The 53559-nt window shown below is 41.8% G+C and overlaps 5 protein-coding genes across 6 annotated transcripts; 2 read left to right on the top strand and 3 right to left on the bottom strand.

Annotated features, from left to right (window-relative positions):
* Positions 1-1984: 1984 nt before the first annotated feature.
* On the bottom strand, positions 1985-2911 carry LOC101824767 (olfactory receptor 12D2-like). Its single transcript, XM_005087205.2, has one exon. It carries the CDS (start codon positions 2909-2911, stop codon positions 1985-1987), a length of 927 nt encoding a protein of 308 aa, XP_005087262.1.
* Positions 2912-11472: 8561 nt separating this feature from the next.
* LOC101824504 (olfactory receptor 11A1) lies at positions 11473-12523 on the bottom strand. The gene has a single exon (XM_005087204.2). The coding sequence runs from the start codon at positions 12521-12523 to the stop codon at positions 11582-11584; it is 942 nt and encodes a 313-aa protein (XP_005087261.1). The 3' UTR covers positions 11473-11581.
* A 10254-nt stretch (positions 12524-22777) lies between these two features.
* Positions 22778-23716, top strand: LOC101824235 (olfactory receptor 10C1). The gene has a single exon (XM_005087203.1). It carries the CDS (start codon positions 22778-22780, stop codon positions 23714-23716), a length of 939 nt encoding a protein of 312 aa, XP_005087260.1.
* Positions 23717-34737: 11021 nt separating this feature from the next.
* LOC101831105 (putative olfactory receptor 2I1) lies at positions 34738-35932 on the top strand. Its single transcript, XM_021223690.1, is given in 4 exon segments — positions 34738-34801; positions 34939-34955; positions 34957-34982; positions 34984-35932. Coding segments are annotated over 4 exon segments (1056 nt in total).
* A 1236-nt stretch (positions 35933-37168) lies between these two features.
* Ubd (ubiquitin D) lies at positions 37169-39227 on the bottom strand. 2 transcript variants are annotated; one of them, XM_005087202.4, is made up of 2 exons: positions 39084-39227; positions 37169-37767 (listed from the first exon to the last, which is right to left on the bottom strand). In XM_005087202.4, the coding sequence occupies exons 1-2, from the start codon at positions 39099-39101 to the stop codon at positions 37300-37302; spliced, it is 486 nt and encodes a 161-aa protein (XP_005087259.1). In that variant the 5' UTR covers positions 39102-39227; the 3' UTR covers positions 37169-37299. The 2 variants fall into 2 exon arrangements, with proteins under 2 accessions (XP_005087259.1, XP_021079337.1); XM_021223678.2 differs by lacking the exon at positions 39084-39227 and adding an exon at positions 38455-38484.
* Positions 39228-53559: the final 14332 nt, after the last annotated feature.

The following is a 53559-nucleotide window of genomic DNA, read 5'->3' on the forward strand; positions in this document are numbered from 1 at the left end:
GTTATAAACAGTTGTGAGCCACCATGTTGGTGCTTGGCATTGAATGATATTCATCTCTAAGAGTACCCAGTGCTTTTAAACAATGCACTATCTATCCAATTAAAAAAAAGATTGTAAATTAAAAACTGGATAGCACTTACTGGAAAAGGAAAGTCTAATAAGGGTGCCACCTTAGTCAGAAGTGATCGTGGCCTCTTGGATGGGATCCAAACTGAAATGACTAGAAAGCAAAAAAAAAAAAAAAAAAAAACCCAGACATCTCTTAATGACTCTGAGAAAATTTCAAATCTTTAAATTACAACCATGAAGAGCTCTGGCTCGGCAGAAAATGTTTTGCTGGTTACAAGACCCCAGCAGTGGTGACATCCCCATCAGACATGCCCTTGCTTGTCTGCAAAGCACCTCCTTGACTCTAGCTTCTGCAGCCTGGAACTGAGGGAGAAAGCTTTTCACCTTTGCACAAAAACAAAGATCTCTTCCATTATAAAATTCATCATTTCCTTTTTAATATCTTTAATTGGTTTGTTTTTTGTTTGGAAGGCTAATGTCATGGACTCTGGAAAGTACAAGGTTCCAGAAAAATAATCTCATTGAATGCACGATGGATCCATTTCATATCACCTTTATGTGCATAGATGTGGCCTCATACACTAGAGTATGGTTGTCTTCTCAGAGCCTACATCACTGAAGAAACATGACTCTCCCTCTCCCAGTAGCTATCAACTGCCCACCTCCTCAGATACGAGTGGGGATTCATGGAATTTTGTCTGGCTTGATCTTGTTCAAGTCAGATCTTGTGCAAGCAGTACTAGCCATCGTGAGTTCATGTGTGCAACTGCATCATGTCTAATATCCAGCAAACACTGCTTTTCTACAGATATCTACCTGGTCACCAGAGAAAGCATATGAAGTTGGGTGGGAAAAAGGAAGGGTAGGTATATAGCAGAGGAGTTGGGAAAGAAGAAATGGGGGTGGGGTGGGGGTGGATTAGATCCAAACACATTATATGCATGTGTGGATATTAAATAAAAAATATTTAGTAAATAAAAATAGGTTTGAAATAATTCTAACCACAAGAAATCCTCTCACGTTGGACTTCATCCCATCACTCAATGTACAATGTACAGTGGTGGCTAAGGCTACTCCACATTCAGAATATTGCTGGGACAAGTGAAAGAGTTACTATCCAGATTTTGAAAAATTTAAACACTCAGATGTAAAATATCTCAACATCCTTATGTTGATGTGTGTGTGTGTGTATTTGATATGTTCACTTGGTAAAAATATATTATCTAAGCTGTCTATAAAGCTGGTTGTGGAAGCACACACCTATAAGCCCAGAAATTGGGAGTTGGAAGCAAAAGCATAAGGAATTCAAGGCCAGTTCAGGCAATAGGAGATCTTGTCTCAAAAAAATAATAAATAATAAAAATTAAAAAATAAAGCCTTCCCTGCCAACCCTAAAAATTAACAGAAACAGGATCGTGTTTAAAAGAAATGTTTTGCCTCTGAAATTTGTGATTTGCAACTAACTTCCAACTGAGTAGCCATAGTTTCAATAATTCCTCAAAATAAGAAAGCATAATGATAATCATCCAACTAATATGTGTTGACAAATAAACAATCATAAGTATTTATCCTAACTATTTATCCTAAACACAGATAGTATATACATATTTCTATATCCGATTACATACAAGTCACATTAGAGTTTGTCACAAGTCAAGGCTATTGACTAATAAGCCAAAAGCACATTCAGGAACAAGATTCTATAATTAGAGTCTCACAAGTTTCAGTTTCCCTTGCTTTAGTAGTTTAATACTACTAGATTATATTTTCCCATATATTTTCTGTTACTCAATTTGTTCAGTTATATATGTGTACATCTATTATAATAAGAATATATCTTAATTTCAGAAATACATCTTAATCTCTCATTGCCTGGTTATTTATGCCTCAGAAGAGTTCTTTAGATTTCTTCAAGTCAGAGCCATCTTCTCATCTTCCTAGTCAGTGCACTCCTCACTTCCTTGTTCCTCAAGGTGTAGATGAGTGGATTGAGAGCAGGAGTGACCACACTGTACATGATGGCAATGACCCGGTCCTGATCCAGAGAGCTGCTTGAGGTGGGACGAATGTAGGTGAATATAACAGGAGCATAGAACAGAATAACAACCATGAAGTGAGAGGCACAAGTAGACAGTGCCTTGTGAAGCATGCTGCAAGAACGGGTTTTGAGGAAAAGATAGGCAATAATGTAGAAATAGGAGAGAAATGTCAGAAGAAAGGGGACTGAGGCAATGGTGCCTGTTACAGTATTGAGCAGCCAAAGGTTGAGCTCAGTGTCTCCACAGGCCAGATCTAGCAATGGCTTAACGTCACAGAAGAAATGATGAATATGGTTTGAACCACAGAACCTTAAACGAGATGTCATTATGGAGTGAAGCAAGGCATGTAGAAAAGCAATGGTCCAGATGGTGACAGCCATTAGGACACAGACCTGGCGATTCATGATGACAGAATAGTGGAGTGGTTTGCAGATAGCCACGAAGCGATCAAATGCCATCACTGCCAGCAGCAGGGACTCTGTAGTACCCAGAAAGTGGAAGAAATGAAGCTGAGTAATGCATCCCAAGAAAGAAATTGCTTTGCTTATAGAGAGGAAGTTCTCCAGCATCTTTGGCAGTGTCACAGTAGAGTAGCAGATATCTAGACATGCTAGGTTTCCCAGGAAAAAATACATAGGAGAGTGGAGCTTTGGATCTGAAATGATGATCATCAGGATGGATCCATTCCCAGTTATATTGACAAAGTAGATGGTGATAAAAACAGCAAAGAGAAAAGGCTGTGGTTCCTGTATGTCTGTCACTCCCAGGAGGAAAAATTCAGTTACAGAAGTTTGATTTGACATCACCTAAAAGAAAAGATGACACACTTTGTGTAACACTGCCTAGAATGAGACCAATTCATCTTTCCCAATTTCAATTTCCTTGGTAAAATGAAGAAGAGGAGGAGGATAAGATAGATGAAAAGAGCCGGGCAGTGGTGGTGCATGCCTTTAAACCCCAGCACTCAGAAGGCAGAGGCAGAGACGGGTGGATCTCTGTGAGTTTGAGACCAGCCTGGTCTACAGGATAGATGAAAAAGAATGGCTGTTTTGCATAAGCCAGCCTCAGATCCTGTGTAACATTTGGTTGTTTGGATCTTGAATAGATGCCGTTTGTGACTTAACTATTTTCAAAATTTAGATTCATCATTAACACTTTTATTTTCTGGGAGATTTGCAGCGTATTGTCCACACACAGTCTTCTCTGGCTATAAACACCTGCATTCTAATAAAACTTCTATCACTAAGTGATCTCTGTGATGTGCTGCTTTTTTTAAGTTCTGCTCTAGCATTCTTCTTTATCTAATGAGATACTTCCTTATTTTTTTTTAAGAAGTAAGAGCCAGGAATAAAACAATTTCATCATAAAGTCTCTAAAGAAGTAGAAAAGCCCTAAAGTAGCAGTAGATTATTAATGTGAAGATGCTATTTTATTCATCTTTTCCTGGTCCACATACCCAATAAAGTCAAGGAAGCCCTATTTGATGGAAAGTGGAAGGGGAGATCAAAACCACATAGTCTATGTTAATTTGTGGTATTACTGTAGTAGATGGTGGACCTATTGTTTTAGTATACTTTGACCCTGAACATTTCCTCAAACAGGAAATTAAATGATATCTTCAATGAGAAATGTTACTGTGCATCTGCTGTCTGCTTGTGGCCTCACTTTCTTCTCTGAGATCCTTAAATAAATAACTCAATTTCTTTCTTAATTCCCCCAAAACTGTCATCTTAAGTACTGCTTTTAGTCTCTAGAAATCCTATTTTTGTCTTATGGCATATTTTTTATATTTATTTAACTTTATTTTATATGCATTGGTGTGGTGTCAGAGCCCCTGGAACTGGAGTCACAGACAGTTGTGAGCTGCCATGTGGGTGCTGGGAATAGAACCCCGGGTCCCCTGGAAGAGCAACAAGTGCTCTTAACCATTGGGACACCTCTCCAGCCTCCTTATGTCATATTTTTAAATAATTTTATTTAACCAGAAAGAGACCCACCTCACAGCTGTGGAGGTACATTCCAAGTTGAACCCACCTGCTTTACAGTTCCTCTAGTAGGTCCCTGGCAGCTATGTTGTATCATGTCATAGCAGTCTGTCTGCTTCATACCAAATCTCTTCAAACTTGCCACAGGTTACCAACGCCTCTGGATTATAAAATGTGTTTTCCTTATCTCACCTTACTTTCCAAATAAGGAACTCTGCTTTTAGTAAGGAAGTACACTCATCTTCAGTTTTGTTGAATTGACCTAAAAATATTTTATTCAGTGAACGATTTAACTCTTTAGGAATCATAAATAAGTAAATCATAAATGAGACATGACTTAGAACTAAATCTGTTCTGCCACAAAAATATTCTTTTGGATATTCTATCAAGGTTCCAGAATTGCCTTTGGCTGTTCTGACAGTGGCAGACAGTATTGGTGAACCAGCTTCCTTTCTGCTCCTTTTATTTAAATAGATGCCATGGGTAGCATTTGCATCTTAGGAAAGACAAGCTAGATATGTGAGAAACTTGAAGAGGTGGAACACATGGGTGGAGAGTAAGAACTGGAAGGAAATCTGAAGAGACTGACCTACACAGAGTCACAAAAAGATGGAATGACTTCAGTCCTGAGAGGAAGCAGATTCGATGTAACCAGATTGAAAATGAAATGAACTTTGGCTCTAACTTGGAGATGATTTTCAGAACTAACCTTTACTCCACCTCCACAATAGGCCTCCTTCCAACAATCAGATTAACTTTCTTTGATAGCTAGGCATGGTATATTTAAAAATCCTTACTACTACTTTTTTTATGCAAATAATCTTCTAACCGTCATTTTGGTTTTTCTGACCCATAAAATATAATTGCATCAAAAATAGGTTGGAAAAAAATCAAGAAACAATAAAACAAATAAGAGAACAACTTCTTCCTGGTCTTTAGAGAACATTTATTGTCGCATTTCTCTCTGTGACATGATTTCTTTCACTAAAGTTTCAATATTTAGAGATTAAAGATTTGCTTGGATGATGCCTAAATAATCAGGCATATTGAATTGAGAATGGAACACGATGGTAGAAATATGGGAAATAATGTGCTTTCATAATCCACAACAGGGAGTCTGCCCATCATAAAATGGGAAATAAGCTCTAACTATTGAACAACCTTTTCTAATTACAGCAAGAGACAGATCACAACACAGAAGGTATGGGCAACTTCCCAGCCTGCCTCTGGTTACCTTTTCTTACCTGACTGGACAAGTAAAAGGCATTTTCAGGGCTTTGCTTTCTGTGACTGTAAATAATAGAAAATATATGAGGCAATAGCTCACACTAGACAAATGGGCTCAGCCTGCAAGAATGAGTATTTGCACTGGGTCCAAAAGGATAAATTGACTTCTGAAAATTCTTCCTCACCATCTGAAAAATCTGTTGGCTACAAAAATCATGCGACTCTAAAAATAAAAGTCCTTAGAGAGCTTGTCCCCTGGTGCTGAGAATTGTTCAGAGAGTAATTGAAGAGCTGCCTTATGAAATCACTATTTTCCTGTTGTGCTTCCTATTGTCTAATTATGATTAATCTTTAATTGAGAACAATGGGCAGCCTAAGTCTCATTTGCCTAATAAATTTTCTTAGCCAAACTTCCCTTTGTTTCCTCAGATAGAGGTTGAAATTCATTGTCTGTTCCAGAGGGCCCCCTGTAAAAACACTCTGGAACTTAGAGTGGAAAGAAAGTTGGAGATGAAAATAAATCAGTTGTTCCTGTCACACTGACAGTACAGGAAGGATATCCTCTTATTTACTTCTATGATATCAATGAGAAAGAAAGAAAGAAAGCAATTTGCTTTTGTTTCTTTTAAACTGACTCTTTACTGTTGATAACAACACTAAATTATTTACTCTAAATTTGAGATGCCAGAGCTTACATGTTGAGGGACACAGCATTTGATTTTACAATGTGTCCCTCACTTCTTGCTATAGCCTTTATTTTAAAAAAATTAGTATGTTAATACACGGGATAGATATGCATGGTCAGCAATTAATGGAAGGATTCTAAGAACAGATAAAAATTATGAATTTTGTCCATTTTTATTGTGATTTCATTCTTGTTCTTGTGTACTTCATTGTACTGTCATACATTAACCAGTTCTTATGATTTTATAAGAAGAAAATACAATGCAAATAACATTCACCTCAAGTTTCTTATGTGTTAGTTATTGTGGTGAGTTCCTAACTTGCATGCTTCCATTTAATTCTCAGGAAAACTTAATGAAAGAAATACTAAATATGGTAGGTAGTCCCTCGTGCTACCTACCATAAGGAAATAAGGGTTGAAGGATTTATGAAAACAATACTCTTGCAAGGATTGTAAAACAGGACTGACACTGAGGCCGCTCAATTCTAGGAAACACTGGGGTATGATCCCTGTTCTTTCCATATCACCCACTTCAAGAATCCCTTCTTATCTTTATTCAGTGAATACTCATCAATATTTGTCACTTATAAAGGCATACCCATCAGAATTACACCTGGCTACTCAACAGTAACCTTTAAATCCAAAAGAAAGATACATTCCAAGTTCTGAAAGACCACATCTGTCAACCTAGATTATTGTCTACCAAGAAAAACTATTAAGATTGAAGAAAAAATGAAAACTTTCCATGGGGGCTGGGGGAACAGATTGAAGAAACTTGTGACCATGACACCAACTCTACAGAGAATTCTGGAAGGAATACTTCAGTCTAGGATCAACCCAGTCAAGAGGTAACAGGAAATTAACAATGCCAGAATAGTTCATAAAAAGAAGTCTGAGAAAACACCACAAAATCAACAAAATAACAAGAATTCATATCTCTTAGAACAACATCGTTACATTAATCTCGAAGTGACTTCTGTTTGCCTCCAGTGCATATTTTTGTTCTTGTGGTTATTTGAGTAAGAATGCCTACCCCCACAGGCTCATTCCACTGCAAAAGCAGAGAGTCTTTTATTGTTGTTTAATGAGCTAACTGCATTAACTCAGCATCCATTCATCACAGCAGATGGCATGAGAAGGACCCTGAGAAACCACGAGGCAGTGAACTTATTGGGCAGCACAAGGGGAATGTGTAGGGTGTACACAACAGTCTCAGGATTGGTGTGCTTCTGGGCTTGGGCAACCTGTCCTGTGTTGATTGGTCAACTGGTTGTTATGGTCTATTGGCCCTCCCTGGGCAGTTGCTATGCTCTGCATGTCACTGTTACCACTTTTATCGTAGAGCGTCCATAAAGCACATCAGCTAGCTTCTGATTGGTTACTTGCCTCAAGGAGGCCATCTGACCTAGGGCAGCTCCTATAATGTCAGAAGGCCAGAAACTAAGCACATGTACTGGGTCAAGGCCCTTTATCTTTCTAGGTCTTTTCTGTAGCCTGTTGAAAGGGGTAAACTAAACTCAAAGGCTTCACTTCTAATAATTTAGAAATAAAGGGACCAGACCCTCACTAAGTCCCCTGCTTTGGCTGCCATGACAAACTACAAAAAGGACATGTAGGCCTCTCACTCAGCACATGACACAAAGAAACTCCAGATCTCCTGGCCTCCCCACTGTGATGGACTGTACCCTAAAATGGTGAACCAAGGTGAACCTTTCCTTTCTTAAATTGCTTTTCTAGGATATTTTGTCACAATATGAGAAAAACAATAACTAATACAGACTGTTCTTACTTTTCAAAGAACTTGGGTTGTATCATTAGGTGGTTTATTTAAAATCTCTTTGATTTCTTGTTTGATTGTTTTTTAATATAGGCACTTAAAACTGTAAACTTCTCACTCAGTACTATCTTGCTGCATTTCACATGCACTATTTTCATTTTTGTTTACTCAAAAATGTGCCATTTGTCTTACTGAGTTGAGCTTTCTTTTCTTAATATAATAGTTTCCAGATCCATCCATTTCCTGAAAAATGCTATGATTTGTTTTCCTTTCGCATTAAGTAAAATCCCACTCTGTGTGTGTGTGTGTGTGTGTGTGTGTGTGTGTGTGTGTGTGTGTTTTGCATGGGTACGTATCACTTTGTCTTCAGTTTTAGAAAGATTTACTTTTATTCTCTGTGTGCAGTGCCTTCAGAGTCTAGAAGATGATGCTGGGTCCCTGGGACCTTTCAGACTCTGCCCAGAAGTAAATTACCTGCCTACAGAGATTAAGCAGTACACTAGATACTTGATTTTACTCGGCCAGTGGATCTGATTTCAGTTCTCGCAACAATATTCGGAGAACAAGACTTGCTTCTTTCAGATGGAAGGGACTCTAAGTCTGAGGTCCTTCGTATTAAGAAATAAAACTGCTCCATGGATACATCTAACCCTCCTCTCTCCAAAAATGTCTCTCATGTCTGTCTCCCTCCCAGACAACTGTGTTGGGGGTGTCTTGGGATTCTTGACCTGTTTCTTGTCTCCAAGACATAGCCAAAATCCTAGGCTCACAATAGCCCCTGTTTTTTGCACTCTGTGCTATTTCTAGAATCTGGTTTCTTTAACAAAATTACAACAAGACAAAAGAGAATCCAAGGAACATCCATGAAGGAAGGCAAGAAGAGACAGACAAGTCTTAAAATCCCATCTTTTAACATGGATGCCTCCTCCCTGCAGTGACTGCCCTGAGCTTGTGAGGACAATGACTGATAGGACGCTCAGATTAGGACAGGATCAAAACTCACAGGAAATTACTAGAACAGCTGTGGTCTTCTGGAAACAAAGACGGAGCCTGAGTAGAGGCTGGGAGCTGTCCCTGGTCCTGATCCAGGTCCAGTTAAGTTTTGAGTCCTTGTGATCACAGGTCCTGGTGGAACAACATTCTAACAAGGAACAAAGACAGAGTAGGTGAAAATGACCTAGTTAAGGATGGCTACATCAAAGCTCATGAAAGGCAGAGTGCTGAGCAGGCATAGACACAGTTGGCTTCTCCAGCGTTCTGCCCTACCCTTTCAAGAGGCAACATCAAATAAACACATGAATCCTGGAAGTAGTCAGGCTTAATTATCTCTGTCAGACCTCGTGTATCTTCTCCCTAAAAGAACCTACAAACCACATCTTATATCTAGAAATTGAAATGCAGGCTACCATCTATACCAATGTTCTCAACAGAAAATTAGAAGCTGAATCTCAGTAGTACTTGAAGTTCAGTAAGGGATAAAGACGCCCCAGTCCTGTCCCTGTTGGAACAGAAGAGGTGACTGGAGACAAGATATGGGTCAGTGTCAGAAGGAGACTCAATGCATCCTGCATGGTTCAGACCCACATAAGGCAATAGTCAGCTCCTGTAGAAGAAAATAATTAGAAATTCACATCTGGAGCTGGAGAGATGGCTCAGTGGTTATGAGTACTGAATGCTCTTCTAGAAGACCAGGGTTTGATTTCCCATAAGCTGTGTCTCACAACAGTCTGTAAGTCCAGCCCCAAGGGATCCAATGCCCTCTTCTGACCTCACCTCTGTGGGCACTACATGCACATGGTACATTCATACAGGCAAAATCTCATACATATAAAATAAAAATAAATAAATATTTTAAAAAGAAAAAGAAATTCACATTAGTATTGAAAATTGTGATACTCACAGCATAACCATCACACGTTCAAAATGTAACAATCCCGAAAGTCTCCAAATGCAAAGGACTATTAACCTCTGTCACATACCAGTCACTCAGAGACCTCGTTTAAAAGATGTAATAGACGTATCAGAGCTCTGGGCACTGTACCTGCCTGGAACAGAACAAAGAAGAATCTGACCACAGCCTACAGAATATGAGGGTATAGGGAGGATTATAGTACCCAGTGAGATCCTAAGTATGGAAAGGGTCTCAGGGACCAGCTTCCACCATGCTTACTGGAAGCCTACACATACTCCGCCTCTTCTACCCTGTGAGGTAGAGGCACGAGGAAAGATGTACAAGAAGACTGGATGTCCCACTGCAGGTCTATCCTCAGCAAGGACCTTCCTCTCTGTCTGCTCACTGCTGCCAACCAGGAGTCCATGTCCACAAATGTCAGGATGACACATTTACTCAGCATTCTATCATGTACTCTGCAGTTAAGTGTTGGCAAGTGAGGTCTCAGGCTGGATGAGCACCTGTGTAAGATGTTAGTTGATAGTCTGTGCTGACAACCATTCTGAAAATTACATTCCTGACACTAAAGATGAAAATCTCTGAGGTCTAAAGCCCCCCCAAAAGATTAAAATTCCAAATATTGAAATTCTGACCAGTGAAATTCCAGCAACTGTAGTTACTTAGAGTGGAGGTTGGGGAGGAGGTCCAAAAGAAGGGCAGAAACCATGGGGAAACCTTTGGCCAGGCAGAACAATAAAAATGAAAACTAATCTAAAAATACACTATTTGCCTGCACTGGCACCTCTTCCAGCTGAGTAAACTCCAGTTTTCAGTTATAGTTTCATTGTCTTCCCCCAAGTCTTCAAGCAAATTTGGGATATTCCTGTTGTAGCCTCTCTAAATAGTCGTTAGCTGCCACCCAAACTCCAGAAGCACCTGGGCTCCAAATGCCACAGGACTTACCCTACCTAGATTGGCTGGTTTTGCCTTCAGGCTGCACCCACCACACGTTTTTTCCCCCACACAATTCCATGTACAGCTTTCCAGAAAGCAGTCTCTCTCTCTCTCTCTCTCTCTCTCTCTCTCTCTCTCTCTCTCTCTCTCTCTCTCTCTCTCTCTCTCTCCCTCTCCCTCTCTCCCTACCCCCACTTTGGATTGTGGGCTTTCCCTACAGCCCCTTTCCTTGGGCTGCCACTCTCAGCTCAGGGCCATATGCTAGGCTCGTCCCCCTGACAGACGTGCTATACCTCACAGTCCACTGCCACCCTGAGCTCCACAAAACTGAACCAGTCTAGAAGAGAAACAGAGATCACACAAAGGTGTTCTCAGCACATGGGATCCCATGTCTTTAATCCCAGCATTAGAAAGGAATATAAGGCAGAGGAGACAGGAGCTGATTGCATTCTGAGGGAGTCTGAGGTTTGGTGGAGAGTGGTGCAGTCTGAGGTTCAGTGAATTGCCCCTTCAGTCTGAGCATTGGTAGAGGTGAGAACTCTCTAGTAATTGGCTGCCTTGCTTCTCTGATCTTCATCTTTAACCCCAATATCTGTCTCAGGGTTTTTATTGTTCATGCTACATATGATACTTTCTTTAAATTTTAAGTCATATTACAAATTAAATTTGTTCTTCGATAATTTCATGTATGTGTATAATGTATTCTAATTACTCTCATTTTTATTTAATTTTTTTCATTTTACATAACAACCCTCATTCCCTCTCCTTCCCCTTCTCCCATCCCCCATCTCCCATGTGTGACCTAAGGAGGGCAGTGAATAATTTCTATTGGACTTCCAGGGTCTTGATTGAAAATCTCCTACAATGAGTACTTTGCTCTTTCCCAGGATTTCCTTTTAGGTCTTCTGAATTATGCCCAGGGGAAAGATGACAGTTCAACTAGTTGAACAATTTTCACATTTCAGTTGCTTTGCAGTAGAGAAGCCTTCTTAGTGCCTGATGCACCTCCTGGTTCCTCAAGGTATAGATGACAGGGTTGAAGATGGGCGTGACCACTGTGTAGAGCAGGGCAACAACCTTGCAGAGGAGCTGAGAATGGACAGCAGAAGGTGCAATGTACAAGACCATGAGTGTTCCGTAGAATGTGGACACCACAGCCAGGTGAGAGGAGCATGTGGAGAAAGCCTTTGTTCTTCTGGACCCAGAGGGAACTCTCAACACAGTCACCACAATCTGCATATAGGAGACCAGAACCAGACCAAAGGGGATAATCAGGAAGACAACAGAGAGAACAAATGTAGTCACCTGGGCCACTCCAGTATCTGAGCAGGCCAGGATCATCAAAGGTGAGAAATCACAATAAAAGTGGTCAATTTGGTTGGGGCCGCAGAATCTCAGCTGGGCCATCAGAGCAACAACTAGTCCATCTATCACGAAGCCAGACAGCCAGGCTGTGAGCACCAACCCCAGACACCATCGAGGCCCCATCAGGAGTGGGTATCGTAGGGGGTGACAGATTGCTAGGTATCGATCATATGCCATCACAGCCAGAAGAAAACACTCATCTGTAGCCAGAGAGCCAAAGACAAAGAACTGGAACAAGCAGCCAGCCATAGAGATGGCAGACTCCTGCAGGAAGCCCTCCAACATTTTGGGCACCACTGTGGAGGTATAGAGGATCTCAATGAAGGACAGGTTCACCAGAAAAAAATACATAGGTGTGTGAAGCCTCTGGGAGCTGACCACCACCACAACAATGAGCGTGTTCCCTGTGACGATGGAGGCGTAGATGATGGTGAGGATAGAAAAGAACAGGAGGTGAAGTCCAGGGACTTCATGGAAGCCAAGAAGTACAAACTCGCGGACAGTTTGGTTTCTTATGGAGATACTTTCCATGAATCATTCAGTTTTCAGTTTTCTTCTTGGCTTGACAGTAACTAGAGAAAATTTAGTGTGTCTCTGTTGTCTGTTGCAATTCTAAGATTGGTAGGGCTAAAACAAGATGCCAGAGTATGCAAAATGAGGATGGATTTTAGTCTTCACCTTTCCCTTCTTTAAATTATTACCACTATGGCTCATCCTTTCCCGAGTTCTTGATTTTTTTTTGGTTTTTTTCGAGACAGGGTTTCTCTGTGGCTTTGGAAGCTGTCCTGGAACTCGCTCGGTAGTCCAGGCTGGTCTCGAACTCACAGAGATCCGCCTGCATCTGCCTCCCGAGTGCTGGGATTAAAGGCGTGCGCCACCAACGCCCGGCTCCGAGTTCTTTAATGTAACATATTCCTAATGGCTCAGGAGAGCTTACCCATATTCAAATTTTCAATAAAAACCAAAACTTTGTGTAGTGACCACCATGCGTGTCCCTCAACAACAAATTTTTACCTTTCATAACCACAGCCAACACTGCTACTGAAAAAATTGAATATTGTGCTGGAATTCCATGGTAAAGGTTAGTCATTTTTACCTTAATAGCCTCTCTGGTCTCCATCATGTAGTCACTTACATCTCATCAATTCATTTACTTTCTTATCATTTCTTCATTCACATTCCACTCCCATGTGTGTACAATGGCCCACTAGGCAGCCTTCTTGTCTCTAGTTTTTAGAATCTTTTATCAGAATAACCTTCTGGAAGCACAGTTTCTTTAGTTGACTGGAGGTTTAGTTAAGGTGTAATAAGTGATGGTAAGAGGGAAGTGTAGGAGCTGTAGACACAGAAGGAAAAGAAATCCAGATTCAGGTTGTGGGGTAGAGGGTGTGGGAATAAAATTCAGGGAAGCTTCCTGAAGACAGTAGCTTTTAACTCACTGTCTTATCGGATACTGTCCTATATTAAGCTAAGTTTTGAAGGCCAAATAACAGCCAGAAGACAGTAGACTGAGCAGTATGAAGTGTGTAGATGCAAGGATGTGGAAATACAGAGGTTTGATGGAGCACAGTGATTCTGAACAGCTGTGGTGACCTTTGTATAGCAGGTAGGACTCCTTCGAATGCTAGCCAAGTGAAGTCTGGGTTTTATTACAGAGAGAATATGTAGGATGGTCTGGAGTAAAGGAGAATGGTTAAAGAGGAATCAAGAATAAGTCAGATGCATTTTCTCATACATTTTAAACTGTTTCTACTCTATCATAGTAATAAAAGTACATGTCATGTCATTTATTGTCCCAACCCGCAGGACATTCAACGTGGGTCTGGTGGACACCTAGGAGAAAGATGGAGGACAGGGGATACAAAGAACAGATGCCAAGACAGGATTCTGATCAAGGTGACAGCTTTATTTCATCACAAAGGAATTTATATAGGAGAAGTGAGGAAGAAAAGGGGGGAGGCGTACTTGCAGCTGCAGGGGCAAGAAGTCAGTGGGAGAGGTGGTCTGCTGCGTTGCCTGGCAACCTAATCTACAGGGCAAGAGGTCAGGGGTAGGACCTTCTATGATGTTTGCTAACCTGACAGCAGGGTCCCATCCTATCTATTACAATTTACTATTGTTCAGGCCTACCTCCTGAGGATGTTGTAGTTTTTCCAATTAAGCTAATCTTTAACTGACAGATAAACTGCAGGCCTGTTTCTTGGAATTTGCTTTATGTCAGAAGGGGTGGCAGGGTGGTCTTAGTGTCACGTCTTCTCTATGAGTATGTGATACAGCCTAGCTGACTGATGGCTGGAGGTCCCTGACAATTTATGACATGAAATTCAAGTAGTCTAATACAAGTGCTCTACAACAGCTGCCTAAGAAGGTGAAACAGAGTGACTCAGGGCCCAGAAGCTCAGGAGACTGCATGCTATTTAAGGCTTTGCCACAAGCCAAATCTGTATATTTCATGGAAGTATATTTTCTATTCCTGTGTAGCACTAGTGCTACATCCTCAGAGACAGAGAGGTACAGAAAGTTGCATGTCTCCCCCAGGGTCTCCTTAACTAACCACTTTTCATTCTTTAACAATTGTATACTGAGTATATAGAGGATATCATTTTAAACCTTGAGGATTCCCAGTCAAATAAAAACAGGCCATTTACTTCAAGGAGACTTATGTAATAGGCGCACACATCAGCAGATAATTGCAGCACACTGAGAGGAAGTCAGTGAATTAAACCCGAATGAAATAATTCTCAGAGAAGTGGCACTGAGTATCCTGCTATAGATATGAGGAATGTAAAGGAAGAAGAGAGTATTCTAGATAGGAAGCTATGGATAGATTCTGAGACAAGAATTGTCACAGCACATGAGGGTGCAAAGGAGGCTGCAGAGCTCAGTAGCCAAACGTGATCAAGAAGGAGCATCAAGAGCAGTGGTTCTCAACCTGTGGGTCATGTCCCCTTTGGTAGTCAAACAACTCTTTCACAGGGGTCGCATATCAGATATCCCGCATATCAGATATTTACATTAAGATTCATAACAGTAGCAAAATTACAGTTATGAAGAAGCAACAAAAATCATTTTACAGTTGGGGGTCACTACAAGTTGAGGAACTATAATAAAGGTCACAGCATTAGGAAGGTTGAGAGTAACTGATCTAAGAAGCAAATGAGTAACACAGATAGAAGGCTTCCAATGGAACATGACCCCCTCTGCTGGTCACAAACTGTATCTACAACTTTGTCCTCTTAACCTCAAAGCCTGATTGAGGGCTTCTGGACAGCAGAGTGGCATGGTGGCATGGTCAGATGAAATTGGACAGCATTTGGAAGGCCCAGATCCAAGATAAAGAGGAGAGACAGAGACAGAGACAGACCCCAGATCCAAGATAAAGAGGAAAGACAGAGACAGAGACAGACCCCAAATCTAAGATAAAGTGGAGAGAGAGAGAGAGAGAGAGAGAGAGAGAGAGAGAGAGAGAGAGAGAGAGAGAGAGAGAGAGAGAGCACTCACCCAGATGATAGTGAAACATAAAGACTGTTTTATCTTTATGATTTCCACTCTCCCAAAAGCGAGTTCATTCAGCACAGGCTTCTCTGGAATTTTCTGTATAAACCAGGCTGACCTCTGCCTCCCAAGTGCTGGAATTAAAAGCATGTATCACCACACCCTATAGGAGATAAAAATTTCAGTCTGCTATAGTGAACAATAAAATCTTACAACAAATGCCTAATATGTAAAGACTACAAAGAGGCTTTTGGTCTCTCTAGGTTAATGAAAATCTATTACTAATTAGAAGGGAAAGAATGTCAAAATCAACCTTGTAGCTTTTTTAAAGGGTCTATGAACTAAGTTGTCAAACTTTATACAGAAACAGGAGTTCACCTGGGAACTGAAGAAAGGGGTTTTCTGAAGACTTCAGAATGGCTGGATTTCCCAACTTCAGCTCCTTCATTTTTTAGCTCAACTTGAAATAATACAGGATCTTGATAAGAAATATCTCCCTTGCCACACTCCGTCTCTGAGCTGTCCTTTGTAATCGCCATGCCCTCTTCTAGCTCCCAAGCCATCCTTCCCTTTCACCGTGAGCCCTTTTATCACAACGGAAGGCTGGCAGAAAAGGCCCTTGAGAACAAATTATAGATTTACTGCAGAGCAACTTTAAATGAACAAGATGAAACATTCCACTGAGGCATTATTATTTATCATCATCATCATAATATCATCATCATTGTTATTATTTATTAATTAGAGAATTCCTGAATGATGGCTTGACATAAACTGGACCAGAAGCCAAAAGAGCTGCAGGAAACCTCCCTTTCCATCCCCTTAAGGAAAAATGCTCTGCACTCCCCAAGGCATCTCACCACCAACTCCCAATCCCTTTCCAGTAGCTCACCAACAAATTTACCTGACTCTGTAGGACCCTAACTGGCTGTAAATGGCAAAGGTGTATTACAATGGGAGGCATGAATGGAAATGTCATAATCTAGGAAAACCTAACAAAGAATCAAATGTTATATAGCTTATATAGGAACTCCCCAAAGTCAGTGTTGACGAAGGGTTTTGTTTTTGTCTTTCCAGAAGAATAACAGCATCCAACTAAGCAATCCAGAGACCACTGGACAAGTGAAACATCTGAATAAAAGGGACAATCATTAAAAGAAAATTTCCCAAGAAAAAGAGTAAATCAACCAAGTGGTATCACCCACCTCCAGCGGACTGGCCTGAAATCCCAGCTCAGAGCCCCAGACTAGGGCCAGAACCTAGGCCACCATCTTTGCCCGTATGGCTGCCCCTTCCCACCACATAACCATCACTGCTCTCCACAAACACACCTTGGAGTTGACTTCTGTTTTCTACCTAGCTAGTAATGTCACTAAGCTGACAAACACCACCCAAAGATCAGCTTCAGACTACAAACTTCTCAGGACATTCAAGTTGCTGAGTTCGTATGAGACTGACATGTGCATTCTACAGAACTATGAGCCCTCCAAAATTAATCACTAATTAAGAAAATGCTCTACAGGTTTGTCTACAGCCACATTTTAAGGGTATATTGCCTCAATTGAGGATCCCTCCTCTCAGATTACTCTAGCTTGTGTCAAGTTGACATAAAACTTGACAAACATAAAGAGAGGGCACAGTCTCTCTTTACAGAAATAGGAAAGTAACTAAGACTATTCTTGCCTGCTTTTCTTCCTTCATTCTTAGCCCTAGTGAATAATACCTTCATATATACACACCATTCTTGTTATTTTATTTCTCAAAAGTTATTAGAGCTGAAGAGGTGATGTGTTGATGACTGTTTTAATTTACTGTTGCTTAATTTTCATAATGGGCTTATCCATCTCTGTATATGTCTACAGATAGTATTCTGCTCTTAAGAGTGGTGCTGGAACCTGAGTTCAGGTTAGTGTCCGAGGGCCAGGATGAATCCTTAGCTGAGTACCCTGTGCTGCTATTCAATGACATGGCAATGTCTGAATCCAAGCTGCAACTGAGGGACTTGTCGGGGTAAGTGGCCCCACTGCAGCCAGGGTCTGTGCTGATGTCCAATTTGGGCACTCAAGATCAAGGACCAAGTTAGTGTCTCAGGGCCATACTGTCACTTGTGGCAGTGGTAACATCCAGACCCAGATGTTGCTAAGGAATGTTGGGGTCCATGGTCCTGCCATGGTTAGAGTCTGAGCAGAAGTCTGGGCCCTGCATTGCCACTAATGGTCACATAGAGGCCCAGGGCTGCGGTTTCAACCTGAGGCTTTGGTAGAGTCCTGGGATGACATGTCTGCCAGAACCATTCCCACCTGAGTGACCATTCCTCTCCCCCAGAGCTAGTGTCCTCTGAGACTAAGTTACTGCCAATGGCCATGTCTGGGTCCATGGTCCACCTGCTGCTGATGTCTGTGGTCAGTGGCACCTCAGGAGGCCTTAGGAATCAAGTGAGATGAAATCAGAGGGCTGTACAGAGCCAGACCAGCCCTTTGCTGCCCTGGGAAACATGGCCTTACCTCTCACTGCCTACTACAGCAAGAGAGCTGGCCCCTGCACTCAGGAGAGAGGGATCCCACCCCTCACAGGTGAGGATGAACCTACACTGAGGTCATGTATGTAGGTGAGTTGACTCTAACACCACATCCAAGGCAGGTGGCCCCAGTGGTTCAATCTGACCTGCCTGGCTAACACCCAGGCCCACAACTAGGCCTTGGATTGACCCACACTAGCATCTGCTAGTCCTGCTGGAGTTCTGGAAGGGACTGGTACTGTGGTACCATAACTGCAAGATCTCCAAGCCACAGGATACCCCAGAGGAGCACCAGTGAAGATCCAATGAGAATGAAGTACCGAAAAACAGAGAGAGGCCTTGAACCAGTCCAGTGACTCATTGCAATGGACAGTTGCCAGTCAAGTTGATGAGACAAAGAGCCATACTATATGACACACCAAAGCCTCCAATGCCACCAGGACAGATGAAGAGGTGATGGAGAGTCAGGAGAGAAGGAGAAGCAAAGATTTTTCTGTTTTGGTGTGATTTTGGTTTGTTTTGGTTTTGTTGCTGTGGTTGTTTTTGTTTACTTGCTTGCTTATTTTGTTTTATTTTCTTTCATGGGAGGGATGCAACAGGAATGAGGGGACCAGAATTAGGGTATATGATGTAAAACCCCCAAAGAGTCAAAAAATAAGTTAAAAAAAGAGTGGTGCTGAAGGCTAAGACTAGCAACCAGAGAACATAGGCTGAAAATTTAACCAGGGAAACACACACTCAGTTCATTGGGGAGAATGGTACCTTATTCCTACTATAAACTTGTCCCTATGGAATAATGCAAACACTTCAACTGAAAAATACAAGTGGTTTATTTTTAAACCCAACCAGGAACCTAATCCAGGGTGTACAAAACCAACACAGAAACAAGAGAACTCAAGAAGTCAATGGACAATTGCTTTTAAAATTTTCAGCCCATAGTAATGGATTCAAAAAAAGGGAAGAATTAGATGAAGTCCCAGACAAAGAATTCATAATAATGGTTATAAGAACGCTTAATGAACTCAAAGAAGGCATGAGTAAAGTCCTAAATGAGTTAAACGAGAACAAAAATAAACAGATGAATGGAATAAGAAAGACAATAGATGAAATGAAATACATTCAACAAAGAGGTACAAATACTGGGGAAAAGCAAATGAGAATTTTGGAAATAAAATCTCAATAAGTAAAATATAAATCTCAGTGGAAAGCCATATCAATAAGATGGGTCAAGTGACAGGAGGCACAGCGCAGCTTGAAGACAAGGAGGAATAATTAGAACAGTCAGACAATGGTAAACATGAAACAGTAATGAAATGCAAACAGAACGTGGAAGATCCTAGGATGCCATTAAAAGACCACATGTGTGAATTATGACCACAGAGGTGTGAGAATAATAATAATTACCAAGTTCAGAAACAGAAGACTACACTGCAACAGGTGGCATTTAGAAAGTGAAATGGATAAGCTTAGAAAAGAATTTCCTCAAATAGTTCTACAAGGATGTAAAACACAGAAATGTTAAACCCCAGCAGGGCAGATAACAGTTTGTTTTAACCTCCAGGATGTGTGTCCTCAACAGAACCTCCCCATGTCCTTTGGCCTCTGGGAATTGGGTCCTCATCTCCAGGACTGTTACAATGATGATTCTGGGCTGTATTTTCCATGTTGGTACAATGATAACTCCGCACTGTATTTCCCATGTGATTTATGATAAAATATGAGCAAGGAGGCTCCAGGCTTTAAGAGCACCTGTGAGTGTTTCTACTTCACAGTTGGGGCTGATCATAACTCAGAAACTCATGATTGCCACAAACTCTTTTTTTTCCAAGTCAGGATTTCTCTGTGTAACATCCATAACTGTCTTGGAACTAGCTTTCTGTAGACCAGACTGGCTTGGAACTCATAGAGATCCACCTGCCTCTGCTTCCCAAGTGCTGGGATTAAAGGCATGTGCCACCGCCACCACCTGGCTTTGTCACAAAATCTAATCCCAAAATCCTGAAATATCAAAATCTCTTCAGTCTAACATCCCTAAAAGTCATAAACATCATCGTATTTCAGGTAACTGTGAATATAAAGCTCCGTGCACACAATTGGCAGCCATACTGATGTGTGTTTACATGTTTTGCTTATTGACTAATGTCTTTATAAATATAGCATTCATAGTTGGTATATCTCTGTAAGCTTCATGAGCATGGCTGAGTTGAGTGCTGTGCATGTAAAACACTTTTGCCTATCTTGTGAGATAAAGCAGCCTATTTTCCCATGTATTATGTTCCTTCAATAAATACTTCTTTGAAAATATAAATAAATGACTTTAAAGTAAATTTTTTAATTCTTCCAGAATTACACTTTAGAGATTTAAATTTTTGTGATTATAACATTCAAAACTGTGTCTTTTGAGAGAGTGATACAAACTCCTTACTGGACATCACCTGTATAGTGTTTCCTGCTTGGGAAAATAGCCATTGATAAAGGCAGATGTTTCCTGGTGACTGGCTTATTTTCTGCAACATGGGTCCCTCATAAAGGGGATTTTCTTCAGGTCTCCAAGGGCCTGAGTCTCCCAGCATATTCTGCTTTCCAGTCAGGAGAGCCTCGAACACTCTTATGGGCTAAGGCACACTAAGAGTGGGATCTCAAGTAGATTTTATCTGTCAATATTTATCGCATTAGAAAGTACAATTATTGAAGCCCAGTCTAAGGGTGCATACCTAAATTCACAATGTTTGGAAGGTGGAGGCTTTGATCGGGGAAGAGTTCAAGATCACTCTCAGCTACATGAAGAATCTGTAGGCAGCCTGGGCTATATGAAACAAAAAGAGAAAAGAGGGAATTGGGGATAAATGATGGGGATGGACTACAAGAGAAAAGAAAGGAAGAGAGAGAAGGCTAAAGGGAGTCTAGCATTTTGCAAAAGTATAACTTAGGATGGACATCTGCAATTTTGGCAGCAAACACTGGCAAAGAAGCTCCCGGTCCCTCCTAGTTTGTTCAGTGGTGTGGTCGTGGTGAATTGTCTCAAAAGAATTAAGGGCAGTCTGGTTTATATAGGTCAACCAAGCCACATAGTGAGATAAATAAATGGGAATAAAATAAGGTAGAAACAAAACAAAACAAAAACTAATACCAAATCCTGGCCTTCACATGTAGACACATGAACACATATATACATGTATACTCACACACACAGTAAATTCACTATTCAACTATATCAATAAAGAATATATCAATAATAAGTAGAATTACTAGTTTTGTAGATGTAGTGACATCTACAGTAATAGAAAGGAGAAAATAAAAATGGGTGACCAGGGATAGTACAAGAGAGCAAAGAGAGAGACCCATAAGCCTTGAGGCTTTCTGTGAAACATTCTCATAGGTTGGCCTCTGCTTCTTGCCATCTAAGGAACAGACTCCAAAATAACATTAATTAGTTGTATGAGGCTCTCCCAGTTGGAAAGCAGAGCGTACTGGGAGACTCAGATCCTCGGAGACCTGAAGAAAATCCTCCCAATGAGGGCCCCATGCTGCAGAAGGAGGAACAAAGTAAGCCAGTCACCGGGCACTACCTGCCTTTATCAATGGCTATTTTCCCAAGTAGGAAAACACTATACGGATGTTGTCCAGAAAAATGCTGCAAGATCCAGGATGAAATAAAGCAAGAGCTGACCTGCAACAGGACCAATGGTGGGCTCCAATGAGCATTTATATTTTTGCATAGCGTTTGAATTTATGTATCTGGTTAAGTTTATCTTTTTAGGTGTCTATATTTTTATTACATGCAGTCACTTCCAGTGTTATTTGTAATGATGTTTGTATATGTCCATATATGTGATACATCTGTGACCTTGAATGAATCTGGCTTCTGTGGTTATTAACTTACATTTCTGTGCTCAGATTCAAAGGTGTAACATGTTAGTATAGCATCCATGAGGTTTGTGCACAGAATATGGGGAGTTTTGCGTGTATTGTGATTAAAAGGATGAGTCTGAACGCACCAAGATGCAAATATGAGCAACTGAAGAAGGCCTCGTATTCCTCTGCATTTTTATTACAGAGATTGTCACTCCTCTTGACTAGCTAATAGCTTTATTTCCTGCAGCTGCTTGAAAGAGATGATTATTTTGAGACTTTCTTACCAACTGGAGACTGTGAACTCTATCTGAGGTCAGATGATAGCAAATAAAGAGGGGCTGATGGAAGGGGTAAAAATGGACCAGAGAAGAGACAGGCTGAGAGGAAAAAAAGAGAAACGTGTTGGAGAAGAAAAGATAAAGGATTCAGAGGTTGAACAGGACAGGGAATCCCCTTGACTTGGAATAAGATCTCCCCTCCCCAAATACGGATCAAATTCAGGTTCATCTGGGAAGTAAATGTCCACCCCAGCAAAGATAGGAGATGGAGAAGCTGGATATGGTGGCTACTTACTGCAATCCCAGTGCTCCCGCCGAAACTGAGGCAGGTGCATGGAGATGAATTGGAGACCAATTTGGAACACAGTGAATTCTAGGCCATCCTCGCATATAATTAAAAACCTGAAATAATAGGGAGAATGAGAGAGAGGGCAGAACAATCAGGAGCCAGAGCAGAAGAATCTAAATTCAGTGTGTACCTCTGAGGGTGGGCACGGCACAGAGATCAAAGACAAATACACACCCATCGCGTTCTTAGGGTGACCAGGGTGTAACATGGGCTTGTGCATGGATACCTCACTTCAAAAGCCCTGATGGCTTAAGAAAAAAAGGAGTCCCCTCCCCTACAGGCTGTGGTAGATGGGTACCAACGCCTCCCTGGTGACTGAGTTCGTGCTGGTGGGTTTCTCGCGTCTGGTCCACCTGCAGGGCCTCCTCTTCTCCCTCTTCCTGGCTGTCTACCTGCTCACGGTAGCCGGCAATCTCCTCATCGTGGCGCTAGTCTCCACAGACGCAGCGCTGCAGTCCCCCATGTATTTCTTCCTCTGCATCCTCTCAGCCCTGGAGATCTGCTACACGTCGGTTACCGTCCCCTTGCTGCTGCACCATCTGCTCACTGGCCGGCGCCACATCCCACGCTCCGGCTGCGCTCTGCAGATGTTCTTCTTCCTGTTCTTTGGTGCCACCGAGTGCTGCCTGCTGGCTGCCATGGCCTACGACCGCTATGCCGCTATCTGTGAGCCTCTGCGCTACCAAATACTGCTCAGCAGGCGGGTGTGTGTGCAGCTCGCCGGTGCTGCGTGGGCTTGCGGGGCTCTAGTGGGGCTGGGCCACACCTCCTTCATCTTCTCCTTGCCCTTCTGTGGCCCCAACGCTGTCCCCCACTTCTTCTGTGAGATCCAGCCGGTGCTGCAGTTGGTATGTGGAGACACCTCGCTCAACGAGCTGCAGATTATCCTGGCTGCTGCCCTTATCATCTTGTGCCCCTTTGGCCTCATCCTTAGTTCCTATGGGCGGATCCTGGCCACTATCTTCCGCATTCCATCAGCTGCTGGTCGCCGCAAGGCCTTCTCTACCTGTTCCTCCCACCTGGTAGTGGTTTCTGTCTTCTATGGCACTGCGATTTTTATCTACATCCGCCCTAAGGCCAGCTACGACCCAGCCACGGACCCTCTGCTGTCCCTCTTCTATGCTGTAATCACCCCCATCCTCAATCCTGTCATCTACAGCCTGAGGAATGCGGATGTCAAGGCCGCACTAAAAAGAACTATCCAGAAAATGGGGCCCTCGGAGATTTGACAACGGGTGGGAGATGACTCCTGAACAGAACTTTAGATTCCAAATTACCAAGGATGAAAGGAGAGGAGACCTGGACACAGACTTACCTTTGAAGAGCTACTGATTCCCTTAACACCCACAGCTCTATTCTGCCTCCTATTGCAAAGGGTTGATTTTTACAAGTAGAACAATTTAACTAGAAACAAAGTTGCAGTTAACTAGAAGCAAAGTTGCAATGTAACTAGAAACAGAGTTCTCTTACAGAGCAATGGTTATCTGTCATTCAGACATGTTAGGAAAGGCCTTTATTTTCTGAGTTAGTAGGCTAGAACACACACACACACACACACACACACACACACACACACACACACATCTGTCCCTAGTAAAAGCAAAGCTCTTAAAAAGTGAAAGGGGGTCTGAAAAGCTTCATGGAGGTTAGACCTTATGGGCATTAATACACCATTGTGGCTGGAAGAATTGGTGTTAATACACTTGAATTTAAATATTTTGTTTGTGGGTTTGTTTTGTTTTGTTTGAGACAGTCTGATAGAGGTCTGACAGGTCTCACATTCATTATGTGGCCTAGTCTGGCCTTAAACTCCTGATTCTCTTTCCTCCACCCCCCAAGTGTTGCTATATTCAATAGTGCAGGTCATCATAGGTACCACCACACTTGGCTTGAATTCAAATCCTAATTCTTTCAACTAATTAGTTGTGCCATCATAAACAATGACATAATCTCTCTGCACTTTAAACTCCTTATCCATAAAGCTGAGACAACAAGAAAGTCAATTTCTCTGGGAGTGTGGAAGAACCCATGCTATGTGGGTATCTCTACAAATATTTTTAATGCTAAGTCAGACAGATTGGCACAGAAAGCAATGTCCATCTGGCAGCATGTGCAGGGGGAAGAAGGGTATTTTTGCATCAGTGGGGATGGTACCTGGGGAACCCAAAGGAAGGTAGAGAAAGATACCACACAACAAAGCTGCAGAAAAGGGTCCCTTGTGGTGACATATTAACATATGATTCATTAAAGCTTGCCTCAGGGTTCCGAAAGCAAAGCCAGCCACAAGCCATAGAAACCAAGCACACACCTTTACTCCCAGCAGCCAGTAGCTAGGAGGTGGTGGTATACACCTTTAATCCTAGGATTCAGGGTTAAGAGATGGATGGATCTCTCCTGGTTCAAGGCCACCCAGGGATACAAGAGATTGATTCAGCCTAACAGATCCCATGCCTTTAATCCCAGCACTAGAAGGTTAGAAAAGATAGAATCAGGGACTTCAGTAGTCAGTATCAGGCATTCATTCTCCAGCCATGGTGAGGAGAGGTTACACTCTGAGGCTTGGTGAGAACTCATGGAGACAGGATCAGCCCCCTTCAGCTTAAGGTAGCTGTAAGAAGCTGGTGGTCACTGCTTTGATTTTCCGATATTCAGCTTGAAGATTGAACCTCAATATCAGTCTCTGGGTCATTTATTAATTCATGTTACAGCCCCCTCCCAGTAAGACAAGCCAAAGCCATCCAGGACACTGAAGATGAATAGAGTATCCATGAAATACAATAGTTTGTGGAAAGCAGAGTTCTGGTGACACAAGTCCACAACCCCAGTGTTTGGGAGACTGAGGCAGAAGGAATATTGCAAGTTCCAGGCCAGTCTAGGCTATAGAGTAAAACCCTGTCCCAAAAAATAAGAGTCTCCCAGAGGACACATTAATTAAGAATTCACTAATAATTAAAATGCATAAAGTATGGAGAGAGAGAGAGGAGAGAGAGAGAGAGAGAGTAATCAGAATGCATTATATACAGGAATAAAATTGTCAAAGATTAAAGTTAATTAAAATGTAAAATAAAAATAAAATCCACATGATTTTTATTATTACCAACACTTAAAACTTTGCCAGCACCTCCTCATTATCTTCTATGTGCTTGTTGTTCTCCTTACTCTGTGGTGAAAACTGAGTAAACACAGGTGATGATTTTGTTTAGACAGTCCTTGTTTGGAGAGGGAAATGCTAATTCCCATGAAAATGTCACCAAATAATATGGCACTGAGGTGCTGCCTCAGTTAGAAAGTATTTGCATAGCAAGCCCAAAGCTCTGTATCAATCCTGAGAACTAAAGAAAAAAATTACATGTATGTGGTTATTCCGCTAGCTCTGGGGAAGTGCTAGCAGTAAGTGAAATCTTTATCTTGTAGCCATCAGAGTGTTAACAAAGAGGAAAGACAGCACAGAAGAGCTACCTGAAGGATTTGCAGCATGGCTTTTCCTCTGATCCCTGGAATTCTTATCCCCAGGGTAAAGCCCGACCAGCAGGACTGCACATTTAAAACCACCTCCTGGCTACCTCCACCTTCACTTCCTCCAGAGGTCTCCCTAGCTAACGTATACTTCAGCAATTTTCCATTGATTTCCACTGTGGAAGATCACAAGAGGCAGCTTTATGAAACTCATAGGAAAACTTACCCCACATATCCATGATAGGAACAGCAGTGATCATCTTGTCATATCAGCAATACCTTCTTTTTTGAGACCGAGTCTCGCTGTATAACTAAGGTTGGTCTTGCACTCACAGCTCTTGAGTGCTGGGATTGAAGACAAAGCCAATACACCCTACTAACAATAACTTTTTCTCATCTTTTATGGAGTTACCATCGACATGTAGTAAATTGTATATATTTAAATGTATATAAGTACTGACATATGAAGGCATCCTGAATCCATTGGCACAGCCATTAAACAACATATATGTCCCTCAAATGTTTCCTCATGACCCTCTGCAGTATCTCCCTTTCAGCCTTCTCTGCAATCTTTATTCCCAAACCACCTTTTATCTGCATTCCATCATTACTGATCAGTTTTGTCTTTCCTAGAGTTTTAAGTAAATGGACTTTTTGGCCTGACTACTTTAATCCAATATAATTGGGTTCACCCATGCTATAGTGTATAACAACTGACTCGTATTCATTTCTGAGTAGTGTCAAATTATGTAAGACCTCGATTTATTCCCCTACCTGCTGGTGAAAATGTTGCATATGCCCACTTTTTTACTCTTACATATGAAATATTTTTGAACATTTATAATTATGTATGTGATCATCATTCTCGATGTATCCAGTTGCATACACATAGATGTACAATGCATATATCACGTGAAAACGGGAGTTGGTTTTGAGTGGGGAAAGCCCTAGGTTGAGGGTTGAGACCTGGGGACTGGAAAGGTGGCTCAGCAGGTGAGGGCACTTGTCACCAAGCATGAAGACCTGATTTTAATCCCCAGAAACCACAAGGTAGAACCAACTCCCACAAGCTGTCTTCTGACTTTGAGCACATGTATGCTCACAAAAATGCACACATGTGCACACAGAACAAGTTCTTGAAGTTAAGAGTGAAGACTTGGAGGCAGGTACAGGGACTCACACTTGCAATCTCAGCATTCAGAGTAATGAAGCAGGAGAATTGTCTTTAACACCAGGCTAGCTCAGGCTGTATGAAACCCTGTTTCTGGGGGGAAAGAAAGCAATGAGAAAGGGCTGAAACCCTAGCTATAAGGTTCACTGTTACAAAGTTTCAAATGACCTAGAGTAAATACCACCTGCCACCTTTCTGGTTGTCAATTTCCTGATAAACAAACAGAAGTCTGAATTAAATGTGCTGTGCTAGGTAGGCTAGGAATCTACGGCTCTGTGTTTGGCACCCTGAGTATCCTCTGCTTCCTGTAGCTGAATCTTTCTCAAAGAACAAAATCAGAGTGTGGTGAAATGATCCTTCTCCACCATCACTACCAAAGGATCTTGGGCTCCATCAGTCCTGAGCCGAATTTAAGTTATGTCCACTTGACTCCATGGTAAACACCAGTCATAATAGGTAACATAGTTCTAAATTCATTAATTCTAATCCCAGGCGGGAATGGAGGCAAGGAGAAGGGTTTCTGTTTCTTATGTTCCCATAGTCTTCCAGCATGATGAACTTGTCAATGATGAACATTGACAAGTTAAGATACAGGGAGATGCTGTCTTACAGCAACCAAGATGTACCAGAGTCGAGAGAACAAGAAATCAGATGACACCTTTTTTTTCAGAGTGCAGTGCGTTTCCTACCTATATCTCTCTCATGTCTGTGAGCAGCATCTAAGCATCCAACCTGGAATCTGGAAACCCCTCTGAGACAGCAGTCTCAGCTCAATGTCTGGGTGCTTCCCCCTCCCCACCTCAAGTGTAGCTCCTCAGCACAGGTGCTGTTAGAATGCAGCCTCCTGACATAGTAGGTCTACAAGGCAGGTGTGAGCACTAAATCATCAGCTCAGCTGTCTGATCAAGTGAGCAATACCCCTCCCAAAGACCCAGGAAAATCCTTCCCTTTGTATCACAGATCATGTTTTACTTTATTTAAGCTGTTCAAAAGATTAATTGCTTAAACCATTAGCTTGGGGGGGGGGAAGATCTGGAAAACAAGCATTACAATACTTTGGTCACAGACTGCTCCCCACCCCACCCCCAAGAAAATGAAAGCAGAAATGGTTTTTGCAAAGTTAGAGCTGAACCAAGTCCAGTTCTGCCCATGACCCCATTGCACCCAGTGAACAGGATAACGGTGATGGAGAGGCCTCGTGTCTCATCATTGTTTCCCAAGGTTCTTTTGAGCTTTTCTAATGACCTACAAGGGAAAGAGACAGTTTGAAAAATTGCCCTGCAGTGAGGCAGGCCATCTATCTCTTCAACAGTTTACACATGCTCCAACAGTATAATCACCTTTCACGAGGAGCAAAGTGGGAGCCTGTAATGGTTGAATCAATACTGTTGATGTGAAAGAAGAGCAGCAACATCAGCACCAGAGAACTTATACCTGCAAATCAGATAAAACTCTGACAGTTACTGCCCTGATCTTCAAGGAGCTCAAGAGAGTATTGAGGACCTGAGAACCGCAAAAGGTGTCGTTGCACGATGTAGCCACACGGTGGCAGCACGCGTCTACTGTACTGACGTCCAGCGGCAATGCATGCTGTGGTGGTATTTAAAAAGGAAGGGACTCTGTTCAGATATTGTTGGGCTCTTGAAATTTCAGGTGAGAGTTTTTGTAAACAGTCACTGTAAATGCATCCCAAAGACAGCACAGCATAGTGGGTTTGGTCCAAATAAGTCATCTAAGAGAAAAGGCCCTCTCCACGTTTAACAACGACACTTCTTCCTTCCAGTGGCTAGGCAAGTCGGGAAACAAACACTATAGAAGGAGTCCACGGGACCACGGGAAGAATTGCATTCTCAGGAAGACTGACCCCCAGATGAAAGGCTGAAGGACTGACTGACAGTTCACTCGGGCCTTATCACCACCTGAGACTCCCTCCACTGAAACTTGTTAAGTTCTGATGAAGAAGGCTTGGTGGCTCTTACAGCCCTCTCCAACTTACTCTTTCCTGTTTCTTGTCTGCCAAGTCTCACAGAAGGCAAGAAATGCTTCTGGTTTTGTTTTAATTCTCTGATCGCCTAGATGTTTTAAAAGAGCAAAATATTCTGTTCCAGGTTGGTATACATAGGAGTTGAGATTTATTTCAGGTAAAAAGACAGTGTAATAACGCTGGCCACCACAATAGGGGTTTGTTTGTTCTGAATCCCAACCAGAGTTCTTTGCTATAGGTTAGCCATAGGTTTCTAGAGAGGGTGGGTGATCTAAGGTAATATATGACTTTGCCACAGCTCATATATTATTTGGATTGCTTTATGCCAGAAGTCCAGAAGGCAGAGAATATAAGGACCAGAGCTATAACTCAAGGCTACCTGGAACTCATAAAGCAAGGATTGCCCTTGCTGAAGCAGAACAGTAGAGAGAAGGGGGACTGAGGCTACAGGGAAGTGTGACTAGATCACTCCAATATTGCCAAATCTTGTCTGTTTTTTCTTTCGGTCTCTTATATATACATACAATGTACTTTGAATTCATTCCCTTCCATTATTCCCTTTTATCCCCCCTCTTACCAAATCATTTTATTCTTTTTTCCAGTCTTTTTTTTTGTTTATTTACTTATTTAATGTATATGAGCGTTTTGTCTGCATGAATTGTGTATCACATGCTTGCCTCATGCTGGCAGAGGCCAAAAGAGGGTGTCAGATCAGATCCCCTAGGAATGGAGTTACAGACAGTTATGAGTCATCCTTTGGGTACTGGGAATACAACCCAGGTCCTCTGGAAGAGTTATTTCTCTAGCCTTCATGTCTTTTTCATGTGTGCATAGTTCATCACATTTAATTAAGGTCACTTGAATGAGCATAGGTAGGGGTTTACCACTTGAACAAGGACAACTTACCAGTGGCTACAGCATTATGGAATATGACTCCCCTCCTCTATCAACCATTAGGGGCCTATAACTTCTCAGGGTGGGGTGGTATCTATTGGAATGTTAATAGGCCCAGTCTTCTGCAGGCCCTGTTCAAGGAACCACCACTGCTGCAATTTTATGAGTGCAGCAACCATGTGATACCTAGAAAAGAGAATTTTACAGCATTTCCTTCCCTCCCAGTTGCTGGCTCTTAGATTCTTTTTATCCCTGAAATCTTCCTGAGCCTTAGAGAAAGGAAATATCGAAAAAAAAAAAACAACTACACTACATAGATTATCAGGCGGCTTTTGCCCCCCTGGCCTTTAAAGTCAGTTGTCAGGGTAAAGTGAAACCTCCCAGCCTGTCTGTAAGTTTTTCTCCAGCCACAATCAAACAAACGAGCATAGATAATGGATCAAATTAGGGTTTAATTGAAATACAGTAGTAATCTAACCAAGAGAATGGTAATTTAACCAAGAGAATACTAGAAAGTGAAAATATTGCTTAGAGTCTACAAAAGGTAATTATTACTTTTAAACTTTTTATTACATTTGCTTACTTGTGTGTGCAATGGTGGTGAGCACAAGGCACAGGAGTCAGTTCTCTCCTTCCACCATGTCAGTCAGATGTATGAAATTCAGATTGTTAGGGTGGTGGCAAGCATCTCTACCAATGAGTCTTTTCGACAGCCCCAAATAAGTAATTACAATGGCAGAAGGCAACCTGGGCTGGATGGAGAGAGACAGGAAGACATAGGTAGATGAGGAACTGTGGTAAATGTCCGGACCACTGAAGAAGGAAGTAGAAGAGGGTGGAGACGAGTTTTGATTTTTGTGGAAATTATTCACTAAGATGTATATAGCAAGAGTATAGAGTGGACCAAACACAATATATTCAAGAATAAACAGGTGCTGAAGGGATGGGGGGGTAACAGCAAACACAAGTGGTAGCAGGGGCCAATGTCCAGCTGAGGTGAGATCCATGTGAGGAACAATACCAGTAATCCCAGCGCTCAGCAGCTTGGGCTGTGTATTAAAATGCCGTTCCTTTTTCAAAAACAAAACAAAACAAAAACAAAAACTTAAATCTGCCTTAAATCTGCAGAGGCCCCAATAGATTAAGGCTGCTTTATGGAAATGATAGAGATTTACTAAGGGTCAGCAGGCAAATCAATGACTGAGCAGAAATAACAGGAAGAGGAAATTATGCTGCCTTGAGCCTCCACAGCGTGCCAGAGACACAGTACCCTGAAGGGATGGTCTCTCCAGGATTCCCCCTCCATCACCTTAGGGAATGTCTCTCTGGACACACCTCCATGGAAAGTGCTAATTATGGGAGTGGGACACAGATTCCCCAGTGCCGCATCCCCTCTTCTAAGGAGCAAGGAACGTTGGTTCTTGTTTCTTCTCTAGTGAGGGACAGTGTCATTATCCTTCACTTCTCTCTCCTCTTAGATTTTAAAAGAGTATTTTTGGTGCAATCACCAGCTAAGGTTAATTGGCAACCACCACAAGACAAGCATTTGACCTGTTTGTGCCCCTTACAGGACTCTCCAGTAACAGCCCCCACTTCTGTCCCTATACCCCAATTCCACAAACTTAGGCATCTTTTTTTTTTCCAAACCACTGATTCATTCCTCTGATGAACAGGATGACACCCACTCCTTGTCTTCATTCTGGGGCACCCAGCTCTTATCTCAGGTCCTCAGTCCAGCAACGGATACAGTCAAGTACTTGGATCTTTTGTTAATCTTTCCCTCTGTCATTTCAAACCCACGGAATCCAGAGCACAAGCAGGACATCAACATAAATTCAAGGTCTGTAAACAGGGCCAGATGTTAGACATGAAGGTAAGTTTGTTACATTGCTCTAAGAATAAATGGTTTCGAGGAAAGTTTAAAGACACATTATTCTATTCACAATAGATCTGCCTTCTGAAAAATCATCAGTGGTGTGTATACCTGTGAATGTGTGTGTGTGTGTGTGTGTGTGTGTGTGTGTGTGTGCTAGAACTGTGTTCTTGGGGATTTGTGCTCAACATAAATATTGTCTGTGAAATTCTGCTAGTGTGTACCTGTTTTCATGTGGTGGCATGTCTGAAAGCAAATACTTTAGAACTTGTCTAACTGTGCTGGTATTTGGTTATGAAATCACAATACTGAAGAATTTGACCTTTTGTAACTCAATACCTCCTGTCACCACTACCTCACAAATGCTATGTCTTATATTTTATCCATGTTCAGTTCAACCCCAATGCTGTTAATTGTCTAGAAATAAAGACCAAGGTTTTAATATCCTTTTCTCTTCCACCGTCTGGCATAATATAGCCCTTAGAGTTAGTCAGGTTTGGATCGAAATCGTACAAATCTTTTACAATGTGATTGTGGACACATTTAATTTTGATCTCATCCCTACTCTGCTCTGTAAAATAAGACCGTTGCCTAATTTCTAATCAAGGGAATATAAAAGTTAACATATGAAAGGAAATGGAGTTTTACATCAGTTCATTTCCTGGAGCAGGAGAGATCCAGAAACACACACCTGTAATCTCAGCCCTCAGGAGGCAAAAGCAGGACAATTGTGAGTTAGAGGCTAGCTTAGGCCAGGGATAATATTCAACATGCATCTATTTCCAACACCAAGAAAATATGGAACAATGAAAACAAAAATTTGTATACTGGTAAAAGATGCGGGTGACAGCAGTTACCACTCACCTCCTGTGTGTCAGATACTGTTCAAAGCACTGTGTATTTAACTCCTGTTACACACTTATGTTTCCAGGGGCACGCAGTTATCATCTAGGAAGCAGCAGAATCAAAACTCAAACCTGAGGAGTTTGGGTCCTGAACCTTGTTCTTATTCACATTAAAACTTATCCTGCCTGACAAGGATAAGCAAACTGTTTTATCAGGAGAGGGATTACTTCCTAGAAAAAAATATAAAAGACTGATTGGTAGATGCACCAGCGTCAATGGTGAAGGTCAGAGGACAACTTGAAGATCCCAGCTAGCTCTCTTCCATTCTGTGGGTCTCAGGGATGAAACTCAGGTCATCAGACAGCAAGTGCCTCTACCTGGTGCACCATCTTGCCAACCAAGAGGACTGTGGCTTTTTTTAATCATATTAAAAGCAGTGAGTGTGTTTGTAAGTTATGTATATTATATTATCTATCAGGAAACATGCATAAAATTTTTTCTGTAAATTTTATCCATTCCATCAACCATGATGGTTTCCATGTCACCAGATATTGGATTCAGCACCAATACCTAGGCCATAAAAATGAGGTTCTCTGTTTCTTTCATCTCTTTTAAATTTGTTTGAGAAATGATTGACAGAAAAGCCCAAGATAGACCCAAGAAATCATCCACTTCAACCCCTCCCACTTACACATGACAAAATTGAGGCAGAATGACATGAAGTGTGAATTCTATAACCCAAATAGCCAACGAGAGTTGGCTGTGCTTGCTAGGACTAAGCTCTTCTCATTTCAGATCTGACAGGAAGCACTTGCTAAGACTAAGGTCTTTTCATTTCCTCTCTGACAGGAAATTATCTTGGCCAGGCTAGTCTATGGTGACACTGAGTACCACATTTACAGCAGGAGGTCCTGTGCTCTGTAAATTGCCTCCACAGATTAGACAATAATATAACAGATTAAAAAACAAATTTCTGGAGTCAGGGTATAGCTCAGTACTGAGCATATGCTTAGCATTCACAAGGCCCCGATTCAATTCTCAGTTCAAAGGGGGGCAGGGACAGAAGCACAATAAACTTTTAAAGAGTTTATTTGAGCAAACAGTTGAATCGGGTAGAAGAAGTTTAGTGAGCCACAGTGGAAAAACAAATGGAACATTTTTGTAGGATGAACATAGAGGTAAAACAAAGAAATATTTGCTTGGAGGCTGGAAATGGTGACACATGCTTATAACCCCAGCACTCTGGAGGTGGACACAAGAGGGCCAGGAGTTAGAGATCACTCTCTGCTACAAAGGGAACTGAAGGCTGACCTTCATGAGACCCTGTTGAAAGGAAGGCAGGGATGGAGAGAGGGGGCAGGCAGGGCAGGAAGAAAAGAGGCAGACAGGCAGACAGGGACAAAAGGAGGCAGGGAGGAAGAAAGAAAGGGAGGGAAGGAGGATAAGAAAAAAATATTTGATGGTTACAATTATCGTATTTGGTCTATTCAAGTGAAAAGTCTATAGCTACATATATCTGTTGGCTGCTCCTAAGTGGTTGAGATTACATTCTTTATATATATATATATATATATATATATATATATATATATATTAGACATTTACAAGACGTGCTTCCACTTTGGTTTGCACATGGAGCTGAGTTAAGGCCACCTGTGAAGTTCGACTGGTTTACCTGCTCAGGGCTCTCCTAGCTTCAATTTTAACTGTTCATAACCCCCCAAAAAATGGCAATGCTACTCCACCTAGTCTCAATCAGGCTTGGCTTTTACACAGTGTATACTTTTAAAGAAAAGGGGAAAGAGGGCTCAGAGTGGATTATGTCCTTCGGTATCTTCATAGCTGCCCTTGGTAGATGCCCTGAATTTCCTCTTTAACTCTTGGAAGTGCATTCAGAGCCAGGGAGGCAGACCCGATTAGTGATGGACTTTTCTAAATCCTCAACCGGCTCCTCTGTTAAACATAGGCATTGCCTCCCTTGAAGGAATACTGGCATGTGGTTATGTAATGAAACTAAAATGTGGGCATGGGCTTTTCCTCTCCTGCCCAGTTAATCCCACAGTGGGGATTCTTGCTTGTCATAGATAGAGGTAAGACGGGGTCTCACCGTGTGTAGCTATGATTGACATGAAACTCTACTTAGACCAGTCTGACCTGGAATTCACTATGTAGACCAAGGTGGCCTCTGCCTCCCTACCGAGCACAAGGCCCGCACCAAACCCACTAGCATTAAACTTCTTTGTCTTATCCTTCTGAACCTTCTTGGAGTTTCCCCTCAGGCTAACCACAGCTCAGCGGAGCTCTTCCTGCTGCTGGGTTTCACCGACTGGCCCTCGCTGCAACCCGTCCTCTTCGCACTAGTCCTTTTCTGCTACCTACTAACGCTGACCGGCAACGCGGCGTTGGTGCTGCTGGCCATTCGCGACCCTCGCCTACACATACCCATGTACTACTTCCTCTGCCACTTGGCCTTGGTGGATGTCGGCTTCACCACCAGTGTGGTGCCGCCGCTGCTGGCCAGCCTGTGCGGCCCGGTGCTGCAGCTACCGCGCGGCGGGTGCATGGCACAGCTGTGCGCATCGCTGGCCCTAGGCTCAGCCGAGTGCGTGCTGCTGGCGGTTATGGCGCTGGACCGCGCTGCTGCCGTATGCCGCCCGCTGCGCTACGCCGCACTCGCCTCGCCGCGCTTGTGCCGCGCACTGGCCAGCGTCTCCTGGCTTGGTGGCCTGGTCAACTCTGCTGCACAGACCGCCTTATTGGCCGCACGTCCGTTGTGCGCGGCCCGCCGTCTGGACCACTTCATCTGCGAACTGCCGGCGCTGCTGCAGCTAGCCTGTCGCGGCGGCCGCAGCGCCACCGAGCGCCAGATGTTCGCCGCGCGGGTGGTCATCCTGTTGGTGCCTTCTGCGGTCATCCTGGCCTCCTACACCGCTGTGGGCCGCGCGGTCTGGGGTATGCGCTCCCGCGCAGGCCAGCGAAAAGCGGCGAGCACCTGTGGCTCTCACTTGACAGCTGTCTGCCTATTTTATGGCTCTGCCACCTACACCTATCTGCAACCCACGCATAGTTACAACCAGGGTCGCGGCAAGTTCGTCTCGCTCTTCTACACGGTGGTCACACCTGCGCTCAATCCCCTCATCTACACACTGCGGAACAAGGAAGTGAAGGGGGCGGCGTTGAGGTTCTTGCGGAGTCTGGGGAGGCAGCCGGTCAGACAGTGAGAGGACTAAGAAGGATACAGGGTCCGGGGATCTAGGTTGACCATATTGTTTGTCTTTGCATAAGAATCTGCAAGTTTTGTCCTCAAGGAGTCCATGGTTATTAAGAGGGAGATCCCTTATCTCTCACTGGCTAGGGTTTGGATTGTTGAGGGGAAATCCCTGAAATATATAATATAGTAATGGGATAAATGACTCTTAAGACTTTCTACAGAAGGGAAACATGATAAAGGAGGGGAACATCATCACCCTCAGGAGACTTGGTAACCAGCCCTGAAGAATGCACATGGAAATCCGATGATGACCACCCTGGTGTTGACCTTTAGTTTTCCCCAGGTTTACAAAAGACCGTGAAAAATTTCATGGTTTCTTTGAAAGGTTATATCTGATTTTTTTTTACCAAAATAAATCTGGAGAATAAAAAAAAGAAAGAAATACACCAAAAAAAAATTTCATGGTTTCAGCCATCAAGTGAAGTCCCTGTGCCCTACCTTACATGGATAGCTTCCAGAAACAGGATGTGGTTTCTCTTCTTGGGGAGACAGCCCAGCTAATACAGAACTAGCCAGGTGATCAGTGTTAACCACAGAGCATTTTGATACATAAGAGTATGAGGAAAATCTGTAAGCATAGGCAGTTGTGCCAGGCCTGGTTAAGGTGGGAATCCCATCTGCAGAATACAGCTTTTGAACTAGTTTTAAAGAAGAGAAAAGACTAGAATTGGTGAAGCTGATGGCAGCCATGGTCAGGCTCTGAGAAAAGCCTACATGTGACCAGGAATGATACAGAGGAGCAAATAGAAGGAAGATGGAGAAAGGTATCTGATGGTGAAGGAAAGTCTACCAGTCAGAAGAACCCACAAGTTAACCCCTTCCCTTCCTTACCCAGAGATGAACATTTTGTTAGGTTTTAGATACAGCAGATGGAGAAGGTACTATACTGTATTTCATACCAAATATCTTTAAATAAGAAGAGGGGATGATAAATAAATTAATTTATAAATTATTTATTAGACTGTGGTCTTGTTGGGGTAAAAAAAAACCATAACACATTACTTATCTATAAGTAGAACTCAGTTTGGTTCAATAATTATTCATTGATCTGCCTGTCCCTGCCTCCCTAGTCCTGGAATTAAAGTGTGTACCACCACACCTGACTAATATTTCGGTTTCTGCTCTCAGTAACAACCCTGTCACATAATGAGCTATGTCAGAAGCAAGGAATCACAGACTCGACAAATATTTTTAATGTATCCACCTCGTCTCCAATTTTTATTTCATTCTCATTACATTTTTTAAATCATCAAAGGATGTGATTGGTAAGAGCTAAAAGGGGTGGGCTTTGATGCTCTTATCAGCCCATCCACATAGTCACCCCCCAATGCAGTGCCCTGTCAGAAAGAGCAAACTGCCCCTCCTGATGTTGTAGTCAGCCATGATCTTTCCATCTTCCAGCCTCTTCCCATTGCACGTCACAATCTGAGTCTTGGGGGTCACACAGGTCACACTCTCAATCATCTCTTTCACCTGGGCCACTGAGTTAGATCTTCGAACTTGGAGGAGGTGCCTTTGCCCTTCTTTGGTTGACTCCACCAGAAACAAGGGCAGCTCTTCATCGCTGGGCTTCACCACCTTCAGGGTGAGGTGGATGGTTGTTTCCTTGTTAATGCCATAAGACGACAGTGTTCTCTGGGGCTTGAGGATCTTGGAGTCTAGCAGAAGGACCTGGTCCTGCACAGAAACCTTGGTTTTGGATCTGATATGTTCATTTATCTTCTTCACTTTGTCACTCTCAGCAGTGTCAAAGGTCATTAACGGCCATTGCTCAGAATGGACAATCTAAGCAAAGAAAGGCAAGAAAGTCACATAGGATGCCTGCCATCCTCTACACCCTACCCCTCACCTTCATTATTCTGTCTGCTTGGCCCTCCAGCTCCTACCCAACAATCTGTATCTCTCCCTCTCTTGAAACGCTTGTTTAATTGCCATATTATGACAAAATTTAAAACATTTGTCTCATTCCTCTTTATATATACATAAATATGTATATATATACATATCTAATGTAATTAACAATTTCCTGCCTTATTAATTTGCCTCTCCTAAGCCAGATGTCAAAAGTAAAGATAGTACAGGGCTTCAGAAGATGTACACAGATTATTAAACAGCACCAAAGCAAATTTCCAAGATATGGCAGCCCCATAGGATACTCTCAGCCACGTTTTACCCTCTGTGGCTAATCAGAATGAACCCTGATTAAGTCATAATATCCACATTGTTGCTTTCTTATTAATGTCCTCGCTGATTTCTGTTAATGCTCAGGTTGTGGTGATGCTGAGTCTAATGTTGTTTATATATTTTTTGTATTTTATAACTATTTTTATGAAGCATAATATTCTCATTTAATCAAACCAGCATCCCAATCCTGAAGATAGGAACTAAATCTAAGTTTAATTTCATTTGCTGCAGAATTCTGGAAGATGGGGGAGAATCAGGTCTGAAAACCCTATGAAAACCTTCTCATACCCTATTAAAAAACATCTTCCCAACCTAGATGTTTCAGCTGTTCCTTCAGTGGAAGTTTCATCCTGTGTTGGGTACTTCCCCGACTGCAGGTTCTCTTTGTGAGGACATAGTCTCACTTAAGGTCACATGTTAGATCACCGATAACTTAAATGAAATCAGGGGAATTTTCCTTTGAAAAGAGAGAATAGCTTAAGACTGAGAACTCTAAAAATTATTTCTCTAATTTCACAGCTTACAATTCTTGTTGAAGCACAATGCCCTGTCATTTCTCTCCAGTTTGGCTGGCAAAGTGGCTTATCTGGTAAAAAGTTCTTGCCACCAAGCCTGACCACCTGAGTTGATCCCTATGACCTAGGTGGTGGAGGGACAGAGCTGACCCCAGCAGATTCTCTTCTGACCCTGACCCTGCATATGCGTGTACATACACAACAAAAGCAAAAATAAAATGCTTTAAAAGTTTAGTAAGCCAAATGACCAGCCTCTATCCAGAGTACCTTCTTCCTGTTGTACAGTTATCAATGTCTGCCTTGTCTCTTAAATAGTGCCCACCCGACCCCTTTACCATCCAGGCACTGTCCCCTCCTGAATTGTGGAACTGTATTCCACTTTCCCTTCAGACCCCAACTTACACAGATGCAGGTGGCCATGTCTGTAATGAGAGGCTGAGTGAGAAAAGAATCCCCGGGTCTGCTTATATGTGAGTATCTGGGTTGGAAATTCCCCAAGACCGCTGTGTTGTCCAGTTTAGAAACAACCTTTGTCCTCAAGAATTTCCTTTCACTTTCGGTGGGGTGAATTTAATAATGGACACTCTTTGTACAGACTTCTTCCCTTAGTCAACTCCATCTGTACTCCTACTTCTGAACTTAGAATAGTCCTTCTATGATAAGGACTCTACTGCCCAGGCACTGACCTTGACTTTTACTGACTTGATAATTCATGATACTTGGTAGCCCTCTCCCGCTGCTTTTAAGAGCTCCAGACCTCTCTAGAAGCAAGGATACCCAGAGGGATTGGTACTGACTGACCAGGCTGTCAGGAACCTTTTCCCAGTAACTGGGAAGAATGTGTGAAACCCATCTGCAAATGAGCCTGGACTTCAGAGTTATGTTATGGAAATATGCTCCCCTCTTTTAGCACAGGTCTATAAAATTTGATAATTGTAGGCCATTCCTAATGTCTCCCCAGCTCAAAAAATCTTGCTTATAAAAATTTTAAAACACACACACACACACACACACACACACACACACACACACACACACACTGGATTCTCGGTTCTTGAACCTCTAATACATTTCCAACCCTGACTTGGGACCTGTAAATCAAACATGCTACTTGAGAGCAATCCAAAGCCAACAGTTAAATTCTGACTCCCACCTTTCTCCATATGTACACCACAGTTCCTGATTATCCCTACTGTGATTCTTCGATGCCTCCCTCCTCCTTAAGCTCCGAGACACATGAAGGTGCTGCTCAATCCCTCACCCTTGAGATTTGCTTAAATGAGACCAAGAATGTGAGTGAGCTGTGTGTCCTCAGGAAATTTACCCAATCACTCTAACACTAATAAAACTCCTAATAGTCCAAGTTTGTCACTGGCTCCTCAGGGCATTTCATGAAACTAATTTTCAAAATTGTTTATTAAAAGTGCTTCAGATATTTTCAAAGAATCCTGTAAAATTTCCAAGTTATTGCCTTTGTTTTTGGTGTTTGTGGTGGCTATGTACAAATACCTTCACCCACTGAAATTTCTCTCACCCTCCTCAGTTCTTCCCATATCCTCCTCCTCACCTCCTACCCACCCAACTTTATGGTCTGTCTGTCTGTCTGTCTGTCTGTCTGTCTCTCTCTCTCTCACACACACACACACACACACTCACTCACAAAAAACTACATAAACACAAATCAAAACGAATAAGCAAAAGACCAATGAGAAATGAGACAGAAAATGCTAAAATAAAGCAAACAAAAAGCCCACAAAAATACCAATGAATTGTCTGTATGTCAACTACTCCTGAATATGAGGCCTATGGTAAAGTATGGCTAATTTACCCAATGAAAGAATCCACTGGAGAAAACCAATTACAGATAGCTTCTTAGTTAACGGTGGGATCATCCCCCCTTCTCCTACTGAAAGATCTTTAACAATTTCATTTTATTCTAGAAGGTTCTATTCTGAAGAACTTGGATTTACACAATACCTGGGTATAGTAAGGCAATCTAAAAGCTTACTCAAATATTTTGAAATCCTAATGAAAAGTATTTTGAAGCTCTTATTATAGTTATTAGTTAAATTAAAAAGAGCCACTGGCTCTACTGCTCTCTCAGATCTCTCTCAAGCTCCCAATACCACCATTGTCCAACAGGATCTTTGAATTCTGAAGCATCATCAGTCTCCAGCAAAAAATGTCATCCCAGATTGAAGGTGACAGCCTTGTAGTGAGGTAGGGATAAGCTGCCAAACTTGGTCTGCAAGGAGCTCCTTCACCTTTTAATTCCTATTTGCAGTCACTATCTTCTTATATATTTTTCAGAATTGTGTGGACCAAGGCCTGGGCCCTGTAGCCCTAACAACCTAGGCTTGTCCATTCATCCTCCATATGTCAATTAAATAAACAGTAGTAGTGAAAAGCAGAAAACAGATATTTATTCAGAGTGGTCATATTATCTTCCTAATGGGACCACTTTGAATAAGGGACAAAGAGGTCCAATGACCCTCCAAATCCATCTTCAAGTCCCTGACATAAGCCAGGCAAATTCATAGCAAGTTGTCCTAGCCAATGTGTGGTCCTTCCCACCATCATTATCTAGGCTCTCATTGGTCCTAAATGGTAGCCTAAGTTGTCAGAACTCTGAAAAATCTCCTTCCGGAAGACAAGCTCTCCACTCTGCCATCTGGCTGGCATCATGTTTTAGCCTTTTCTTTCTCCCAGCATGAGATTCCTGAGGAAATTCTAATTTGGGTGTTAGGAAGGCCCATTGCCTCAACAGTCGATAACTAAAGAGAGGAGCATAAGTATCTCTTTAGCTTGTTTTTACTCCTGCCTGAGTATTTACATCTTCATGCTTCTCTAGGCAGGCAAGAGGGAGAGTAGATGATAAAATGTTGCTTATAACTACATACTCTTTTAATTTTCTTGTCCTTCCTCGTCAATGACTGTCTGGGTGCCAGCATTTGCACAGTCACAGGCAGCAAGGACCCTTGACCAAGAGCTGCCAGGAGAGTACAGTGCCAGGCTTCCATTCTTAGCAATGATTTTTATTAGGAATGATTTGTGTTGTCCGATACTGCAGATCTGCAGGTCCAACTTCATCAATACATTTCCTTCATTTTCTTAAACGCATGGAGTTCTGCATTCCCCAGCCAGTGAGCACACCTTTCCCTCCAATGCTACTCACAACACCATGAGTGTGTAAGAGCACAACACAGGCAGCATTTACTCCAAGAACCCCTACTCCTTCCCTCTAGTTCTGGGTTATTCTCCCATACTTGCTCCTAAAGTCTTTTGAAGTCTATTTCTGTAGCAATAGGATCAGCTGCTTGTCTATCATCCCCAGTGAGTCCTTGAAGACCATGCTGTGTTTTAGTTCACTTGTATGCCCAGCTTGTTATCTGGCACAGAAAGATGCTTAATAAATATATAGTGTGTTAATAAATTAGTAAAATAATAACAAAAGGTAATGTTTTATGAGAATTTATGTTTCAGAAACTGCATAAGATTATTAAACATGATCTCATTTGCTGTTTTCATGCTGTGGTGAAGAATTGATATCTTTAGGAATAAACAAGACCAACCCACTAAAGTCATTTAAGTACTAGCTAGTCAGCAAGATTCCATGAACATCTTTGCTACTCTAGTCCTTGGCTTCTACTCATATTATTGTTGTCTCCAAAGGAAGAAAAGAGCAGAGAAAATACCCTCTGCCGATGGGAGTTTCCGGACTGTGAAGGAGAAGCTCTCTTGGGGGTTTCCCATCAGAAAGGACTTAGCTTCTGAGAAACGGTGCCTTTTCAAGTAATATAAACAGTGCATCTGGACTCTGATCCCTTTTTTTCTGTCCCCGTCCTGCTCCACCACTTCCTTATCAGCATCTGGTTTCATGGAAAAGGACACAAGTACAAGAAGACTGCATGAAGAAATATTTATAGATCCCAAACCTAGAAAAGCTCTAATACCAATAACAGAGAAAAAGGAGAAATATTCTGAAATTCAGGGTGTGTTCACCTAACAGAAATGAAGCTGAATCTAAATGCGATGAGTTACTTAAAGATATTAAAGAGGAAATAAGAGCCTACAAGTCACACTGGCATTTCTTCATCTTATCCTGTTCAGAGTTAAGCTATTGCCATTAACCAAACATTGTTTTTAAAGCAGTTTATTCCTTAAGAGATACAATGTACACTTTACTATAAGTAATATTATGATCTAAAATATTCTAAAGTGAAATTATCACAGGCTAATTAGATGATATAACATTTCAAACCATATAGCTATATAAATGTAAACATAAAAAACATAAGAAAGTAAAAATATCTACTGCCTTGGCACATGTTGTTGACTCTCTTTGCCCCCTAGACATATGGATAAAATCTAGAAGATATACAGAGGCTGTGTGTAACTCAATGATAGAGTTCTTAATTAACATGCATGGTATAGAGGTCTAACCCCCTCCCTGGAAAAACAAAAAAGGAAAAAGTTACAGAGAGAATTGGATTTTCTTCAGGAATTTTGTTGTTATTTTTAGCTTCTCTGCTGTGGTTCTCCACTTCCACATATTCTTTATAAATAGGCAAAAACTCTACCACTACATCCTCATCCTTAGTCTTGCAAATAATTCTTATTACATTGACCATTTAAAAATACAGAAACAAAAAAAAGTATAGAAACAGAGCAAATGAGAGATGTAGCTGGTCATGGCAGCACACCTTTAATCCCATCATTCCAGAAGTAGAGACAATAAATCTCTGTGAGTTCAAGGCCATCTGGTTTACATAGTAAGTCACAGGCCAGCCAGGCTACACAGTAGTATGGCCTTGTCTAAAAAAATTAAAAATAAATTTAGGGTAGGATGGTTCAGCAACTGAGAGTGTGTACTGCTCTTTAAGAGGACCATATTAGGAGCATAGTGAGGAAATCCCAGACCAAAGCAAGACCAAAAAACCAGTGAGGCAAACTCCAAACTCTGCATCTGCACATCTGATATCAAAACACTCCAGATCTCCAACTCCTTTCAGCTTTATTGATTGTAACACATTTCTTTCTCTGGGGCTGGTTCCACTCACTGTTAGCAGCTCTCCTCAGCAGGTATCACACAGCTCTGAAATCTCTAACCTCTTGGGGTCTCCAAGGCAACCCAGGTTTCACCTTCACAGTTTCATGCAATGGCCTCTATTCAGGGACACCCCTGACACATGTTTGGCCTCAGCAGCTTTCCTTAGTCACTCTTTGACACCAAAGCCAGAATCACGTGGCCAAAGCTGCCAAGTTCTGCTGCTTGTTGGGGCTGGAACATGGCCCACTTGTTCAATTACATCTTCACCAACTTTCTGTTTTCAGTGGTTTCCTTTACTGCCTAAGGTTGGCTGTTCTAGAATTTGCTCTGTAGACCAGGCTGGCTTTAAACTCAGAGATCTGCCCGTCTCTGCCGTCTGAGGATTGGGATTAAAGGCATGTACCACCATACCTGGCTCTAAGTTTTTCTTTAATTCCTTTTCACAAGTTGGAAACTTAGCTGGGTGGGATCTTGCCCTAAGGTCACCACTCTATTTAGTTTCTTAATCTGTTTATCTCCTTGAACACAGGACTTAGCTTCATTCCATTTTCTGGTGCTCCTTTTCTCCTCAAATTTACATTTTGTATTTTTCCTTTCTCAACTTGCTCTGTTTTTATTATATATCTAAAACCACACAACAGAGTCTATACTAGGCTGTTTTGAGATTTCCTCTGCCGATGGAATTAATCCAAAACTCTTCACTTTATCCTCAGGCAGACTCTTCAGACAAGGGCAAAAGGTAGTCACCTTCGTCACCAAAATATCAAGAGAACAATCTCTAGGCAACATGCTAAAATTCTTCTCTGAAACCTCTTGAGCCAGCCCCGCACAGTTCATCAAATCACACTCAGCACCACTGTTTTCCATGTTCCCATTAGTATGGCCCATTAAGTAGCACTTAAAACATGCATGGTCAGACCTATCACAGAAATACCCCAGTCCCTGGTACCAACTTCTATCTTAGGATTTCTGTTGCTGTGAATAGACACCATGACTATGGCAACCCTTATGAAGGAAACATTTAATTGGGTGGCTTACAGTTCAGAGATTTAGTCCAATTATCATCATGGTGGGACATGATGGGTACAGGCAGACATGGTGCTAGAGAAGAGCTGAGAGTTCTACATCTTGAGCTGCAGGCAACAGGAAGTGAACTGTGTCACTGGGTGTAGCTTGAGCATAGGAGACCTCAAAGCCCACCCCACAGTGACAAATTTGCTCCAACAAAGCCATAACTACTCTAACAAAGCCACACGCACCTATTAGTTCCTTTGGGGACCATTTTCTAAGCATTGTTTCTTAGTCAATAGAACCCATTCTTGTGGAACAGATCACAAGTCCTTCATAAAAGATATGAGCTTTGCAAAGCTTAGTCATGCCCTAAGCTTTATTGTGATAATTGTCATAAGGAAGTCTTTTTCCAAAGTTGTATTGTGTTTAAATATGTAAAAAATAAACTGCTTGGGGTCAGATTGCAGAAGTTTGAGCTGGCCTGGCTAACTAAGTCATGAACCAGGTTTCCCACCTGTCTCTTGGAGTTCATTTCTCTGCCCTCATGTAGCTTGCAGGGGCCTCCCACAATATACATTGATGGTAGCCAACAGTCCTCTAGTTGAACTTAAGATCCATTCATCAAGAGCAAAGTCATGCCTGGAACTGGTAACCTAGTCAATTACCCAAGGCTAATGAAATCGTGGAGCTTGGAGAAGAACCTACAGCCATCAGTTTACTAAATCAGACTAATCCCTAACTACATTCTAAATATTTGTTCTCATATCCACACATAAGCCCAGTCCTCATCCCTTATCAAGAAAACTTCTCTTTGCAACAGGCAGAGACAATTACAGGAAAATCATAACCAATCAACCCGCAGAGTTGTGGAGCCCTGTCCCAATGGCTACATCTACAAAACAACTCCTACAGCTAAGGCTAAGAGAGCACTGCAGAAGAAAGGTCAGAAAGGTTGTAAGAGCCAGGGCATCAGGGAGTTTGTTGTGAGATTGTGTCTCCGAGTATTATCAGAAGTTATACCCATAAAATTTAATCATCATGACTACCTGAACATGAACTGATAAAGGGCAACAGTAGACATGCCAAAGTAGACAGAGAAAAGACCAGGCCTCAACCTTACACAAAGAACTGCAAGCAGCTAAGGAATGCTGAAACCAGAAGAAATAATCCTCCCTAGGGAAGGGTACACCAAATAGTTATCAAATACCAAATTGTTGGCCCCGAAAACTCACATCCAAATAACATACAGACTGGAGAAGGCTATATTTAGAAATACATATGTATACACATATACACAAAGGCTGGTAGTAACAATTAATGAAAAAATGAGGCCATGAATCTGAGAAGAGCAAGGAGGGGTATATGGGAGGGTTTGGAGAGAGGAAATAGAAGGGAGAAATGATGAAATGTGTATTATCATCTCAAAAAAATAATAATAAAGAAAAAAGATAGTAACCCTTCTTCAAAGAACTAAAAAGCATTATCCTACTATGTTATTATGCTTTAAAGTTTACATGTTTATTACATATATTATTTGTGGATATCAATGTTTATGTTAAAAACAAATTAAATGCTTTTATGTACATATCTTCTAACCCAGAAATTCCATACGTTAATTTATAACGTATGGAATGAGAGACACTTGTGTGGTATTATTTGTAATAAAACTGAAGGCAAAGCATATCAAGATAACTAAAGTAATGAGTATAGAGAGAGGAATTAACTGGAAAGAAATCAACTTTAAAGGGAATCAGTCATGGCCTTAACTAGCTCTATTTTTGCCTTGTTAGCTTGCTTTCCACCTGAGTCACTTTCTCCCAGTAATAACTGGTATTCCAGGAAGCACAGGACTGACTGACAAATATCTTTGTGGCAAGAAACTGAAAGTACTCTTATGCTGCAGCAAACCTTGCAAACAGCTCCAGGGCGACACCATGCTCTCAACGAGGGTGACAGCTGTGACATCAAGGCAGCACCCTAGGCAACAGTCACCAACCTGTGAGAACCAAACAAGTTCTGAACCCATTGAAGAGTCAGGGCTGAGACTACAAGCTTGACCATGTTCACCTCCGCTGTCAAAATCCCAGCTCCTGCTTTGCTTCCCTTTGTCTATAAATCTCAAATAGAACCCTCAGAATTGGGCCTTTTGCCCTAAATCTCTCTAGTAACAAATGTTCTTTACTTAGAAAAAAAAAAGGAAGCATGCATGTATGCTAATGTATGTATGCATGTGATACCTGGAAGGGAAGATAAGGCTTCTGAGTTGTCAGAGGTGTGAGACTGAGAGACTTACCATATTCTCTGTACTATTTATTGTTGGGGTTTTGGAGTTCTTTAAGCATGCACATTCTTTACTTAAATTAGATGAATAGATGGACAAATGGGTAGAAGAAAGATAGAGGAATAGAGGCCAAGATGCGGAGAAAGAGGAGAGAGAAAAGGGGAGGAAGAAGTAGAAAAAGCAGGAGGAGGAAAGGCAAGGGAGTGGAGGGGAGGGGAATGCTGGGGAGGGAAAGAGCTCTTCCATGTTGCTATTGGCTCAGAACAGGGCTGGCTATAAGCTCTCCACCAATAGGAACTACCTTCAGTACTCATCACCAGTTGCCAGGCTAACGGTCATGGGTCTTAGCTACTATTCTGTTGCTGTGAAGACCAGGGGAACTTACAGAAGAAAACATTTAGCTGGGGCTTGCTTACAGAATTAGTTCATTACCATCAGAGTGTTGAGCAGACAGGCATAGTGCTGGAGAAGTAACTCAGAGCTGCATCCTGAACAGTAGGCGGGAGGGGGGGTGAGGGGTGAGGGGAAGAGAGGGGAAGAGAGGGGAAGAGAGGGAGAGGGAGATTGAATCTGTGTGGGCTTTTAAATTTCAAAATCCACCCCCATTGACACAGTTCTTCCAACAAGGCCACACCTATTCCAGCAAGGTCACATCTAATCCCTCCCAAATAGTTCACTAGCATTCCAACATATGAACCTATGAGGACCATTATCATTCAAACCTCTGCTTCATGAAAAGTAACTAGCTAAACCAAAAAATAAAAAATAAAAACTGGGCAGTGGTGGTACACCCTTTTAATTCCAGAACTCAAGAGGTAGAGCTCTGAGTTCACAGCCACTCCAGTCTACAGAATAAGTTTCAGGGCAGCAAGGCTACACAGAGAAACCTTGTCTTGGAAGAAAAAAAAAAAAGAAAGAAAGAAACAAAGAAAAAAAAAACAAAAAGAAAAGTCACTACCTATATCTAAGTTAGTTTTTACAATACTATGCCTTCCCTACCTCACAATAAATATGCCCCACTAAAATTATTTTTGAGAATTTTGACAAGGTCTCACTATGTAGCTAGTGCTGGCCTTGAACTGCATAGGGCTTTACCTGGATCCCTCCATCATGCCCAGGAAACTAATATTTTACACACCAAAAGAGGAGTTGATACTCTCCATATAGCATTATATGAAAACAAAAGCTAAAATTGGGGGAAAAACCCTCAGCGTTTAATGGTCATTTATTCTCAGCTTTTTGAGCAGTTATGAGTCTCAACAGTCACACTTTACAACTACTTACTGCCAAAAGAAGCTGGCATCAGCACTATTCTACAGGCATAGACATAATTGTAGAAAAGGTAATAAAATAGCTATAGCATAACCATTTAGCAAACCAATAGCAGCTACTTTCCCACTAGGGCCTATCATGTCCTGAGCCACAGGCTTTTGAGGTTTATAATATCAGATATGAATTCCCTCCTGTGGGGTGGGCCTCAACTCTGAAAATAAGTGATTAGTTACTTCCCAAATAGACCTCCTGCCACTATTGCACAAATGGGCTCATGTTGCCTGGCGGATTGGCAGTGTAGCATGCAGGATCCACAGCTAAGTAAAACTGTTGATAACAATTCTCCCTTACTAGTCTGCATGGAGTCCTCTGGCACTATAAGGGCTAGCCAGCAAGGAGAAAGGTTCCAACTCAGGTTCAGCTCAATTTCTCTACGGTTTGTAACCAGAACATGTTGTATCCTTATCAATACAGTCTTACCTTCTAGTTTTAGTTGAAAAAAAAAACCAGGAATAGCAATTGCTGTATTGTTTGGATGGCCCCAGAGCCTTCCTGGTCAACACCTACCTCATAGGGTGGTGGCCCATCATGCCTCTGAGATTTTCATTTAGTAACTTTATAGTTTGAAAGCAAGGAAACTTCTGGATTTTGTGTGTTCTTTTGGATCCTGCTGCTTTGTTGAACATGCATATCAAATTTGCTTTCTGGTGGAGTGGAGGAGTGGTCTTTTAAGTACAGGATCATATTACATAGGAATTGGGTTAATTTTACTTCTTGCTTTCCTAATTGTATCTTTTGTTACTTTTCCTTATTTTATTGCTGTAGCTAAGAGTTAAAATATCATATTGCCTAAAAGTAGTAAGAGTGAGTACCTTTGCCTCATTTTAATTTTAGAGGAAATGTTTTGAGTCCCCCACACACATTTAATATAACATTTGCTTTATAGTTGCCTTATATAACCTCTGTTATGTTGAAGTGTGTTCTTTTTATTCCTAGTTTCTCTGTGGCTTTTACCATGAGCAACTCACATGTATCTCAAATTCTTCCCAGGTTCCTCTCTATCCCAGGAAATCCTGCCTTTTCTTTCCTTCCTAACTATTGGACATTCAGTTCTTTATTAAACCAATTAGAGGTGCCTTGGCAGAGACACATCTTTACAGTGTACAAAAAGATTATCCCACAACATGATAGTTCCCTGGTTCTTCCCTCTTGAAGAAGCTATTTGATTTTGACTCTTGAAGGAGGCCATAGCTGAAATATTTGAACTTTTAAAAGAAATCGTATATTTTAAAGAGACAAAAATTTTAATGTGTTTGAATTGGTAAGAACTGTAGACTTTTAAAATGATTTTAATGTAAGATCTTGGGAATGAATGAGAAAGGACGGGATATGGCTTAATAGTGATATGTTTGTGTGATTAGTTGACAAGGGGTCAGTTGTACTGGCTGGTTTTCTGTGTCAACTTGACACAGGCTATAGAGTCATCAGAGGAAGGAGCCTCAGCTGAGGAAATGCCTCCCTGGGATCCAGCTGTAAGGCATTTTCTCATTTAGTGACCAATAGGGAAGGGTCCAGCCTGTGGTGGGTGGTGCCATCCTGGGCTTGCTGGTCTTGGGTTCTATAAGAAGGTGAGCTGAGCAAGTCATGGGAAGCAAGCCAGTAAGCAGCTCCCCTCCATGGCCTCTGTATCAGCTTCTGCCTCCAAGATTCTGTCCTGTTTGAATTCCTGTCCTAACTTCCTTCAGTGATAAACAGCAATGCTTAAGTGTAAACCAAGTAAACCTTTTCCTCCCTAACTTGCTTTATGATCATGATATTTCATTGTAGCCATAGAAACCCCAAAAGAAGACAAATATTGACCAATAGGATGTGACAGAAATGGTATTATATGTCACCCAAGACCAAGTTGAGTAGAACTGTGAATCCTCCTTGTTTTTCCCCTAAGAGAAATCATTCTAGTGTTGGATAGAGAGACAAATTTTGAGAGGAACTAAGGCTATTAACAACAAGCAACATGTGTCTGGTACATCTTGTAACCCTCAATCAAGTCTTATAACTATTCAACCTTGCCCAGGCTTTCTAAGGTTGACAGTTTGCTGACTCTGGGACCATAACCTCAAGAGGGATCCTAACAACACATAAATAGATTCAAAGGCATAAATCACATGTTCATCTCAATAAACAGAGAAAAGGCTTTTGACTAAGTACAGTAAAGCTATGGGTTCCTTTAAGAGTCAAAATTAAATAGCTTCTTCAAGAGGAAAGAACCAGGGAATTGTCATGTTGTGGGATAATCTTTTTGTACACAGTAAAGATGTGTCTCTGCCAAGGCATATTCTAATTGGTTTAATAAAGAACTGAATGTCCAATAGTTAGGAAGGAAGAAAATGCAGGACTTCCTGGGATACAGAGGAACCTGGGAAGAATTTGAGATACATGTGAGTCACCAGCAAGATCTGGAGAAGTTGAACACATGGTTCTGAGGAGATGTAAAGAACCACAAGGCAAAATGTAAATTCATAGAAACGAGTTTATTTAAATTATAGGAGCTAGTTGGAAACAAGCCTAAGCCAAGGTCAAGCTTTCAAAATTAATAATAAGTCTCCATGTCATCATTTGGGGGCTGGCAGTCCCAAAGAAAGTCCAACAAGAAAGACCTATTAATCGCAATCTGAACCAAGCAAAACCAAATTCCAACAGTATAAATAACACAACGACTAACTATCTGGGCTCCATTCACGATCTTCTGGACTCCTGCAAAGGCCTCCAGTATACACTCTCACACATACACACACACCAATAAAAATAAAAGTGAGTATTTTTAATTTTTTTAAAATAAAAGGGAAGTTTGTAGAATGATAGGAATGTTTGTCTTGGTTGAAGCTATCAAATTATATCAAACTACACACTTAAAATATGAGCTTTTATTAACTGTAAACTAAATCTAAATACTTTATATATGTGTGTGTATATTTATATGTGCATGCACATGGATGAATATATGTATGTGCTTGCATAGAGAGTTCAGATATCAACACCTTGTGTCACCTTTCCAGTACTAACTATTCTGATTTTTTTAGACAGTGCCTCTCATTGGCATGGTGTACTGATCAGACAGAGTGAATGATCAGCAATCCTTAGGAATTTGACTATCTTTGTCTCCCCAAAACTGAGATTACAAGCATGTACCTGATATTTTTTCAACATGACTTCTGGTACAAAACATACATTCTCATGTTTGCCTTGAAAGCACTTTCCAAAATGAGCTTCCCCCTCAGCCTTTTCTGCTATACTTTACATAGAGAAAGAAAAAAGAAATAAAACATGATACTTAAGTATGGAATAGGTTAAAATGGCATGACAGAAAAGACATGGAACAGCCAAAAGAATCACATAGATGAAACAATGTCACTGTGCTGCCCAGTGACCGAGAGGAACAGATGGAAATATCTTCATTTAACACTGAATAATAAACCTGCTAATGGATTTCATCTAGCAACTCTCCTTCACTCAAAACCATTGTTAGCAACAGTGGCTAATTAACTGTCTGTGGGCAGAGGCCCCAGAGTCCTCGAAGAACTAATGAGCATGTGTTCCTATGGGATGGGAGATCAGGGATCCCTCTCAAGATGCCCCTTTCTATCTCCAGTGCTACCAAAATGATACTAACTTCCTGGACTCTATCAGAATGGTGGTGGTAGGATATGGTGCATGTGGAAGTACCACAGTTAATCTCCTTTGGTTCAAGTCTCAACTCCAGATTGTATTGTCCTGACTAAATTACTTAACCTGTCTGTTTCCATTACTTCATCAGAAACTAAAATCAAAACTCAGTAGTCATATCCAGGTAATGCCATTGATGCAAAGTGCTTTGGGAAGTTCAGAACAGCATTCCTAACACACTGCTGCTGCTGAACCCTAATGCGAGTGCTTTCAAAGGAGCACAAGTCATCAATTTGCTCTCAGTTTTCATGCTGTGAAGATCAAGTGGAGGCTCCACTCAGACCAGAAGTTCCTCATGGTGGGGAAGCCTTGGCTACTAACAGGTGAGAAGATTCTGACCTGACTATGGTAAGTCCTGGGATTTTTCTTCTCCTACAGTCCATCAAAATCTCCCATGTCTTCAAGAGTGGAGGGAGCCATGTCTGGCACACATAGTATTGTCCCAAACAAATTACTTAGCCTATCTGTGTTTCTCTTCACTGTAAACAAGGGTAGAATACAGTCATTGTGTCTGGGTTACACAATTGATGCAGAGTGCTTGAGTACCTGATAGGAAGCCAAATGGTTCAGAATCCAGAGCTGGCCTTATTGGCTGTGTAGTGTTAGGCAAGTTGTTTCAATGCTCTGACACTGCTCCTCTATAAAGGGAGAACAATGCTAATGATTAATCCAGAAATGAAGCATGGGGCCAGACCTTCAGAAAGCTCTAAGCAGATGGTAACAGTCATGATGTGGACACCATCAAGAGCAGATATGACAACCCCTTCCCTGCACCTTATAGAGCATGGCTAGGTCTTTAGACATCAGTAAAGAAAAAGGACACATCCATGAAGATGGACATAACTAGAAGACTGCCAAGTAACATTTGAGTTTTGGTAGTGTCTCAGAATTAGAAGATCATGTAAAATGGGGAATGTTTTGAAGCATAGCAAAAAAAACAACAACAAAAAACCCACCACCAACAACAAAAAACAATAGGAAGACAAGCAAAGGATGATGAACATTTAAGAGCTTTAAATAATAGACACAAAGTGACTAGGAGAGTAGGAAATCCAGGTAGGCAGGAAAGGTATTGGAGAGTCCACAGCTGAGTAAGAAGCCCCTGAGTTGCTTTTTAGCAACACAAGAATGCAGTGCTATAAAACGGCATAGGATAACTTACTATAAAATAATACAAGTAAGACTGATTGCCTCCTAAGGGGTAGGAAGTAAGTGTGATCAGGAGGAGTATGCAAAGGGCTTTTAAGACTTAGTCTTTTGCAGAAAGCAATAAGGCACTTGAATTCAGGGTGAGGGATCTTCCCTCAGAGAGAAAAAAGTGGGAGGAAGAGGAGGAGGCAGAAGGACACTCAATGAAGCTGGAGGAGGAAAGATGACACAGAACTTCAGAACACACAAGAAGGAATCCGTGAGGAGACACAGCCACCCATCCCCTCTGCAGGTCCCACCCATCAGCCTGCAGGGATCCTGCCTCTCAGTTGTCACAGTGGCCGACACCGCCTGCCACCTCCAAGGTGGGCTTCATCGTCCCAGAACTCCCC

The sequence above is a fragment of the Mesocricetus auratus genome, unplaced genomic scaffold (genome assembly GCF_017639785.1).
Source record: "Mesocricetus auratus isolate SY011 unplaced genomic scaffold, BCM_Maur_2.0 Super-Scaffold_100027, whole genome shotgun sequence".
Taxonomy (NCBI): Eukaryota; Metazoa; Chordata; class Mammalia; order Rodentia; family Cricetidae; genus Mesocricetus; species Mesocricetus auratus.

Excerpts from the sequence above, each read along its gene's own strand:
- LOC101824767 (XM_005087205.2), bottom strand. The coding sequence starts at position 2,911 with ATGTCAAATCAAACTTCTGTAACTGAATTTTTCCTCCTGGGAGTGACA.
- LOC101824504 (XM_005087204.2), bottom strand. The coding sequence starts at position 12,523 with ATGGAAAGTATCTCCATAAGAAACCAAACTGTCCGCGAGTTTGTACTT.
- LOC101824235 (XM_005087203.1), top strand. The coding sequence starts at position 22,778 with ATGGGTACCAACGCCTCCCTGGTGACTGAGTTCGTGCTGGTGGGTTTC.